At 43.1% G+C, this 60,980-nt stretch overlaps 1 protein-coding gene across 1 annotated transcript; it reads right to left on the reverse strand.

The window, feature by feature from the left end:
• Positions 1–16,261: 16,261 nt before the first annotated feature.
• Positions 16,262–59,212, reverse strand: LOC138665618 (very long chain fatty acid elongase 6-like). Its single transcript, XM_069753252.1, has 4 exons — positions 59,064–59,212; positions 32,904–33,035; positions 28,365–28,516; positions 16,262–21,867 (listed from the first exon to the last, which is right to left on the reverse strand). The coding sequence occupies exons 1-4, from the start codon at positions 59,159–59,161 to the stop codon at positions 21,446–21,448; spliced, it is 804 nt and encodes a 267-aa protein (XP_069609353.1). The 5' UTR covers positions 59,162–59,212; the 3' UTR covers positions 16,262–21,445.
• Between the last annotated feature and the right edge of the window lie 1,768 nt (positions 59,213–60,980).

Genomic DNA, 60,980 nt, shown 5'->3' on the forward strand with positions numbered 1-60,980 from the left:
GGTGGAGCGGGGTATCTGCTGCGTCCAAAGCGCTGCCAATACACCTCAAGGACACATACCCTCACATATGATAGAGTGAATATCTCATAACATTAAACAGTATAATAATAATCAGCCCCCCAGTGCCCCCTCACCTCCGTCAGCCCTCATAATACCCTCAAACTCTCCCATTCACCCCCACAGTGCCCTGTCTCCCTCCCACTATACCACCACCCTCTCTCATTTACCCCCACAGTGCCCTGTCCCCCTGCACACCCACAATAACCCCCATCATTTCACATTTACCCCACAGTGCCCTGTTGCCCTGCACACCCACAATAACCCCCATCGTTTCACATTTACCCCCACAGTGCCCTGTCCCCCTCCTACAATACCACAATCCTCTCACATTCACCCCCACAGTGACCATGATATGCCTAAACCGAATTACTCTAATAAACTCCATCCCCACTTAGGCTGGTTTCACATTGGCGTTTTTTCGGGTGCGTTTTTGCGGTAAAAAACGCAAAAAAATGCATGGTGAAAAAACGCATGTAAACGCGTTTTTGCATGTGGTGAAAAAAACGCGGCGTTTAACCGCGTTTACATGCGTTTTTTCATGCGTTTGCGTTTTTTAAACGCATGCAGAAAAATGTGTGACAACTGCCAATCATCAAAATAAAGTAAAAAACCCACTATAAACAGAAATAGTTAGGGTTAGGGTTAGGGTTAGGGGTAGGGATCATAACCCTAACCCTAAAGGGATCCTACCCCTAACCCTACCCCTAACCCTAACCCTAAGGGATCCTAACCCTAACCCTACCCCTAACCCTACCCCTAACCCTAACCCTAAGGGATCCTAACCCTAACCCTACCCCTAACCCTAACCCTACCCCTAACCCTACCCTACCCCTAACCCTAACCATAAAGGGATTAGGGTTAGGGTTAGGGTTAGGATCCCTTAGGGTTAGGGGTAGGGTTAGGGTTAGGGGTAGGGTTAGGGTTAGGATCCCTTAGGGTTAGGGGTAGGGTTAGGGGTAGGGTTAGGGGTAGGGTTAGGGGTAGGGTTAGGGGTAGGGTTAGGGTTAGGATCCCTTAGGGTTAGGGGTAGGGTTAGGGTTAGGGGTAGGGTTAGGGGTAGGGTTAGGTTCCCTTTATCACCTTTATGCTGGGGGGTGGCATATCAGTGTGTTTTCTGTTTTTTTAATAAAAAAACGCATGCGTTTTTTACCGCAAAAAAACGCATGCACCAAAAAACGCATGCGTCCCCATTGACTCCAATGTATTTTTTGACCCAAAAAAAACGCATGAAAACGCATGCGTTTTTTTTTGGTCCAAACAACGCTTCTAAAAATACTACAAGTAGCATTTCAGAAAATGAACGCATGCAGTAAAAAAACGCATGCGTCAAAAAACGCGACCAAACGCGTACACAAAAAAACGCATGCGTTTTCAATGTTAAATATAGGGAAAAAAAAGCATGCGTTTTTTTGAAAAAAAACGCTGCAGACAAAAACGCAAGTGTGAAACCACCCTTACTGATGAAGTTTTCAGGCAGTGAGGAGAACCAGGAAGTGTCCAGATAGATGCAAGGAGGGCACTAGGACCCAGCGTGCCTCAGCCAAACCAAGTGTGCACAGCCAGAAAGTAACTGCAGCTGCTGCTGCCAGCCAGCAAGAGATTCCTCGGGTGAGACCACATCGCACTCTGCAGGAGGGGGGCTCTGCAGCTGGCATTGTGCTACTCTCTCCCTGACACCTCAGACTCAGCAGTGGATCTCCTGGTGGGCCCCTTCAGGTGACTGGGCCCGGGGCAATGGCCCCCTCTGCCCCCCAGTAGCTACGCTACTGCCTGCACCCCATCTTGACAGAAAAAAACAGAAATATGGTAATTTTTGTGAGTCACCTCACGGGCTAGGGGTACTCGGTACCGGGTCCTGCGGTTCACAGGGGGATGTCACGGTGGCTGTGACCCGTGTTGTGAATTCTGTGGCCAAGCTCCCTCCTGTGGTCGTGAGTGGTACTGCGGCTGGTTCTGTCTATAAGCTTCCTTTGGTGGATGAGAGTGGTACTGCGGCTTCTGAGTTTCCTTCCTCAGGTGACGAGGTTAAGTCGTTAGGTGCTGCTCTATTTAACTCCACCTGGTGCTTTGATCCTGGCCTCCAGTCAATGTTCTAGTATTGGTCTTGCTTCCTCCTGGATCGTTCCTGTGGCCTCTCTTTCCTGCATAAGCTAAGTTCTGCTTGTGTTATTTTTGTTTGCTATATTTTCTGTCCAGCTTGCTATATTGGTTTTTCTTGCTTGCTGGAAGCTCTGAGACGCAGAGGGAGCACCTCCGTACCGTTAGTCGGTGCGGAGGGTCTTTTTGCCCCTCTGCGTGGTTGTTTGTAGGTTTTTGTGTTGACCGCAAAGCTATCTTTCCTATCCTCGGTCTATTCAGTAAGTCGGGCCTCACTTTGCTAAATCTATTTCATCTCTGTGTTTGTATTTCATCTTTACTCACAGTCATTATATGTGGGGGGCTGCCTTTTCCTTTGGGGAATTTCTCTGAGGCAAGGTAGGCTTATTTTTCTATCTTCAGGGCTAGTTAGTTTCTCAGGCTGTGCCGAGTTGCATAGGGAGCGTTAGGCGCAATCCACGGCTACCTCTAGTGTGGTGTGTTAGGATTAGGGATTGCGGTCAGCAGAGTTTCCACGTCTCAGAGCTCGTCCTATGTTTTTGGTAAATGTCAGGTCACCTTGTGTGCTCTGAACTTCAAGGTCCATTATGTTTCTGAATTACTTGTTCATAACAGACCCGATCCGTGGCCCTGGGCGCCCATGTAAAAGAAAAAAGTCTTTAAAGGGATAGAGTTTATGTTCGTGACACCACCTGTTGTATTCGGTCAGGCTGACCTACGCTGCTTTAAGGGGTCAGCTGGGGTGATGTTATGGCAGCTAGATGGTATACCTTCCCAAAGGTGAAGTATATCCCCAGGGCTCCTGCTGTGTAGATGGTGGTATGGTGAGAGGTGCAGAGAAGAACGAGGACACAGGATTGCAGTCTCTTTACCTTGCTTACTGTTGGTTTCAGCAGCCACAGTCCAGGGCACCAGACCACAGGGCAGGCAGGGTCCGGCAGGTTTTGAGGCAAGTCCAGAGTCCCCTTATCCAGGTGGAGAATAGAAGCCTTCCTTTGCGCTTTAGTGGTGAAGTCCCTTACTGCTAAGCTTCATATAAGGTCCTCACAGATGTTATCTCTCTCTGTCCCTGGATAGGATAGGACAAAACCCGTATGACTGGTGACTTGAGCCTGTTTATATGATTTCTTAGATGATCTGGCTCTGCGGGGTGTCACCGTGCCTCCTGGGTGTGGGTGCAGACAGGTAACGTGCAATTAGCTGTCCTGCCAGTCTCTGATGTAAGGCGTGAAGGTCCTCACAACCTCGGTGTTCTGGCTACCGGTGTTCTGCGCCTCAGAAGGAGGCAGCCTGCTTGGGGCTGGTCCCCTTCTGATATCCCCTCCTGTGCTTCCTCTCCTGCACACTTGTGGCAAACAATTCTGCTTTCAAAATGTCTCTTTCCGGGAGCTGCAGCTCTGGGGGCATGCACAGCTCCGTAAACCCTCTCTCCTCCTCAGACGGATGTCTGGAACTAACTGCCTTTCCCTACAGGCTACCAGTTATATATATATATGGAGAGTCACCTAGTAAATAGGATCAAACGCTCCCCTTGTGGCATGGAGTGTGAATGTGTTGCATGTTTGTGGTACCTGGTTACAGTTATCCTTTCTTGCCTCCAAACGTAGCATCACTCTCCCGGGGAGGAAAGCAATGCCACTGTGATGACCAGGACCCTGGGGCACCACATTTGCATATGTATTAAAAAAGAAAAACTGAAATATCACATGGTCATAATTATTAAGACCCTTTGCTCAGACACTCGTTTAAGTCACATGGTGTCCATTTACTTGTGATCCTCCTTGAGATGGTTCTATTCCTTCAGTGGAGGCCAGCTGTGTTTAACTAATCTGGTAGGACTTGATTTGGAAAGGCACACACCTGTCTATATAAGACCTCATAGCTCACAGTGCATGTCAGACCAAATGAGAATCATGAGGTCAAAGGGACTGGCCAAGGAGCTCAGAGACAGAATTTTGGCAAGGTACAGATCTGGCCAAGGTTACAAAATAATTTCTCCAGTCCTCAAGGTTCCTAAGAGCACAGTGGCCTCCATAATCCTTAAAAGGAAGAAGTTTGGGACCACTGGAAGTCTTCCTAGACCTGGCCGTCCAGCCAAACAGAGCAATCGTAGGAGAAGAGCCTTGGTGAGAGAGGTAAAGAACCTCACCTTTCCGCAGAGATGCTGCTAATCCAAGATCACTGTGGCTCAGCTCCAGAGATACAGTAGGGGGAGAAAATTCCGCAAAGTTAACGATCACTGCAGCCCTCCAACAGTCGGGCCTTTATGGCAGAGTGGCCCGACGGAAGCCTCTCCTCAGTGCAAGACATATGAAAGCCCACATAGAGTTTGCTAAAAAAACACGTGAAGGACTCCCAGACTATGAGAAATACAATTCTCTGGTTTGATGAGACGAAGATAGACCTTTTTGGAGATAATTATAAGCGGTATGTGTGGAGAACACCAGGCACTGCTCATCACCTACCCAATACAATCCCAACAATGAAACATGGTGGTGGCAGCATCATACTATGAGGTGTTTTTCAGCTGCAGGGACAGGACGACTTGTTGCCATTGAAGGAAACATGAATGCGACCAAGTACAGAGACATCCTAGATAAAAACCTCTTCCAGAGTGCTCTCGACCTTAGACTTGGCCGAAGGTTCACCTTCCAACAAGACAATTACCCTAAGTACACAGCTAAAACAACAAGGAGTGGCTTCAGAACAACTCTGTGACCATTCTTGACTGGCCCAGCCAGAGCCCTGACCTAAGCCCAATTGAGCATCTCTGGAGAGACCTGAAAATGGCTGTCCACCAACGTTCACCATCCAACCTGATGGAACTGGAGAGGAAGGAAGCAAGGAAGAATAGCAAAGGATCCCCAAGTCCAGGTGTGAAAAACTTATTGCATCATTCCCAAGTAGACTCATGGTGGTACTAATTCAAAAGGGTGCTTCTACTCAATATGAGCAAAGGGTTTGAATTCTTATGACCATGTGATATTTCAGTTTTTCTTTTTTAATAAATTTGCAAAAATGTCTAAATTTCAGTTTTTTTCAGTCAAGATGGAGTGCAGAGTGTACATTAATGAGAAAATGAACTTTTTGAGTTGATCAAATGGCTGCAATGAAACAAAGAGTGGAAAATTTAAAGGGGTCTGAATACTTTCCGTACCCACTGTATATATATATATATATATATATATATACACTGCTCAAAAAAATAAAGGGAACACTTAAACAACAGAATATAAGTCCAAGTAAATCAAACTTCTGTGAAATCAAACTGTCCACTTAGGAAGCAACACTGTTTGACAATCAATTTCACATGCTGTTGTGCAAATAAAATAGACAACAGATGGAAATTATTGGCAATTATCAAGACACACTCAATAAAGGAGTGGTTTTGCAGGTTGGGACCACAGACCACATCTCAGTACCAATGCTTTCTGGCTGATGTTTTGATCACTTTTGAATGTTGGTTGTGCTTTCACACTCGTGGTAGCATGAGAAAGACTCTACAACCCACACAAGTGGCTCAGGTAGTACAGCTCATGCAGGATGGTACATCAATGTGAGCTGTGGCAAGAAGGTTTGCTGTGTCTGGCAACGTAGTGTCCAGAGGCTGGAGGTGCTACCAGGAGACAGGCCAGTACACCAGGAGTCATTGAGGGGGCCGTAGGAGGGCAACAGCAGGACCGCTATCTCAGCATTTGTGCAAGGAGGTACAGGAGGAGCACTGCCAGAGCCCAGAAAAATGACCTCAAGCGGGCCACAATTGTGCATGCATCTGGTTTAGAATACGACTCCATGAGGATGGTCTGAGTGCCCGACGTACACAGATGGGGGTTGTGCTCACAGCCCAACACCGTACAGGAAGCTTGGCATTTGCCTCAGAACACCAGGATTGTCAAATTTGCCACTGGCACCCTGTGCTCTTTACAGATAAAAGCAGTTTCACACAGAACACATGTGACAGAGTCTGGAGATGCCATGGAGAGCGATCTGCTGCCTGCAACAACCTTCAGCATGTTTGGCAGTGGGTCAGTAATGGTGTGGGGTGGCATTTCTTTGGAGGGCCGCACAGCCCTCCATGTGCTAGCCAGAGGTAGCCTGACTGCCATTAGGTACCAAAATGAGATCCTCAGACCCCTTGTGAGACCATATGCTGGTGTGGTTGGCCCTGGGTTCCTCCTAATGCAGTACGATGCCAGACCTCATGTGGCTGGAGTGTGTCAGCAGTTCCTGCAAGATGAAGGCATTTAAGCTATGGACTGGCCCTCCCATTCCCCAGAAAACTTCCAACCACCCCACGCCATATACATATTACATGTGTCTGCGCAGCTCGCAAAAATGCTCGGCCTCGTGGCACGCTGAACCTCCTAACCCGGAAGTGCGTTTCGCGAGTGCTTCTTCCACACCCCCAGGAAGAAGCACTTGTGAAACGCGTGTTGGGGTTAGGAGGTTCAGCATGCCACGAGGCCGAGCATTTTTGCAAGCTGCGCAGACACAGGTAATATGTATATGGCGTGGGGCGGTTGGAAGTTTACTTGTCTCATGAGTGCACTTTGAGTTATGGCCTAACATGTTGGTATACGGTCCCGGTGTTGTGCAAGCCCTGCCATTGTATTTAACATAAGGACTACATTGAGTCATATGCATGTACTTTGATATAGCTGGCTAAATATATCTACGCCTTGTCCCCTCACTGCATAGCAGAATTATTGCATTTCCTTACTTACATGCACTTTAATAAAGAATGTTGAGAGGTGGCAATGTTGATTAGTCTTTTTTCCTATAAATGTGTTTGCATGGCTAACGGACAGTAGCAGTATGCCATTGAACTATTGGCAAGTTTCAAAATTAAATTTTTATGCCCTTATCTCCTTTCCAACATGTGAAGTATACGTTCTTCTCAATTATTTTTTTAGTAATCTAACACCCCATGCACATATAGATAATTCCCTGTGTGTATATGTGTCCTGCTCCAGATGACCTCTCTTGGAATTTTTTGGTTGGTTTGAGGCACCCTGTCTATTGTTTATTCGTGTATTTATAAGTATTTTAGCTATCTGTAATAAAGATATTTTGTTTTTTAAGATATCTATGTAACACTTCTTTGACCATAGTATTTTTAACTGTGGGATTAGTATGTTGTATCAGTATGATAACAAAGCATAGTTTTTGCATTGTTATTTATTTATTTTTTATGGTGTTCACTACAGGGGTTAACTAGTGGGAAAGTTTTATAGGTCGAGTTGTTCTGGATGCGGTGATTCCAAATATGTGTACTTTTTGTTTGTTTTTGTTTTTTTTTTACATAAATAAATGTATTTATTGTAATAATATTTTTCCATTTTGTTTTTGTTCTTCATTTGGGTTTTTAAAAATATTTTTACAATTTTTAATTTAAATTTTTTACTTTTTTAGATTGTTGCACTATGGGACATCACTGTACAATAACAGGTCTCTCATCTGATACTGTGCAGTGTTTCCGCACTGCAGAGCATCGGCGCAGCATTTGACAGTCAGGAAGTAAGCATGTTAGCTCCTGCTCATAGCAGGCACTCAGAGGCCACCTTCCTTGAAGGACCCCATAGCCATCTTGCATCCCGGGGTCACCATGGAGACAATCAGCACAATGCGATTGCGTTGTGCTGATAGGAGAAGACAGGGAGCTCACTCCCTGTGCCATGCTCCTCGATGTCGCTGTCACTATTGCCAGCAGCATCAAAGGGGTTAAACGACTTCAATCGGTGCTAGCACCGATTGTGAGCATTGCTTAAGTGTGTCAGTTCTCATATAGAGCTGACACCTGCAATCGATCTCGGCGGTGCTCAGCGTGAGCCCACGCGATTGAGAAGAAAGTATACTTCACATGTCGGAAAGGAGATAAGGGCATAAAAATTAAATTTTGAAAATTAATTTTTTACGCAAATAAACGCAAGTGATATCTAATAAATTTTACTGCCCTCATGAAGTACAATATGTCACGAAAAAATAGTCTCAGAATCAGTGTGATCCATTGAAGCGTTCCAGAGTTATTACCACATAAAATGAGAGTGGTCAGAATTGTACAATTTGGCCTGGTAAAAGGGTTAAACTTTTGCCCAGAGCCCCACATTGTCAAAGCGGTGTTTCCCTACAGTCTGGAGTTGTCAGCACTGATTGGCCAGTGTCAGAGTGTACAAGAGCATTTTCCCATCTTATAAAACCCAGTTGTTAATTTATTCATAAATTCCTTGGAGAAACAACACAGGAAATACACAATGAATAAGCTATAAGAAAAGATGTCCGTGTGTTCTCGTGAGTAACCTGGTTTCACATTGTGTTGTATGTTGTGAATTCTGCTCTTGGGCTCCCTCCGGTGGTTATGAGTGGTAGTACTGCGGTAGTTGGATCGCAGCATTTATCAGGTGTTTCTATTTTTTGCAATTTGGGCTGGGCTATTTAGTCCTGCTTTATCCTTTAGTCAGTGCCAGTTGTCCATTGTTTTTGGAGGATTCACATCCATACCTGGTCTCTTCTGTTCTGCTGTTCATTTCAACAAAGATAAGTTCTGGCTTTGTTTTTGCTGTCCACCTGCTGTGGACCTTATAGTTCTGTGCATTTTCATGTTTGGTCTAGTCCAGCTTTGTCTGTGAAGGATTTTTTGCAGCTTAGCTGTGTCTCTGGAGATGCAGATATACCCTCTATGTCTTTAGTCAGATGTGGAGTTTTGTATTTTCTGTGGTGGATATTTTCTAGTGTTTTAATACTGACCACACAGTACTCTGTCCTATTCTTTCTTTTTAGCTAGTAAGGCCTCCTATGCTAAATCCTGATTTCATGTCTGCGTATGTTATTTCCCTCTCCTCTCACAGTCAATATTTGTGGGGGCTGTCTATCCTTTGGGGATTTTCTCTGAGGCAAGATAGGTTTCCTGCTTCTGTCTTTAGGGGTAGTTAGTTCTTAGGCTGTGTCGAGGGGTCTATGGAGTGTTAGGTACCCCCCACGGCTACTTCTAGTTGCGCTGCTAAGTTCAGGGTTTGCGGTCAGTACAGGGACCACCTTCTCCAGAGTACGTCTCATGCTGCTCCTAGGCCACCAGATCATAACAGTACAACTGGCCAACAATGAGTTAATTGCATCTCAGAAGAAGGGAGGAAAGGTTTTGAGCCATTTTTTTTCCTTAGCCTGTTTGGTCTGTTCCTCCCTCTTAATCTCTGGGTGGCTGCGGAACCTAGTAATAACATGGATGTTCAGGAGTTAGTTTCTCGGGTGGATCAGCTTGCTGCTAGGGTACAGGGTATTTCAGATTATATTATTCAGACTCCTGCCTTAGAACCTAAAATTCCTACTCCTGATTTATTTTTTGGTGACAGATCCAAATTTTTGAGTTTCAAAAATAACTGTAAACTGTTTTTTGCATTGAGACCCCGGTCCTCTGGTGACCCCATTCAGCAGGTAAGAATCATCATATCCCTGCTGCGTGGTGACCCACAGGATTGGGCATTTTCCCTGGAATCTGACAATCCTGCTTTGCTTAATGTTGATTCTTTCTTTCAAGCATTGGGGTTATTGTATGATGAGCCTAATTCTGTGGATCAAGCTGAGAAGATCTTGTTGGCCCTGTGTCAGGGTCAAGAAGCGGCAGAATCGTATTGCCAGAAATTTAGAAAATGGTCTGTACTGACTAAATGGAATGAGGATGCCTTGGCGGCAATTTTCAGAAAGGGTCTTTCTGAATCCGTTAAAGATGTTATGGTGGGGTTCCCCACGCCTGCTGGTCTGAGTGATTCTATGTCTCTGGCCATTCAGATTGATCGGCACTTGCGCGAGCGCAGAGTTGTGCACACTGTGGCGTTGTCCTCCGAGCGGAGCCCTGAGTCTATGCAGTGTGATAGGATTTTGTCTAGAGCTGAACGACACGGATTTAGGCGTCAGAATAGGTTGTGTTTTTACTGCGGCGATTCTGCTCATGTTATTTCTGATTGCCCTAAGTGTACTAAGAGAATCGCTAGTTCTGTTACCATCAGTACTGTACAACCTAAATTTCTGTTATCTGTGACCTTGATCTGCTCATTATCGTCATTTTCTGTCATGGCATTTGTGGATTCAGGCGCCGCTCTGAATTTAATGGACTTAGAATTTGCCAGACGTTGTGGTTTCCCCTTGCAGCCTTTGCAGAACCCTATTCCTTTAAGGGGCATTGATGCTACACCGTTGGCTAAAAATAAACCTCAGTTTTGGACACAGCTGACCATGCGCATGGCGCCAGCCCATCAGGAAGATTGTCGTTTTCTGGTGTTGCATAATTTGCATGATAATATTGTGCTGGGTTTTCCATGGTTACAGCTACATAATCCGGTGTTAGATTGGAAATCTATGTCTGTGACTAGTTGGGGTTGTCAGGGGGTTCATGGTCATGTTCTTTTGATGTCAATTTCCTCTTCCCCCTCGTCTGAAATTCCTGAGTTTTTGTCAGATTTCCAGGATGTATTCGATGAGCCCAAATCCAGTTCCCTTCCACCACATAGGGACTATGATTGCGCTATTGACTTGATTCCAGGTTGTAAGTTCCCTAAGGGTCGACTTTTCAACCTGTCTGTGCCAGAACATGCCGCCATGCGGAGCTATATTAAGGAGTCTTTGGAGAAGGGGCATATTCGGCCATCTTCTTCACTATTGGGAGCAGGCTTTTTTTTTGTTGCCAAGAAGGATGGCTCCTTGAGACCGTGTATTGATTATCGCCTCTTGAATAAGATCACGGTCAAATTTCAATACCCTTTGCCTTTGCTTACTGATTTGTTTGCTAGGATTAAGGGGGCTAGCTGGTTTACTAAGATTGACCTTCGAGGGGCATATAATCTTATTCGTATTAAACAGGGTGACGAATGGAAAACTGCATTTAATATGCCCGAAGGCCATTTTGAATACCTAGTGATGCCATTCGGACTCTCTAATGCCCCATCTGTGTTCCAGTCCTTCATGCATGATATCTTTCGGAGTTATCTTGATAAATTCATGGTTGTATATTTGGATGATATTTTGATTTTTTCCGATGATTGGGAGTCTCATGTGAAACAGGTCAGGATGGTATTTCAGATCCTCCGTAATAATGTTTGTTTGTGAAGGGGTCGAAGTGCCTCTTTGGAGTGCAGAAGGTTTCTTTTTTGGGCTTCATTTTTTCTCCCTCATCTATTGAAATGGATCCGGTTAAGGTTCAGGCCATTCATGATTGGATTCAGCCCACATCTGTGAAGAGCCTTCAGAAATTCTTGGGCTTTGCTAACTTTTATTGTCGTTTCATTGCCAACTTCTCCAGTGTGGTTAAACCTCTGACCGATTTGATGAAGAAAGGCGCTGATGTGACGAATTGGTCCTCTGCGGCTGTTTCTGCCTTTCAGGAGCTTAAACGCCGATTTACTTCTGCCCCTGTGTTGCGTCAGCCGGATGTTTCTCTTCCATTTCAGGTTGAGGTTGACGCGTCTGAGATTGGGGCAGGGGCCGTTTTGTCTCAGAGGAATTCTGATGGTTCCTTGATGAAACCATGTGCCTTCTTTTCTCGGAAGTTTTCACCTGCGGAACGCAATTATGATGTCGGCAATCGGGAGTTGTTGGCTATGAAGTGGGCATTTGAGGAGTGGCGACATTGGCTTGAGGGGACCAAGCACCGTATTGTGGTCCTGACCGATCATAAGGATCTGATTTACCTCGAGTCTGCCAAACGGCTGAATCCTAGACAGGCTCGATGGTCCCTGTTTTTCTCCTGTTTTGATTTTGTGGTCTCGTACATTCCTGGTACTAAGAATGTTAAGGCGGATGCCCTCTCTAGGAGTTTTTTTCCTGATTCCCCTGGGGTTCTTGAGCCGGTTGGCATTCTGAAGGAAGGGGTGATTCTTTCTGCCATCTCCCCTGATTTACGACGGGTTCTTCAGGAATTTCAGGCTAATAAACCTGACCGCTGTCCAGTGGGGAAACTGTTTGTTCCTGATAGATGGACTAGTAAAGTGATTTCTGAGGTTCATTGTTCTGTGTTGGCTGGCCATCCTGGGATTTTTGGTACCAGAGATTTGGTTGGTATGTCCTTTTGGTGGCCTTCTTTGTCGCGGGATGTGCGTTCTTTTGTGCATTCCTGTGGGATATGTGCGCGGGCTAAGCCTTGCTGTTCCTGCGCTAGTGGGTTGCTTCTGCCTTTGCCGGTCCCTGAGAGACCTTGGACGCATATTTCTATGGATTTTATTTCAGAGCTTCCGGTTTCCCAGAGGATGTCTGTTATCTGGGTGGTTTGTGACCGGTTTTCTAAGATGGTTCATTTGGTACCTTTGCCTAAATTGCCTTCCTCTTCTGATTTGGTTCCGTTGTTTTTTCAGCATGTGGTTCGTTTGCATGGCATTCCGGAGAATATTGTGTCCGATAGAGGTTCCCAGTTTGTTTCTAGGTTTTGGCGGGCCTTTTGTGCTAGGCTGGGCATTGATTTGTCTTTTTCTTCCGCATTTCATCCTCAGACAAATGGCCAAACCGAGCGAACTAATCAGACTTTGGAAACTTATTTGAGATGCTTTGTGTCTGCTGATCAGGATGATTGGGTGGCTTTCTTGCCATTGGCCGAGTTTGCCCTTAATAATCGGGCTAGTTCTGCTACCTTGGTTTTGCCTTTTTTTTGTAATTTTGGTTTTCATCCTCGTTTTTCTTCAGGGCAGGTTGAACCTTCTGATTGTCCTGGTGTGGATTCTGTGGTTGACAGGCTGCAGCAGATTTGGGCTCATGTGGTGGACAATTTGGTGTTGTCTCAGGAGGAGGCTCAGCGTTTTGCTAACCGTCGTCGGTGTGTTGGTTCCCGGCTTCGGGTTGGGGATTTGGTTTGGTTGTCTTCCCGCCATGTTCCTATGAAGGTTTCTTCCCCTAAGTTCAAGCCTCGGTTTATTGGTCCTTATAGGATTTCTGAGATTATCAATCCTGTGTCTTTTCGTTTGGCCCTTCCAGCCTCTTTTACAATCCATAATGTTTTCCATAGATCTTTGTTGCGGAAGTATGTGGTGCCCGTTGTTCCCTCTGTTGATCCTCCAGCCCCGGTGTTGCTTGATGGGGAGTTGGAGTATGTGGTTGAGAAGATTTTGGATTCGTTTTTCAAGGCGGAAGCTTCAGTATCTGGTCAAATGGAAGGGTTATGGCCAGGAGGATAATTCTTGGGTTGTTGCCTCCGATGTTCATGCTGACGATTTGGTTCGTGCCTTTCATTTGGCTCGTCCTGATCGGCCTGGGAGCTCTGGTGAGGGTTTGGTGACCCCTCCTCAAGGGGGGGGTACTGTTGTGAATTCTGCTCTTGGGCTCCCTCCGGTGGTTATGAGTGGTAGTGCTGCGGTAGTTGGATCGCAGCATTTATCAGGTGTTTCTATTTTTTGCAATTTGGGCTGGGCTATTTAGTCCTGCTTTATCCTTTAGTCAGTGCCAATTGTCCATTGTTTTTGGAGGATTCACATCCATACCTGGTCTCTTCTGTTCTGCTGTTCATTTCAACAAAGATAAGTTCTGGCTTTGTTTTTACTGTCCACCTGCTGTGGACCTTATAGTTCTGTGCATTTTCATGTTTGGTCTAGTCCAGCTTTGTCTGTGAAGGATTTTTTGCAGCCTAGCTGTGTCTCTGGAGATGCAGATATACCCTCTATGTCTTTAGTCAGATGTGGAGTTTTGTATTTTCTGTGGTGGATATTTTCTAGTGTTTTAATACTGACCGCATAGTACTCTGTCCTATTCTTTCTTTTTAGCTAGTATGGCCTCCTATGCTAAATCCTGATTTCATGTCTGCGTATGTTATTTCCCTCTTCTCTCACAGTCAATATTTGTGGGGGGCTGTCTATCCTTTGGGGATTTTCTCTGAGGCAAGATAGGTTTCCTGTTTCTGTCTTTAGGGGTAGTTAGTTCTTAGGCTGTGTCGAGGGGTCTAGGGAGTGTTAGGTACCCCCCACGGCTACTTCTAGTTGCGCTGCTAAGTTCAGGGTTTGCGGTCAGTACAGGGACCACCTTCTCCAGAGTACGTCTCATGCTGCTCCTAGGCCACCAGATCATAACAGTTGTGTGTACTATGCATTTATGATGACTGTATGAGTATTTCCTCCTTAATTGATGTTCATCATGTTATTTTTATTACATAAAAAACAAGGGACTTTGAACAGTTTTGGTTCAGGCAAAGTGCCAGGAATTGAGACACACCTGCTTTCCATTGACAAGAATAGCAAGATCGGTTTCTATCTTCATGGTGACAGCTTCATGTAGGTGCTTAGGATTTTAATTGTAATGTAAAGGAGTTGCCTAATATTTACTTGTATAATCTGTTGTTTGCACAGATTAGACTGGAATTCAACATTCCTCATCAGATAAATGGTCTAAAAATTGGACATGCATTATGTCAATGTTTTAGAGTTGTAAAGTTTAACCATTTGCTACTTTTAAAATCAGTCTCTGTGCACTTTAACACAGTTTTCAACTCACACTCCCAGGGCCAAAGTCACTCATTCCCTACTGATTCAGCAGTCTGACCCATTAGGTGTTTCAGGTACCATATTTTTTACAATATATATAGTATGATATCACCATATAATATACTGTACATTCTTTTCTTTTACACACTTGTTACTTTTCCATTTTTGTACTTTGCTCGTTTCACATTCCACACACTGTCAAGTATAACCGGTTTTGAGGTAAAGGGGTGGGACTCATCAGTAAAAGGTTGTGGCTGCCTGTATGTCAGGTGTGGCAGTTTGCAAGTCAGGATAGGTTAGTATGCTGAACACATGTGGGAAATCAAGCAGAAACAAGTAGTTCAATGAATGATGAAAGTGAACGCCTTATAAGGATTGTTGAGGTCCATCAATTTATGGGATGAGAAAACCTTCCCTGGTTTTCTAGATAGTACAGAGGTCTATGTCAGTATTTTTCGTTGTCTAGTTTCTTGAAGTAGTTAATGTCAAAATTCCTGGAGGTCTATGGCACCGAAGGGAGATAGTAACCCTGGTAATCTAGGGCAGTAGATGGTTGATTGTCATCATTCTTGGTGGTCCAGGGTAGTAAAGGATTGAATGTCATAATTTCTTGTGATTTAGGGCAGGGAAGATAACCATCCCTGGTAGTTTAGAGTCATGTTGGCATCCCTGCTGTTCTAGGGTAGTAGAAGTTTAATAAAGTTATATCCCTGGTGGTGTAGGACATATTAAGGCTTACTGTAATTACCCCTGGTCGTCTAGGCTAGTAAAGGGTTTAATGTAAGCATCCCTGGTGGTTAAATGAGTTTAAGGGGTTAATCATACCTAGTGTTTAGAGTGGCAGTCCATTTAATGTGTTTTAGCAGGGTCTTGATGAACTAAAGAATTAGATAAGTTAAAGAGTTTGTCACTACTTTAACACTGATGGCCTATCCTTAGAATAGGTCATCAATGCCTGATCGGCAGGAGGGGACAATCAGCTGTTCTTGGCGTCAGTGGCAGCCGGAACTGACCAGTTATGGAGCTGCAGAGCACAGCTCCATCTGCTGTATAGTGGCCATGGCCGTGTACTGCACATCCGCCCCTAATTTAAATAGGAGGCAAAAGTACAGTATCTGATTGCGGCCACTATACTGTAGATGAAGCTGCACTGTGCAGCTCCATAACTGGTCAGTTATATAGAGAACAGTTGATTGTTGGGGGTGCCGGGTGTTGCACCACCACCAATCAGACATTGATAGGCTACCCTAAGGAGGCCAGCAATGTTAAAGTAGTAAACAACCTCTTTAAATTTCAATGATTAATTTGTTTCAAGTGCCAAAATGATGACCCGCCCCTAGAGCTGCCTGACAGTACACGCGCATGCTTGGCTCAACTGAGGGAGCCTGTGTATGTAACAATTCTGGGGAAATAACTGTCCGCCAAATGAGCATTTGGACACCAACTGTATGGTGTGTGTGTGTGCCCTTACAGGAAGATGCATTCCTGTGCTTATCATGTTCTTCTTACTTCTATGCACTGATGTCAGAGTAGGGCAGGAAGGGGAGGACTTGGCCGCAAAGGCAGGAACAGCACTGAGACTGACCACAGTGTGGGGGTACGGCAGTTTATATTGACCCCTTCCATTAAAAAAAATTATTCCACACAACACAAAGCTGTAAAATATAAAAAAATCCTTTATTTTAAGTTATTGACACAAATATAAATGTCACTTGCTTGTACAACATATTTGTGCATTAGTTCCAAATCAAAAAATAAATTTGTTACTATCCCGTATATACACAATTTAAATGACAAAGAACAACCATATCAAATTCATATTTCAATACATTGATGATCCTTTATCAGAAAATGGGGTAAGTCACAACGTGGTATTAAAACATTCTGATCATGAAAGAACCCATTTCTCCATTCATGAATTGCTGCGCACAAATAGAATACCAACTGCAGAAGTTTCCCTGGGCTTTTGGAAACCCGTCTTCTTTCTCCTGTATTCTATCTATATGTTATTTTTGTAGTATAGATCTTTATATTTGACTTTGAGATGTCTGCGATTTTGTGTAAAACTATTTTTATGAGTGAAAAGGGTAAAAGCAGTAAATGTGACTGTCTAAATGCCAAGGAAGCTATTTAAATTTTTGATTTAATTTGAGAATTAAAATTTAAAGCGTCAACCCCTGTCCATATGTCCTATTTAGGCATATGGACGTCATGGATGAATCCTGTGCTCAAGGGAAGTGGCTGGATGACAGTGGCTCTATTATGAAAAGGGTTATCTTTAATGAGATTACACCATTAGGGAATGTGCACACGTTCAGGTTTTTTCGCGTGTTTTTTGCATTTTTTCACGATAAAAACGCGATGAAAGCGCATTAGAAACTGCAGACATATGCATCCTATCATGTAGAATGCATTCTGCAATTTTTGTGCACATGATGCGTTTTTTTCGGCATCGGGTACAAAAAAAAGCAGCTTTTTCATTAATTTTGCTGTTTTTTCGCGTTTTTCCTGCTATTCTATGCATTTGGAAAAAACGCATCAAAAACGAGCAAAAAAAACGCATGCGGATTTCTGGCAGAAATGTCAGGTTTTTGTCAGGAAAATTTCTGCCAGAAATCCTGACGTGTGCACATAGCCTTAGGCCAGTTTCTGAGTAATGAAAGGCCACAGGTCTCCTGTCCTGATCTCAACAGGCTTAATTATGCATATGAGACTGTTTGGTTCCAGTTAGAGGACACCACCGGCCAGTCTGGACATCGAGGTCCATTCTTAGGGTACCGTCACACAGTGAAATTTTGATCGCTACGACGGCACGATTCGTGACGTTCGAGCGATATATCCGTGACGTTCGAGCGATATCGCAATGTCTGACACGCTCCTGCGATCAGGGACCCCGCTGAGAATCGTACGTCGTAGCAGATCGTTTGAAACTTTCTTTCGTCGTCTAGTGTCCCGCTGTGGTGGCACGATCGCATGGTGTAACATATATCGTATACCATGTGCGCATAGTAACCAACGGCTTCTACATCGCACATACGTCATGAAATTATCGCTCCAGCGTCGTACATTGCAAAGTGTGACAGCAGTCTACGACGCTGGAGCGATATTGTTACGACGCTGGAGCGTCACGGATCGTGCCGTTGTAGCGATCAAAATTTCACTGTGTGACGGTACCCTTAGATCGTGAAAGTCAAATATGTACAACTGGACTAAAAGTTTAGTCTCTTAAACATAGGCACCATTTAGTATCTAACAATAAAATAAATACTCTTAAAATTAACATATTTAATTAGCAGCATGTTATAGAAAGCTGTAATAAATTAGTGCTATCCTTAAGTCTACAGAGCACACCTTCAAAAACCAAAGGAAAAGACGACATAAGCTGATATCATTTCTCACCATACTGAATGTACATAAAAAAAAATGTGCTAGACAAGCCCAAAAAAATGTCACGTATAGATGCGGACATTTATTGCATATAGTTTTTCTCCAATGCAGTGACGTAACGTGCAGAGGTTGCAGTTGCGCATGGATTCTGGTGCGTGAGAGGGTACAAAAGCTGTCATAATTCATGCATTAGTACCATACAGGGACTATGATTGCACTTCATATCGGCACATGGATCTCTATTAGGCTATGTGCACACATTCTGGATTTTTCGTTACATTAAGCATCCCATCAATTTAATTCATTGCGCAATTTTGTGCCCATGCCGCGTTTTTTTCCGGAAAAAACCTCCGGAACCTCTGGAAAAAACGCAAATAGAGAGCTTGTGAAGCCTAGGAGATGGGATTTGGTGAATACATGGCACCATGGACCAGGATTTTCACATTATTCTTCTATTTCCAATTATTGTATAACAGCACTATTGCTACAAACACTAAAACATTTACATGGCCATCATGAGTGTTATCTCAATTCAATACAGTGCTTAAACTGATATGTAATAGCTGTATTAGACAGTAACTGCAAAAGTACAAGAGGTCGACAAAAATGTATCATAACAAATATTTGATAGAATTTGTGTAAGATGGCTGCTCTTTTGTTACCTACTAGAGTAATACTGCACAGGTCATGGCCTACTGCGTGATGCCAGGCAGCTCTGCCATTGATGTAATGCCGGAATTGGTACAGTAGATATGAGCTTTAAGGCTCTTTTCCCATTACAGTCAGTGGGCTTCATTGAGAACCACTGGTGTCTGGCATATAAGGCTTCTGACATCACCATTAATTTGGTCATACTACTCCTATAACAGAGCAGAACAACAGAATTAAGAGGCAGATGTGAACAGAACCCAAGGTCTAAAACTAATGGACATAGTTATGTCAAAGCTTGAATTTGTATGAAAGAGTAATAGGGCTCCCACAAAAGTACTAGAAAGTATGGAGACAAACTAGGTATATTAGTCGGTGCCGCAGTTCTAACACATCGGGACAACTTTCATAGGCTAAAATCAGATTTCATAATATTAATGGTGTTGAGTCATCTGCACGTTACAGGGTTGGAACTGTCCCATCACTAATGACCCCAGCTGCGATCTCCCATCATTGTCGTCGGCGTTCGGTCACTAGCGGTGGGACATAATTGAAGGTATCATGTGATGCGCCTTCTGGTTGATTGCACTTACTATCCCACTATCGACTATCCAAAACCTTGGTCACCAAAAGAATTGATCATAATTTTAAAATTTATGCTAGGAGTACCATGTAATAAAATCTCATTAGCTAAAACTGGGAGCATGGTACGTATATACAATAACCCTTATGTAATTTTGTAAATGTTTTATTTCAACGTGTACCAGTTCAACAAATTGGGCAGGTCTTTTTTGGTAAGTTTTAGTTAAAATTCTATGCTATGAGAGCCTCATTAGAATGAGAAATAATGTGTGTGAAACCGCACCCAAAAATGATGAAGATAAGTATAAATAGTTTCCAGGAGCTATATATCTCTAGGCACCTGATGAAGACTTATATAGTTGAAACGCCTTGCGCGATTTAAAAAAAAAAAATACATGTTTTAATTTGGCCCACTTGCATGTGGACATTCTTTTTGCAAACTGAGTGCTGGATAAAAAAAAATATAGAAAAACCCTTATATGGTTTCTGGTTGACTATACCTGATCCCTCCTACATATGGAAGCTCCTCCAGATCTCCATTTTCTGCAAAAGCATACATTGTGCATGTGCACGGCTTCTGTCCCTCACTGCACTGATCTTCTGAAGCGCGGTGTAGCTGCCGAGAGGTGCACTGCGTATGATCGAAAGTCTTCTTCACCTCTCTTGTTCTTCACAGGGGCGTGCTAGCATGCTAACATGCTCATGATTTAGCATGATGCTTACTAGGCATTACATCTGATCATTGTTTAGTCATCATAAAAGATGCAACCAATGACAAAAATGAATATTATTATTTGTCATGTGTCATGGGCAGTGATTTGAGAATGAATGTTCTTATGAATGACTTTTCTGAAGAATATCACCCTTTACAAGTTCCTTAAGAAACCTTAACATGTATGAATACTTACAATATATATGAGGAAAGTGCTGGACTTGTATCTGCAGGTCGTGTAACGGGAAATACTATAAAGCTGCATTAATTGCTGCTGGAATAATTGTCAGGTCCAGGTTGATTACCGTATATGTGCTCAGGTCTGGTATGAGCATGTCTGTAGATATCTAGCACTGCAAATTAAATTGATGCATCTCCATAGAAAATACTTAAGAGAATCGGTCATCAGGATTTTACACCCCAAATGATTGATGTATATAAAGCCGTCGTAACGCTGAGTAAATCTTTCTAATGATTTTTTATAACTAGGCCTGCAATGATGACAAGGGGCATCATCGATGTCTAGAGCAGTGCTCCCCAACTCCGGTCCTCAAGAGCCACCAACAGGTCACGTATTCAGGATTTCCTTAGTATTGCACAGGTGATGTAATTCTTGCCTTTCCAGGTGATGCAATTATCACCTGGGCAATACTAAGGAAATCATGAAAACATGACCTGTTGGTGGCTCTTGAAGACTGGAGTTGGGGAACACTGGTCAAGAGGAAAGACAGTTGAATCATAGTCACAGAAGGTGATTCCTTACTGTAAGGGCAGTGAGCTGATGGATTCTTTACTGTAAGAGCAGTGAGACTATTGAACTCTCTGAAACATGATGTTAAAATGGTTGAGTTACCAAAAAAAGGAGGGCCTGAATGCCTTTCTTGAAAGATATAATATTATAGGTTATGGCTACTAAATTTTGGGATGATACAATTAAGGAATGTTCCCCTAGTATTGGACAATTAGCATCTTCTTCCAGGGGTTTTTGCTTTTCTTATCTTAGGCTCTAGATTGAACTCAATGGACTTCAGCCTTAAAAACTATGAAACTATGAATAAGTGCAGTGGGCAGGCCTTGCCCATACAGCTCTCCTGCCTTTCTCCCTATTCTATTGCCTGCCTCCTGTCTCTAGGTCACCATGTTGCAGTGACCTATGGGTCAGAAACATTAGGTGGTCAGCAGTAGGGGAAAGGGAGACGGCACTTGCCGCCCACTGCACTTGCTACCCATTACCATATCATTTCAACTATGGATTTCTCTAAAACAGCTAAACTGATTTCTACAAGTACGGTAAGGATTTACTCAGCATTAAAACACCTTTATATACATGCCATTACTTTGGGATATAAAATCCTGATTACAGGTTCCCTTTAAGTTAAGAGTTATATTGGCAATAGACATATTATGACAAATGTTGTTTATAACATCACTCATGTATATTAATATAATATGTAGTCCCTAGTCACATTTTACATTAGGAAATGTTGGGTGGTAAAAATGACTTGAATTCGGGTTAATCGCCCTTACTTTTTGTTGAGGTTTTCATGTAGGATTTATAAAAGAAGCTACAGAAAAGGATGAGATAACTTGTGTACATCACAGTAGACCAGAAAATGTTCTCGATGGTACTTGAACATGTCCCGCCCTGCATCCACTTATACACCAGGACATTGATGAAAGTGCCCATGAACATTTGCAAGATCTGGGTGATTGTGATGAACATGGCACATGGACGTGGCACTTGAATTCCTGCAGCACGTAGGGTGTAATAAGAGTACATGAAGGCATGAACAGTGAAATTCATGGTCATGAACCACCCTCCCCCCGCTACCGTATCCTTATATGTGAACCATGTGTAGAGCAGCACTGTGATGTGATGGTACCAGTGAAGGAAGATTAGCTTTTGCTTGCGCAGAACAATGAACAAAGTGTCACCTGTAAAGAAAGACAGAAAAGCTCTTTAGTGTCGATGCTTAGCATGAAGTATATTATTATACATTCACATTGCATTCCAGCTACCATGCCTGCGGAGCGGACTGTATAATAGCAGCATGTAATGTAGTAGTGGACACGTCTTATATCTGCTGATGGTCACATTCTTGCTCAGATCCAGAGTTACAGTGGTGGTATCACCTGATAATTATATCCCATTTTCTACCGAACTGGTTAGACCATAATTGCAGCCTGGTTGCAATATACAATGACCAGCTTGAACGTTAATACCAGACAGGTGAAATACAGTAAATACCATTTATAATCTCATGACAACTTGTTCCTGACAAGGGGTGTGATGTATTAGGAAGCAAGTGAAAGTCAGTTCTTGAAGATGATGTGTCGTGTCTGAGTCACTTTAACAAGGGGCAAATTGTGACGGCTAACCACTGGATCAGAATATATCCAAAATGTCTCTGTGTAGTTAACAGTATGCACAAGTGGAAAAAAGGGAATCCAGCTCCAAGAGATAAAATCACTTAACTTTAATAGTATTCATTTAAAATAGAATAGGCTATAAGACATACAAAAACCGGATATGCTGGAAGGAGAGTGCCTATATAAACTATACGCGTTTCGAACACACAAGTGCTCTGATTCTCAGTAAACTGAGACTAAGAGCACTTGTGTGTTCGAAACGCATACAGTTTACACAGGCACTCTCCTTCCGGTATATCCAGTTTTTGTATGACTTATAGCCTATTCTATTTTAACCCCTTAACCGCCAAGGGTGGTTTGCATGTTAATGACCGGGCCAATTTTTACAATTCTGACCACTGTCCCTTTATGATGTTATAACTTTGGAACGCTTGCCTGGATCCCTGTGATTCTGACATTGTTTTCTCGTGACATATTGTACTTCATGTTACTGGTAAAATTTCCTTGACATTGCTTGCATTTATTTGTGAAAAAAATGGAAATTTGGGGAAAATTTTTGAAAATTTCGCAATTTTCAAACTTTGACTTTTCATGCCCTTAAATCACAGAGATATGTCACACAAAATACTTAATAAGTAACATTTCCCACATGTCTATTTTACATCAGCACAATTTTGGAACCAATTTTTTTTTGTTAGGGAGTTATAAGGGTTAAAATTTGACCAGCAATTTCTCATTTTAACAACATCATTTTTTTTTTAGGAACAACATCACATTTGAAGTCACTTTGAGGGGTCTATATGATAGAAAATAACCAAGTGTGACACCATTCTAAAAACTGCACCCCTCATTGTGCTCAAAATCACATTCAAGAAGTTTATTAACCCTTCAGGTGTATCACAGGAATTTTTGGAATGTTTAAATAAAATGAACATTTAACTTTTTTTCACAAAAAAATTACCTCAAATCCAATTTGTTTTATTTTACCAAAAGTATCAGGAGAAATCGGACCCAAAAAGTTGTTGTACAATTTGTCCTGAGTACGCAGATACCCCATATGTAGGGGGGAACCACTGTTTGGGCATATGGCAGAGCTCGGAAGGGAAGGAGCGCTGATTGACTTTCGAATGCAAAATTGGCTGGAAGAGCCCCTGATGTGCCTAAACAGTAGAAACCTCCCACAAGTGACACCATTTTGGAAAGAAGACCCCCTAACGAACTTATCTAGATGTGTGGTGAGCACTTTGACCCACCAAGTGCTTCACAGAAGTTTATAAAGTAGAGCCGTAAAAATAAAAAATCATATTTTTTCACAAAAATGATATTTTCGCCCCCAATTTTCTATTTTCCCAAGGGTAACAGGAGAAATTGGACACCACAAGTTGTTGTGCAATTTGTCCTGAGTACGCTTATATCCCATATGGGGGGGTAAACCACTGTTTGGGCGCATGGCAGAGCTCGGAAGGGAAAGAGCGCCGTTTGACTTTTCAATGTAAAATTGGAATTGAGATAGGATGTCATGTCGTGTTTGGAGAGCCCCTGATGTGCTTAAACAGTGGAAACCCACACAAGTGACACCATTTTGGAAAGTAGACCCCCTAAGGACCTTATGTAGATGTGTTGTGAGACCTTTGAACCCCCAAGTGTTTCACTACAGTTTATAAAGCAGAGCCGTGAAAATACAAAATCTTTTTTTTCCCCAAAAATGATATTTTCTCCCCCAGTTTTGTATTTTCCCAAGGGTAACAGGAGAAATTGGACCCCAAAAGTTGTTGTCCAATTTGTCCTGAGTACGCTGATACCCCATATGTTGGGGTAAAACCCTGTTTGGGCGTACGGGAGAGCTCGGAAGGGAAGGGCCACTGTTTTACTTTTTCAATGCAGAATTGGCTGGAATTGAGATCGGACGCCATGTCGCGTTTGGAGAGCCCCTGATGTGCCTAAACAGTGGAACCCCCCAATTCTAACTCCAACCTTAACCCCAACACACCCTTAACCCTAATCCCAACCATAACCCTAACCACACCCCTAACCCTGACCCACCCCTAACCCTAATCCCAATCCTAATCCCAACCGTAAATGTAATCCAAACCCTAACCCTAACTTTAGCCCTAACCCTAACTCTAATGGGAAAATAGAAATAAATACATTTTTTTTATTTTATTATTTTTCCCTAACGAAGGCGGTGATAAAGGGGGGTTTATAAAGGCACGGATGATTGACCTCGTGGAGACCAAAACATCCAACACCGCGGAGACACCATCACGTGTTTCTCAACGCAGTGATCCAGAACACTGCCCCCAAATATGCAAATGCATGTAGAGGAGCTACGGAGACACCATCACGTGTTTCTCAATGCAGGCAGTGAATAGCCAGGCCTTTCCCCGGGAAGGAACAACCAAGGGAAGGGCAGCTTCCAATAAAGGAAAACATCCAATAAAGGAAAACCACCTATGCCAAGCATAGTATACATCCACAGACAGCTGTTTCGGGGTTTTTGCCCCTCATCAGTGTGGAGTAGGAAACTGGCCTGGCTATTCACTGCCTGCGTTGAGAAACACGTGATGGTGTCTCCGCAGCTCCTCTTTTTATGTCTGGCAGCTGTCACACACTAAAAGACGCTTTTTATTGCAAAAAAAATTTTTGCGTTACCACATTTTGAGAGCTATAATTTTGCCATATTTTGGTCCAGAGTCATGTGAGGTCTTGTTTTTTGTGGGACGAGTTGACGTTTTTATTGGTACCATTTTTGGGCACATGACATTTTTTGATCGCTTTTTATTCCGATTTTTGTTAGGCAGAATGAACAAAAACCAGCAATTAATTTATTCTGAGGGCTATAACTTATTTTTTCACTGATGACGCTGTATGATGGCTAGTTTTTTGCGGGACAAGATGACGTTTTCAGCAGTACCATGTTTATTTGTATCCGTCTTTTTGATCGTGTGTTATTTCACTTTTTGTTCGGCGGTATGATGATAATGCGCTGTCTTTTGCCTCGTTTTTTTGTTTGTTTGTTTTTTTACGATGTTCACTGAAGGGGTTAACTAGTGGGACAGTTTTATAGGTCGGGTCGATACTAAATATGTGTACTTTTATTTATTTATTTTTATTTACATAAAGAAATGTATTTATTGGAACAATTTTTCTTTTTTTTACACATGTTAAGTCCCAGGGTGGGACATCATTGTATAGTGTCAGATCGCGATCTGACACTTTGCTAAGCACTGTGTCAGATCAGCGATCTCACAGGCAGTGCAGGAGGCTTGCCGGCGCCTGCTCTCAGCAGGCGCTTGCAAGCCACCTCCCTGCAGGACCCAGAAGGACCCCCATGGCCATCTTGGATCCAGGGCCTGCAGGGAGGAGGACAGAGGAGACGCTCGGAACAACGCAATCACATTGCGTTGTTCCGAGGGTCTCAGGGAAGCACGCAGGGAGCTCCCTCCCTGCGCTATGCTTCCCTATGCCGCTGGAATGCTGCGATCATGTTTGATTGCAGTGTTTCAGGGATTAAAATGCCGGGAGCGGTCCTGGCACATAGTGCCGGATGTCAGCTGTAATAATCAGCTGACACCCGGCCGCGATCAGCCGCGCTCCCCCCGTGAGCGCAGCTGCTCGCCTATGACGTACTATCCTGTCCATGGAAAATGAAGTCCCAGGTCACCTCGACGGGATAATACGCCAGATGGCAGAAAGGGGTTAAATTAATACTATTAAAGTTAAGTGATTTTATTTCTTGGAGCTGGATTCCCTTTTTTCCACATGTGCATCTCTAGGCGTGTGGCAGAAACGCGAATCCGTGCTCAAGATTTCCTGGACTCATAAGGAAATTCATCTAAAGGGTGAGCTGAATATGCCTTTTTTTCTGTAATTAACAGCATGCAGTAGTTAGTAGCTACGAAACGTTGAAAAAAGAAGATAGTCATCGCTGCCCAAAAGTGATTGATGCATGTGGAGAGCTAACGCCAGCTGGAAACGTCTGATCCCGCAGAAGAGCCACTATAGCACAAATGACTGAAAAAGGTGACTGTGATATAGAAGTGTTAAAGCACCCAATTCATCACAGTTTGCGGCTTATGGTGCTCTGGAGTCACGGACTGGTCTGGTTGTCTTCGATCATTCCTGTCTATCACCAAAAGAGCCAACAGTGGGCATCTGAACATCTGAACTTGACCATGGAACAGCGGTGATCCAATAAATCATATTCTTTTTACATAATGAGCATGGAGTGACGGGTGTATGTACAGTGCCCTGACAGGGAATACTATAAATATATTGCCTTGAAAATGTTCAGATTTATATTTTTTAGTAATTAGAAAACCATGTATCATTTCCTTTACACTTCACAAAGATGTGCTGCTTTGTGTTGTTATGTCACACAAAATCTCAATAAAATACATTTAAGTTTATGAGTGTAATGTGAAAAAATGTGGAAAAGTTTACCGGGTATGAATACTTTTTCTAAGCACCTTAGTTTAGCTGAGAAAGACACCAAGATTCACTATGGACACATGATGAGCCATTGTAGGGCAATGTACTGTTGGGAAATCTTGGGTACTGGCATCCACCTGATTTTTGTACAATAGTTTTTTTGCACAAGGACCATCGTTTTCAAATTAAATTGGTATATTGTTTACAAATGTGTAATGACTGAAACACTCTGTCTCTCCCAATTCAATACATTTAAATATACATCAAAACCACTGTTTGCTAATCACTAAAATAGGTCAGAACTGCTTAAAGCGTTGTTCTTAAAAAAAATCTAATTATTCCCTATCACACGGAGCCCCATCCTGAATGAAGCAGAGGTGCATATGTGCGGCCTCAGCACCATTCATTATCTATGGGACTGCCAGAAAATGTAGGGCCCTGTGCTCGGCAGTCCAATAGACAATGAATGTAGCATAGACTGTGCATGTGCACCTCTGTTCTGCGAGCCTGGTTACTGGGCTCAAAAGTCCAGATCTCAGAATCGCTGGAGTTCCCAATGGTCAGACAAACAGCAATCAGAAACTAAAATGTGATTTTTGAGACAAACCTTTTAAGGATTTCCTATAATATAGCTGGATCACAATTAGGTACAAGGAAGTGTCTTTAAAAGTTTACTGCCATTACTCTACAGAAACATGGGAGAGGTAACAAAAGTTTCTTTAATACGAAAAAAATGTTCCTTTTTTCCCACTACACCCTAGATCAATGACAGTTTTGATAAGAACTTGAAAGACTGGTTCTTCTGCATTGCTAAAAAAAAAACTGGTTTGTGATGATGCAGCAGTTTGCTTCATGAGGCATAAAACGATATAACACCTCCCATCTTCATTACAAAGTGCGAGACTTTGTGATATCAGAGCAGCGCAATCTCTTCCAAAGCTCCTACCTATAGTCAGGGTGGTGGTGTTGTGGCTACTATTAGGCTATGTGCACACGTCAGGATTTTCTTGCAGAAATTTCCTGACAAAATCAGGACATTTCTGCCAGAAATCCGCATGCGTTTTTTGCGCGTTTTTTGTGCGGATATTACGCGTTACGATTTTTTGCGTTTTTTTCCGGACACTCCAATTTAATTGGAAATCCGCAAAAAATCCGCAAAAATAATGAACATGCTACTTTTTTTTTGCGGAATACGTTTTTTTTGCGGAAAAAAATGCAAACATGTGCACAAAACATGCAGAATGCATTCTACATGATAGGATGCGTATTGTTTGCGTTTTTTTAGCGATTTTATAGCGTTTTTATCGGAAAAAAACGCAAAAAATCCTGACGTGTGCACATACCCTCATATGACAGCTTTTTCCTCCACATTTGATGCCTATCTAAGGAAGGAATGTGCCTGATATCACTTGCAAACCCGCATTGTACACAGCCTCTTACTAAGCTACGGAAATTCGGTATAGTCTGTATAGTTCATCAGAGTTCAGCATGTATGGGCCTTAACCTCAGACATACTACCTTTACCATCAGCAAATATCTTCAGAATGAAAAACAAGATTTGGAGGATTAAAAGAATGTCTGATGGAGTGAAAGAGTTCATTCTGATGCTGATATGAAACCCATTGACTTACCGAGCTCAGGAACTTTACTAAGGACGAAGGCATACGCCCAAAACTTGGTAACAGGTCCATTATAAAATCCACGGTCACAAATGGAGTGCTTGAAACCATTGGTGAGGAGTAAGTGAAACATGTACCAGCCAGTGCGGATCGCCCCAATGATACTGAAAGCACAATATAAATAGCCAAGGTTACATCTACTATTCATCCTTGTTCACTTACAAGGCTACGTTCCCACCATGAGCTTTTGGTGTTGCCGAATTTCTACACCTATTATTTCAATTAGGTCACTTGCGTTTATTTATTGCGTTTTTCTGTACGTTTTGTAACATGCGTTTTTCACTCTGCCTTTTTTGTCTTTTGTTAGTGTGTCATGTTTTAAATAAAGATGCTTTGTTTTTGATACTTCCTGTTATTTGGCTTTGACAAAACTTTATTGACATATTTAGGTGCAGACTACAGGCGTTTTTTTGGCTGCAGAATTCCTGCACCTAATGCAAGTCTATGGGGAAATTCCGCACAGAAAACTCTACATACCCGCAAGAGAACTTGACATGTTGGGGATTTGAAACACAAACCGTAGGTAAGATTAGTTAAAAAGAAGCACTGTCGCATGAGATTTCTCTAAATCCCATTGACTTTGCTGGAACTGTAAGACGCTGGGTTTTTGACACAGCAACAATGTGCAGCTTCAAAAACGCAGCAAAAGTTCATCCTGGGAACGTAGCCGAAAAATTTCTTACATTTTTCAAGATCTCAGCTTGCTGTGATTCAGCACAAACCAATATTGTTCAGTTTCAGAAGATGAAAAATGTGGTCCATGTAGTGGGCACAGAGATCCTTGTCCCATTACAAGACATAGAAGCTCTAATATTTCAGTGAACCTGTGTGTCCATTGCATGGTCAAAGTAGGTCTACTGCAGGTAACAAATCACATTAGTTTGCAGAAATAATTTTGGGTTGTTCATATATTGTTGCACTGGTGAAAATATATTTTTTCAAGCATCTTAACATATTTGTGAAATAAAATGGCTGATGCCATTATCTCATGGATCATTACATCATTACTTACACACAGTACTTACAGCTCTGGCAAAAAATTAAGAGACCACCACATCAAAACCCTGTCATGGGCCGCCCAATCTCCAGACCTGAACCCCATTGAAAACCTCTGGAATGTAATCAAGAGGATGATGGATAGTCATAAGCCATCAAAGAACTGGTTCAATTTTTGTGCCGGAAGCAGTGTGAAAGACTGGTGGAAAGCATGCCAAGACGCATGAAAGCTGTGACTAAAAATCATGGTTATTCCACAAAATATTGATTTCTGAACTCTTCCTAAGTTAAAACATTATTATTGTTGTTTCTAAATGATTATGACTTGTTTTCTTTGCATTATTTGAGGTCTGAAAGCACTGGTTTTTTTTTAATTTTGACCATTTTTCTTTGTATGAAAAAAATGCAAAATGTATTGCTTGGAAATTCAGAGACATGCTGTGAAAAGTTTATAGAATAAAAGAACAATTTACATTATACTCAAAAATATACCTATAAAGAATCAGACAAACTGAACATTTTGCAGTGGTCTCTTAATTTTTGCCGGAGCTGTATATCTGAGATGTCATTGCAACAAAAGACTTCACCATTAATGGTGCAAACAACATATGTTGTACTGTAGGATGGAGAACACCACTAAATTATTTACTTGTGTCTTATCTAAGAGCAATATAGTAAAACAATGACTTGAATCACTATACAGAACAAGGCTCTCAAGTAACATAAGCATTTTTGGGGAATGATTTGAAGCAGATTGTGCAGGCATCTACTGTACCTCTGTCTGCATTTAGATTTTTACCGAACCTTTCTCTCAGATTCAAATTCTGATTAAGATTAGATGGGTCCCAAAAATCTGACATGACACAAAAATTGCAGCATGCTCCATTGGACTAGTTTCCCCTATATTCATTGTATATATTCATACATATGACACCCAACTGTGATTATATAGCACTGCATGAAGACTTTGCAGCTCACTACAAACTTCTACGTAAAACTTTTGTGAATATTCCATAAATATGCCCTCCAGCCAACTACACACGTGGTTAAAATTGTTGGTACCCCTCGTTTAATGACAGAAAAACCCACAATGGTGACAGAAATAACTTGAATCTGACAAAAGTAATAATAAATAAAAGATCTATGAAAATGAACAAATGAAAGTCAGCCATTCTTTTTCAACCATTCTTCTACAGAATTTAAAAAAAAAAAATATTTAGAATTGAGAGTCCTCAGTGGTTGATACCTTTTAATGGCTAACTGAAAAGATGGGCGGCACCGTGGCGCAGTGGTTAGCACAGCAGCCTTGCAGCGCTGGAGTCCTGGATTCAAACCCCACCAAGGACAACATCTGCAAAGAGTTTGTATGTTCTCTCCGTGTTTGCGTGGGTTTCCTCCGGGCACTCCGGTTTCCTCCCACATTCCAAAGACATACTGATAGGGAATTTGGATTGTGAGCCCCATCGGGGACAGCAATGATAATGTGTGCAAAATGGCTGCGGAATATGTTAGCGCTATATAAAAATAAAGATTATTATAACAAATTGCAAGCTTTCGAGACTACATACGTCTGTTCATCAGGCAAAGGTATCAACCACTGAGGACTCTCAATTCTAAATATTTTTTTATCTACTGTACCAAGATATATTTCTTTCCTGTAAAAAAAAAAAACTCATGAAATAGGCCTGAACAGAAATGATGGTACCCTTAACTTAATATTTTGTTGCACAACCTTTTGAGGCAATCAAACGATTCCTTTGACTGTCAATGAGACTTCTGCACCTCTCGACAGGTATTTTGGCCCACTCCTCAAGAGCAAACTGCTCCAGTTGTCTCGTGTTTGAAGGTTGCCTTTTCCAGACGGCATGTTTCAGCTCTTTCCAAAGATGCTCAATAGGATTTAGGTCAGGGCTCATAGAAGGCCACTTCAGAATAGTTCAATGATTTCTTCTTAGCCATTCTTGGGTGTTTTTAGCTGTGTATTTTGGGCTATTATCCTATTGCAAGACCCATGACTTGTGACCAAGCTTTCTGACACTGGACAGCCCATTTCTCTCTAGAATCCCTTGAGGCTATGTGCACACGTTGCGGATTTTGCTGCGGATCTGCAGCTGTTTTCCATGCGTTGTACAGTACCATGTAAACGTATGGAAAACAAAATCCCCACTACACATGTTGCAAAATAAAATGCGCGGAAATGCAGCAATGTTTTTTGCGCAGCATGTCAATTCTTTGTGTGTATTCCGCAGCAGTTTACACCTCAATAGGAACCACACAAAAACCACAATAAATTCATGGCAAATCCGCGGGTAATCCGCAGTGCGGTTTACCTGCGGATTTTGCAAAAGCAGTGTGAAAAGGCCGCACACCAATCTGCAACGTGTGCACATAGCCTGATAGAACATAACAGAGCCTCCTCCATGTTTCACAATAGGGAAAGTGTTCTTTTCTTGTTATGCTTCATTTTTCCATCTGTGAACATAGAGCTGATGTGCCTTGCCAAAAAAGTTCAATTTTTGTCTCATCTGTCCATAGGACATTCTCCCAGAAGCTTTGTGGCTTGTCAACATGTAGTTTGGCAAATTCTAGTCTGGTTTTTTATGATTTTTTATGATTTTTTTTCAACAATGGTGTCCTCCTTGGTCGTCTCCCATGAAGTCCACTTTGGCTCATACAACGACGGATGGTACGATCTGACACTGATGTTCCTTGAGCTTGAAGTTCACCTTTAGTCTGTTTAGAAGCTTTTATGGGCTCTTTTGTTACCATTCGTATTATCCATTTCCTTGATTTGTGATCAATTTTCCTCCTGCGGCCATGTCCAGGGAGGTTGGCTACAGTCAAATGGAGCTTAAATGTTTGAATAATATGTGCAACTGTAGTCACAGGAACATCAAACAGCTTGTTGATGGTCTTATAACTTTCACCTTTAACGTTTGTCTATAATTTTCTTTCTAATCTCCTGAGACAACTCTTTTCTTCACTTCCACTGGTCCATGTTGAGTGTGATACACACCATGTCACCAAACAGCACAGTGAGTATCTGCAGCCCTATATACAGGCCACTCACTGATTCCAAGATTGTAGATAGCTGTGATGCTAGTTAGTGGACACACTTTTGATTTAACATGTCCCTTTTGTCAGATTATTTTCAAGGGTACCATCATTTCTATCCATGCCTATTTCATTACTTTTTTTTTTTTTTAATTCTGTGGAAGCATGGTTGAAAAGCAATGTCTGACTTTCATTTGTTCATTTTCATTGATCTTTTATGTATTATAACTTTTGTCAGATTCAAGTTATTTCTGTGACCATCGTGGGTTTTTCTGTCATTAAACGAGGGGTACCAACAATTTTGACCATGTGTGTAGGTGTTATTATTTTTCAAAAGGGAAACATAGGGATAGAGAAGGGATTGTCCAAGAAGTAGTCAACAAACCCCTTTAAATTGTAATACTGTAAGTAATCATGAACAATATTTAAAAAATACCTTACCTGAATATTGCAAGACAGAGGGACCAGAGGACTAAAGGCCTCCGCAGTTCAAACCTTTTTCTTTCTTTCATGACACGCTGGCCTCCAAATATCACAGCGGCATAGAGAAGTGACAAAAGGAAGGCCTTACTCCTGCAATGAGAAGAAGCAGTCAAAGCAAAAATTTGAATTAAATAAAATTCAAACATCCAGAGCAGCAGAAAAATAATCTGGACTAGATAGAAAATGTAATAGTAAACCAAAGGATATTCAACATGATCTGCAGCAGAACGAATTGGATTGAAGGTTTGTTTTAAACTTGAAGCAAATTGTTAGACTGGATTCACATGGCCAACTGTAAGGAGATGGACAAATGGAAGATTTCCACAGTTAATGTATGTCTGAAAGTAAGAGAAACTGGAAAGAATTGCATCATTAGGAACTGTATAACAAAGGGCATGGTTCCTGAGGGGAAGAGACTGGAGGAGACACCAGGTAAAGTGATAGGGTAGTTAGCAATTATAAAAAGCCCAGGAGGTCAGTGAAGGGGAGAGGTTGGAAGTTGGAACTTGAACCAGTTCAGCGAAGTTGGCTTATAACCGCCATTTTAAGTGACCAGACTTGAGTGAAGGATTGAGTAACCAGAACCAAGTGGAAAACCTAGTGACCATACCCAAATGAAGAATCGAGTGGTCATAGCCAAGTGGAGAACCAAGTGACCAGACCGGAACCAGAAATGAGAGAAGAGCCTTCCGACCAAGACCAGAGCCAATTGAACGATTCTAGAACCAAGTTAGCTGGACCGGAGCCAAGAGAAGCAAGCAGATCATGTTAAAGGAACACTCATGATATCCACAATGTGAGGTGCAGAAGTACGGTACACAAGGTGACTTACATTTCAATTGCAAGAAATTTTATTGTGCTCTAACAATCTGCTAACCTTGTTCAATTTTGTATTCAAATCATTCAAATTGCTGTATTAGAGTAGCAAGTTAGCAAATAGTCTTTGGCTAAGTTACCACTGTGTCCTCATATTTTGTGATGTTACATCCCAAGCACCTAATTGCACAACATACACTGATGAATCGGACCACCTGTAGATTTTCCAACCTAAACTTGACTGCAGGGCATAACTACCGCAGTTGCAGCAGTCGCCATTGCAACTGGGCCTGACATGTGAGGGGCACGTAAGAAAACTTAGTTCCAGCTCCAATTTCTTTAAAATTCCAACTTGATGCTTTATTAATTAAACGTAAAAACAGTGGCTGTAACGCTCTCCAGAGCACATTGGAAAATGAGCAACGTGTTTCGATCTTTGCAGATCTTTATCAAAGCTTTGATAAAGATCTGCAAAGATCGAAACGTGTTGCTCGTTTTCCGATGTGCTCTGGAGAGCGTTACAGCCACTGTTGTTATGTTTAATTAATAAAGCATTGAGTTGGAATTTTAAAGAAATTGGGGCTGGAACTAAGTTTTCTTCATTTCCTTAGGTGTAACCATGTGGATCAGCGTGGAGTTCCGTGCACCTGCTGTAGCTGCCTGGTGAGCTGGCTTTGCAATTTTTTCTATGTTTTTATGTGAGGGGCACACCGAATCCAGCAAATACTTTACCTGGATGTGCACCTTTGGAAACACATTCAGCTCAAGTGTATTGCAACACACAGACCCATTGAGTCTGTGTGTGGCAATACATGGTGCCAGCCAATCAGAGGCAAACATCTGATATCGGCATGCATGTGACCGGGGACGCATAGCAGTGACGTCATGCTCTCCTGTCACTTGCACGCTGATGTCAACTTCTGGTTTCACAAGATGATGCTGTGCGGCGGGGGGGCAGAGGGAAAGTGACTGGTAATTTATTTATTTTTTAAGTTGGCGAGTACAGGATGGCCATACTACTGCAAGGATGACTATGGGCTGAGCCTTATACTACATGGATGACTGTGGCTGTGCATTATACTAAATGAATGACTATGGGTTGAGCATTATATAATCGTAGAATGTGAATCATAGAATGTTAGAGTTAGAAGGGACCTCAAGGGTCATCGTGTCCAACCCCCTGCTCAGTGCAGTATTCACTAAACCATCTCTGTTCGAAGACTTCCTTTGAAATAGAACTCACCACCTCTCGTGGCAGCCTGTTCCACTCATTGATCACTCTCACTGTCAAAACGTTTTTCCTAATATTTAATCTGTATCTTCTCCCTTTCAGTTTCATTACATTGCTTCTCATGTTTCCATGTGCAAATGATAGTAAAGATGATCCCTCTACATTGTGACTTCCCGTTAGATATTTGTAGAGAGCTATTAAATCTTCCCAGATACAAAACATTCCCAGATACTTTAACCGTTCCTCGTCTTACATACTTTGCAGTCCGCTCACCATCCTGGTAGCTCTTCTCTGAACTTGCTCCTGTTTGTTGATGTCTTTTTTTAAATGTGGAGCCCAGAAGTGGACACAGTATTGCAGATGTGGACTGACCGAGGAGAAGAGGGGGATAATTATTTCACGTGAACTAAACATTATGCTTCTCTTAATACTCTTAATACAGAACGGTGTTTGCCTTTTTTGCTGCATCATCACACTGTGGACTCATGTACAGTCTGTGATCTATTAGTACACCCAAGTCTTTTTCACACATGCTGCCACTTAGTTCTCCTCCTCCCATTCTGTAGATGTAATTTTCGCTTTTCTTGCCCAGATGTTGAGTGTTACATTTCTCACTGTTAAATACTTCAAGAAGTTTTCAAGGATTAGCAACATGACTGTGTTTGTTTCCAGAAATGACGCCACATCTTTCCATGTACAGTCTATGGTATTGCAGCTCCCTGTCTTAAATAAGGATGAGTCGCAATGAAGGTAGGTTCACATGATCGATTTCTGTACACTTAAGAAAAATGTTCCCATTATTCTGATAATACTTTGATAAGAGTGGCATCATTTTTAATTTGACGTGGATAGTTTCTCCATTTTTTCAGTCCATCAAAATGTCATCCAAGTGCAGTCCGATTTTTTTCACGGACCATTAGACCTGCATTGCTGATTTTGATCCGACACTGGGATCAAAATTGGATGTTTCTGATTTTTTCCATAGACCACTTGGTCCAAGGAAAAAAAAAGGACATGTGCACAGCCTCATAGAATATCATAGGTACGAGTGTTATCTGTGAAAATTACAGATAGCACTCGTCTGAGAAAATCGATAGTGTGCACAAGCCCTAACAGACACAGCTGGACAGATATGGGTCTGTTTCTGGAAAAATACAAATGCTCTTTCTTATTTCTGACATCCCCAAAAAGTTCTGCAATCTTAAGGATTTTTTTTATAAAAATGTCATGGAAAGAAGGCAACTGAATCCTCTGCACACAAAATGGAGTTTGAATGACACAACTGGAATCAAGCATATCTACTACATGGGTTGGGTAAGGCTACTTTCACACTAGCGTCGGCACGGGTCCGTCGCAGTGCGTCGGGCCGACGTACCGACGCATGCTGTGAAGTAAAATCACAATGGGGGCAGCGGATGCAGTTTTACAATGCATCCGCTGCCCCATTGTAAGGTCCGGGGAGGAGGGGGCGGAGTTCCGGCCGCGCATGCGTGGTCGGAAAAAGCGGACCCGACGGACAAAAAAACATTGCAAGCAACTTTTTTTGTCCCGACGGACTGCAAAAACACGTCGCATCCGTCGCACGACAGATGCAACGTGTCGCAATCCATCGCAATGCATCGCTAACTAAAGTCTATGGAGAAAAAACGCATCCTGCAGGCAACTTTGCATTGTGACGTGCGTCGAACAACGCTAGTGTGAAAGTAGCCTAACAGAGAAAAATGGCAGACACATCCAAGCTGAGTATACACCCTGCAGAGCAGACAATTCAGGGCTCATTTATAACATTACTAGAACATTTTACAACTTCTTTTTGGTGCCCTACCGGCAACAGAAAGGTAAATATTTAGAAAGGGTTAAATATGAGCTAAAACACTGTCAGGCCACTTTAAGGGAATAAAAAGGTCCCTTTAATATAATTAATTTAATTAATCTAGAATATGAACATTAATTATATATACAGAATTACAATGCTAACAGATAATTTGTCGGCATAAAACTAAAGATAGCATGACAAAAACAAAATAAAGAAGCAGGTTAATTATTTGGGAGTATCCATGAGAATGCACAATGAGAAAAACCACATGTAAAATGCAGATAGGATGAGCTGTGGGTGTGAGACTATTCATATGGGACGCATTCAAATGCTTCAGATGTGGGAAGGAACACACATAAGAAAACCCTAAGCATGCAAGGGTATATATATATACATATATATATATATACATATATACTAGATGGTGGCCCGATTCTAACGCATCGGGTATTCTAGAATATGCATGTCCACGTAGTATATTGCACAGCCCACGCAGTATATTGCCCAGCCACGTAGTATATTGCCCAGCCATGTAGTATATTGCCCAGTCACGTAGTAAATTGCCCAGCCACGTAGTATATTGCCCAGCCACGTAGTATATTGCACAGCCCACATAGTATATTGCCCAGCCCACATAGTATATTGCCCAGCCACGTAGTATATTGCCCAGCCACGTAGTATATTGCCCAGCCACGTAGTATATTGCCCAGTCACGTAGTATATTGCCCAGCCACGTAGTATATTGCACAGCCACGTAGTATATTGCCCAGCCACATAGTATATTGCACAGCCCACGTAGTACATTGCCCAGCCACGTAGTATATTGCCCAGTCACGTAGTATATTGCCCAGCCACGTAGTATATTGCCCAGCCACGTAGTATATTGCATAGCCCACATAGTATATTGCCAAGCCACGTAGTATATTGCCCAGCCACGTAGAATATTGCCCAGCCACATAGTATATTGCACAGCCCATGTAGTACATTGCCCAGCCACGTAGTATATTGCCCAGTCACGTAATATATTGCCCAGGCACGTAGTATATTGCCCAGTGACGTAGTATATTGCCCAGCAATGTAGTATACAGCACAGAGCCACGTAGTATATTGCCCAGCCACGTAGTATATTGGCCAGTCACGTTGTATATTGCCCAGCCACGTATGTCACAAGTTAGTTTAACATATACTCACCTTCCGAGGGCCCCTTGTAGTTCGGTCACATGACTGTGACGTCAAGGCATGTCCTCGCGCAGGCGCACAGGACCTGTGGTGACGGCGCGGTCAAGGATTGTCCTTGACTGATCTCACCATTCTTCTTCTCTGCCTTTCTGATGTTTTTCTTGGCCTGCCACTTCTGGCCTTAACAAGAACTGTACCTGTGTTCTTCCATTTCCTTACTATGTTCCTCACAGTGGAAAATTACAGGTTAAATCTCTGAGACAGCTTTTTGTATCCTTCCCCTGAACAACTATGTTGAATAATCTTTGTTTTCAGATCATTAGACAGTTGTTTTGAGGAGCCTATGATGCTACTCTTCAGGGGAGATTCAAACAGGAGAACAACTTGCAAGTGGCCACTTTAAGTAGCTTTTTTCATGATTGCATACACCTGGCTATGAAGTTCAAAGCTCAATGAGGTTAGAAAACAAAAAAAAAGTGCTTTAGTAAGTCAGTAAAAAGTAGGTAGGAGTATTTAAAACAAGAAAATGATGAGGGTGCCCATACTTATGCACCTGTCAAATTTTGTTTGAATGCAGATTGCACATTTTCTGTTAGTACAATACACCTCATTTCAAGGCAGAAACATTACTGTGTCCACAGTTATTAGATATATGAAACTGAAATAGCAGTTGCAAAAAAAAACTATTTTTATAAAACATTAAGCTTAAGATTGATAGGGGTGCCCAAACTTTTTCATATAACTGTATTCTAGGTTCTTCAAAGTAGCTACCTTTTGCTTTGATGACTGCTTTGCACACTCTTGGCATTCTCTTGATGAGCTTCAAGAGGTAGTCACCGGAAAGGGTCTTCCAACAATCTTGAAGGAGTTCCCAGAGATGCTTAGCACTTGTTGGTTCAGCTCACCCCAAACCATCTCGATTGGGATCAGATCTGGTGAGTGTGGCGGCCAGGTCATCTGGCATAGCACCCCATCACTCTCCTTCTTGGTCAAAGAGCCCTTATACAGCCTGGAGGTGTGTTTGGGGTCATTGTCCTGTTGAAAAATAAATGATGGTCCAACTAAACGCAAACCGGATGGAATAGCATGCCGCTGCAAGATGCTGTGGTAGCCATGCTGGTTCAGTATGCCTTCAATGTTGAATAAATCCCCAACAGTGTCACCAGAAAAGCACCCCCACACCATCACACCTCCTCCTCCATGCTTCACGGTGGGAGCCAGACATGTAGAGTCCATCCGTTCACCATTTCTGCGTCGCACAAAGACACGGTGGTTGGTATCAAAGATCTCAAATTTGGACTCATCAGACCAAAGCACAGATTTCCACTGGTCTAATGTTCATTCCTTGTGTTCTTTAGCCCAAACAAGTCTCTTCTGCTTGTTGCCTGTCCTTAGCAGTGGTTTCCTAGCAACTATTTTACCATGAAGGCCTCCTGCACAAAGTCTCCTCTTAACAGTTGCTGTAGAGATGTGTCTGCTGCTAGAACTCTGTGTGGCATTGACCTGGTCTCTAATCTGAGCTGCTGTTAACCTGCTATTTCTGAGGCTGGTGACTCAGATAAACTTATCCTCAGAAGCAGAGGTGACTCTTGGTCTTCCTTTCCAGGGGCGGTTCTCATGTGAGCCAGTTTCTTTGTAGTGCTTGATGGTTTTTGCAACTGCACTAGGGGACACTTTCAAAGTTTTCCCAATTGTTCGGAATGACTGACCTTCATTTCTTAAAGTAATGATGGCCACTCGTTTTTCTTTACTTAGCTGCTTTTTTTGCCATAATACAAATTCTAACAGTCTATTCAGTAGGACTATCAGCTGTGTATCCACCAGACTTCTTCTCAACACAATTGATGGTCCCAACCCCATTTATAAGGCACAAAATCCCACTTATTAAACCTGACAGGGCACACCTGTGAAGTGAAAACCATTTCCGGTGACTAACTCTTGAAGTTCATCAAGAGAAAGCCAAGAGTGTTCAAAGCAGTCATCAAAGCAAAAGGTGGCTACTTTAAAGAACCTAGAATATAAGACATAATTTCAGTTGTTTCGCTCTTTTTTCTTAAGTATATAATTCCACATGTGTTAATTCATAGTTTTGATGCCTTCAGTGTGAATTTACAATTTTCATAGTCATGAAAATACAGAAAAAATCTTTAAATGAGAAGGTGTGTCCAACTTTTGGTCTGTACTGTATATGTCAATCTTCTTGGCTTCCCCTGTTCTATAACATTGTGCCTGAAAATTGGACTGCATAATAATGGTTACAGGTTCCCTTTAAGGTCTAAGGTGCCATTATCTTTAGACAGTGCATATGCTGCAGCATTGCGCCCCAATCAAGCACCATATTCCACCCTAAAATGTATATTCCATGAGAAAAAAAACTTTAACTGCCTCTACATGTAAAATCAAAGGCACATGGCGTTACAGTATGGGCCCAAAGAATTCTGTGGATGGCAGGGGCCCAGTTTTGACCTAGGCTAAATCTTTGCCACTTTGCACAGTGATTTCCATTTATACACTGCAGCACAAGGGTGTCAGTGTACAACATAGAGCACAGCTCAACCATTGCTGCAGCAAGAACTTTATGTTATTTAAGCTTATCATGCGGGAAACCTGGTCGTCGGGATCTGGAGGGAGGGAGAAAAATGTCTGAGAGCAGACAGTTTAGAGAGGCACAGTGTGTGCATCTACTCCCTGCTACTGTTTTCCTCTCTAATGGATCAGCTCATTGCACTCACAATAAGGCTGCCATCACACTAGCAGTATTTGGTCAGTATTTTACATCAGTATTTGTAAGCCAAAACCTGGAGTGGGTGATAAATACAGAAGTGGTGTATATGTTTCTATTATACTTTTCCTCTCATTGTTCCACTCCTGGTTTTGGCTTATAAATACTGATGTAAAGTACTGACTAAATACTGCTAGTGTGACAGCAGCATAAGAGTCCACATTGTATGACATACCGTACATACTCGAGTATAAGCCGAGAATTTCAGCCCATTTTTTTAGGCTGAAATTGCCCCTCTCGGCTTATACTCAAGTCATTCCCAGGGGTCGGCAGGGGAGGGGGAGCGGCAGCTGTCTAATCATACTCATCTGCTCCTGGTGCGGTCCCTGGACGTCCCTCGTTCTCCGGGCGCTGACAGCTTCTTCCTGTATTAAGCGGTCACATGTTACTGCTCATTACAGTAATGAATATGGACCCCACTCCACTCCCATAGGGACCATGTGACCGCTCAATACAGGAAGAAGATGCCGGCGCCTGGAGAGCCAGGGACGTCCAGGGACCGCGCCGGGAGCAGGTGAGTATGACGGTGGCAGTGCGCTATGTTCACCTGTTTCTCGTTCCATCGTTGGCGCCGCTGTGTCTTCTGCGTCCTCTGCAGTGACGCTCAGGTCAGAGGGCGCGATGACGCGATTAGTGTGCGCGCCACCCTCTGCTTGAGCGTCAGTGCAGAGGACGGGGAAGACACAGCGGCGCAGTGGAACGGAGGACAGATGAAGATAGCAAGTGCCGGGGGCCTGAGCGACGAGAGGTGAGTATGTCATTTTTTTTAAATCGCAGCAACAGCATATGGGGCAAATATCTCTATGGAGCATTGTATGGGGCCATGTGCAGTGTTATATGGGGGCAAATATTTCTATGGAGCATTTTAATGGGGCCATGTGCAGCGTTATATAGGGGCAAATATCTCTATGGAGCATCTTATGGGGCCATGTGCAGCGTTATATGGGGGCAAATATCTCTATGGAGCATCTTATGGGGCCATGTGCAGCGTTATATGGGGCAAATACAGTATTTCTATGGAGCATCTTATGGGGCCATAATCAGCATTTGTGCAGCATTATATGGGGCAAATGTGTCTATGGAGCATCTTATGGGGCCATAATCAGCATTTGTGCAGCATTATATGGGGCAAATGTGTCTATGGAGCATCTTATGGGGCCATAATCAGCATTTGTGCAGCATTATATGGGGCAAATGTGTCTATGGAGCATCTTATGGGGTCATAATTAACATTTGTGCAGCATTATATGAGGCAAATGTGTTTATGGAGCATCTTATGGGGCCACTATTAACCTTTATGCAGGATTATATGGGGCATATTTTAATATGGAGCATCTTATGGGGCCATCATAAACTTTATGGAGCATTATATGGGGCTCCTGATTCAATATGGATATTCAAAAACACTTAACCTACGATTTCTCAATTAATTTTACTTTTATTGGTATCTATTTTTATTTTTGACATTTACCGGTAGCTGCTGCATTTTCCACACTAGGCTTATACTCGAGTCATTAAGTTTTCCCAGTTTTTTGTGGCAAAATTAGGGGGGTCGACTTATACTTGGGTCAGCTTATACTCGAGTATATACGGTATATATTGTGCTTTTGTTTAATGTGTGTATAATGTGAATATATGCGCCTAATATTTAAATGCATACATGCAATGAGTGTGTGCATTATGTGTATTTATACTCTAATTGTGTGCGTGCATCTGAAATATGTGTGTATATGTGCTTAATTTGTACCTATATATAATGTAAGAATGCAGTATATGTGTATATATGTGTTCATGTGTGTGTAATCTGTATGCGCATCTTTTGTTTATGCTTGAATATATGTAATGTGTATGTATACGATACATATATGCATAATGTGTATGTATACTTGCATGTGTAAATGCATGTGTAATGTGAATATTCATGTGTCTCTGTGTAATATATATTATTATAATATACACTGCTCAAAAAAATAAAGGGAACACTAAAATCCCACATCCTAGATATCACTGAATTAAATATCTCAGTTGCAAATCTTTATTCATTACATAGTGGAATCTGTTCAGAACAATAAAGCATAACAATTATCAATGTAAATCAAAATGAATATCCCACAGAGGTCTGGATTTGGAATGATACTCAAAATCAAAGTGGAAAATCAAATTATAGGCTGATCCAACTTCAGTGGAAATACCTCAAGACAAGGAAATTATGTTCTGTTGTGTGTGTGTGTGTGTGTGGCCTCCACGTGCCTGTATGACCTCCCTACAACGCCTGGGCATGCTCCTGATGAGGCGGCAGATGGTCTCTTGAGGGATTTCCTCCCAGACGTGGACAAAAGCATCCGCCAACTCCTGGACAGTCTGTTGTGCAACGTGACGTTGGTGGATGGTACGAGACATGATGTCCCAGATGTGTTTAATCGGATTCAGGTCTGGGGAACGGGCGGACCAGTCCATAGCTTCAATGCCTGCATCTTGCAGGAACTGCTGACACACTCCAGCCACATGAGGTCTGGCATTGTCCTGCATTAGGAGGAAACCAGGGCCAACCGCACCCGCATATGGTCTCACAAGGGGTCGGAGGCTCTCATTTCGGTACCTAATGGCAGACAGGCTACCTCTGGAGAGCACATGAAGGGCTGTGCGGCCCTCCAAAGAAATGCCACCCCACACCATTACTGCCCCACTGCCAAATCGGTCATCAGCAGATTGCTCTCCACGGCGTCTCCAGACTCTGTCACATAGGTCACAAGTGCCCAGTGTGAACCCGCTTTCATCTGTGAAGAGCACAGGGCACCAGTGGCAAATTTGCCAATAATGTTGTTCTGTGGCAAATGCCAAGCGTCTTGCACGGTGTCAGGATGTGAGCACAACCCCTATCTGTGGATGTCGGGCACTCAGGTCATCCTCATGGAGTTGGTTTCTAACCATTTGTGCAGACACATGCACATTTGTGGCCTGCTGGAGGCCATTTTGCAGGCCTCTGGCAGTACTCCTTCTGTTCCTCCTTGCACAAAGGCTGAGGTAGCGGTCCTGCTGTTGGGTTGTTGTCCTCCTACGCCCCCCTCCACGTCTCCTGGTGTACTGGCCTGTCTCCTGGTAGCGTCTCCAGCTTCTGGACACTACGCTGACAGACACAGCAAACCTTCTTTCCACAGCTCCCATGTGCCATCCTGGATGAGCTGCACTACCTGAGCCACTTGTGTTGGTTGTAGAGTCAGTCTCTTGCTACCACGAGTGTGAAAGCACAACCAACATTCAAAAGTGACGAAAACAAAAGCCAGAAAGAATTGGTACTGAGATGTGGTCTGTGGTCCCCACCTACAGATCCACTCCTTTATTGAGTATGTCTTGATAATTGCCAATAATTTCCATCTGTTGTCTATTCCATTTGCACAACAGCATGTGAAACTGATTGTCAAACAGTGTTGCTTCCTAAGTGGACAGTTTGATTTCACAGAAGTTTGATTTACTTGGAGTTATATTCTGTTGTTTAAGTGTTCCCTTTATTTTTTTGAGCAGTGTATATGCAAGCTTAATGTGTAAATATGTGAGTAACATATACATGTATGCGTAAGTTTATATTTTATATATGTGTGTGAAACGTGTATATGCATGTGCGTATTTTATATAAGATTGTGTAATGTGTGTATAAGATATGCATGCATGTCTATGTGTGCATTGTATACATGTATATTTGCCCATGTATATATACTGTATATATATGATCATGCATATTTTATACACGTGTCTATATGCATGAGAGGGACCCAGACATGAGTCCTTCACACAAGCCTTGTGCTGGCAGTGTCTGCCCCTGGTGAAAGCTGTTGTGTACACATTTAAGTAGGCAAATTAGACTGTGAAAATCTGAATTACTATTGTATTGTAGAAGAGACCTTTGTACCTAGAAGACTCAGGCTATAGAATATTCTAGAGCTTCCTCAGTAATATGGGTGTGTATGGAATTTGTCAGTCAGGATTTTCTGAAAAGTGTCACTTTCTTCTGTCATAAAATGAGAGAAGAGACTGCTGCATTTCGGAAATGTTTCATGTTTAAAGGGACACTGTCACCTGAATTTGGAGGGAACAATCTTCTGCCATGGAGGCGGGGTTTTGGGGTTTTTGATTCACCCTTTCCTTACCCGCTGGCTGCATGCTGGCTGCAATATTGGATTGAAGTTCATTATCTGTCCTCCGTAGTACATGCCTGCACAAGGCAATCTTACCTTGTGCAGGCGTGTACTATGGAGGACAGAGAATGAACTTCAATCCAATATTGCAGCCAGCATGCAGCCAGCGGGTAAGGAAAGGGTGAATCAAAAACCCCAAAACCCCGCCTCCATGGCTGAAGATTGTTCCCTCCAAATCCAGGTGACAGTGTCCCTTTAAAAGAGATACAGCCACCACCTTTCAACCCTCATGTACAGCATACTAATATTCTGTGTATATGCCCCAGATCCAGCCTGTATCAAAAGAAAAACACTTTATATTATTCTCATTTGGGCGGCGGTTGGGTCTGAGCGGTGTCACTGGTCCTGGTCCGGCGTCTCCTTTCTTCTTGTGATGCCATCCTCCTTTTGTGCTTCGTGTGGATGATGAGTACTACGTCATCCACACAGTGTCCCCAGGCATCGCGCAGGTGTATTTCTCAGCCCTGACCAGGGCAGAGCACTGCAGTATTTTACTCTTTGCAGGCCACAGTACTTTACTTTCGCCGCAGGCCGGATCAGGGGCATATACACAGCATATTAGAACGCTGTATATGAGGCCTTAAAGGTGGTGGCTGTATCTTATATGGGGCAAACCTGGTGACAGGCTCCCTTTAACCCCTTCCTGACCTGTGACACAGTGTATGCGTCATGAAAGTCCGTGCCAATCCGACCTGTGACGCATATGCAGTGTCACAGAATGATCGCGTCCCTGCAGGCCGGGTGAAAGGGTTAACTCCAATTTCACCTGATCTGCAGGGGGGGGAGTGGTAGTACAGCCCGGGGGGGTGGCTTCACCCCCCCCCGTGGCTACGATCGCTCTGATTGGCTGTTGAAAGTGAAACTGCCAATCAGAGCGATTTGTAATATTTCATCTATTAAAACTGGTGAAATATTACAATCCAGCCATGGCCGATGCTGCATTAGCTTCGGCCATGGCTGGAGACCCCGATCTGGCCTCCCCACCGACTGACGGCGGCGATCTGCCCCCGCCCCCCCCTGCTGTCCGATCGCACCCCCCCATATTTACATAGTCCCGGTGTTCCTTCCGGTGTCCTCGCATGGCTCGCATGGGCGCCGCCATCTTGGAAAATGGCGGGCGCATGCGCAGTACGCCTGCCAAATTTGCCAGCCGGCAGATTCGTTCCCTGTACATTTTGATCGCTGTGATAGGTTCTATCACAGCGATCAAAATAAAAAAAATAGTAAATAAACCCCCCTTTATCCCCCCCATAGGTAGGGAAAATAATAAAATACAGAAATTATATTTATTTATTTTTTTTCTGCTAGGGTTAGGGGTAGGGTTAGGGTTGGGGGTAGGGTTAGGGTTGCACTTAGGGTTAGGGTTGCACTTAGGGTTAGGGTTGCACTTAGGGATAGGGTTGCACTTAGGGATAGGGTTGCACTTAGGGTTAGGGTTGCACTTAGAATTGCACTTAGGGTTAGGGTTGCACTTAAGGATTGGGTTGCACTTAGGGTTAGGGTTGCACTTAGGGTTGCACTTAGGATTAGGGTTGCACTTAGGGTTAGGGTTGCACTTAGGGTTAGGGTTGCACTTAGGGATTGGGTTCCGCTTAGGGTTGCACTTAGGGTTAGGGTTGCATATAGGGTTGCACTTAGGGATAGGGTTGCACTTAGGGTTGCACTTAGGGATAGGGTTGCACTTAGGGTTAGGGTTGCACTTAGGGTTAGGGTTGCACTTAGGGTTGCACTTAGGGTTAGGGTTGCACTTAGGGATAGGGTTGCACTTAGGGTTAGGGTTGCACTTAGAGATAGGGTTGCACTTAGAGATAGGGTTGCACTTAGGGTTAGGGTTGCACTTAGGGTTAGGGTTGCACTTAGGGTTGCACTTAGGGATAGGGTTGCACTTAGGGTTAGGGTTGCACTTAGGGTTAGGGTTGCACTTAGGGATTGGGATGCACTTAGGGTTAGGGTTTCACTTAGGGTTAGGGTTGCACTTAGAGATAGGGTTGCACTTAGAGATAGGGTTGCACTTAGGGTTAGGGTTGCACTTAGGCATTGGGTTGCACTTAGGGTTGCACTTAGGGTTAGGGTTGCACTTAGGGTTGCACTTAGGGCTAGGGTTGCACTTAGGGCTAGGGTTGCACTTAGGGCTAGGGTTGCACTTAGAGATAGGGTTGCATTTAGGGCTAGGATTAGAATTAGGGTTAGGGTTAGAATTAGGGCTAGAGTTGGAACTACGGTTAGAATTAGGCACACGGTGCAGATTTGGCTGCGGATCCGCAGCGGATTGGTCGCTGCGGATTCGTAGCAGTTTTCCATTACGTTTACAGTACCACGTAAACCTATGGAAAACCAAATCCGCTGTGCCCATGGTGCGGAAAGTACAACACGGAAACGCTGCGTTGTATTTTCCGCAGCATGTCAATTCTTTGTGCGGATTCCACAGCATTTTACACCTGCTCCATAATAGGAATCCGCAGGTGAAATCCACACAAAAAACACTGGAAATCCGCGGTAAATCCGCAGGTAAAGCGCAGGTTTTACCTGCAGATTTTTCAAAAACGGTGCAGAAAAATCCCCACACAAATCCGCAATGTGGGCACATAGCTTTAGGGTTAGGGTTGGAATTAGGGTTAAGACTGGGGTTAGGGTTGTGGTTAGGGTTGGGATTAGGGTTAGGGGTGTGTTGGGGTTAGTGTTGGAGGTAGAATTGAGGGGTTTCCACTGTTTAGGCACATCAGGGGGTCTCCAAACGCGACATGGCGCCACCATTGATTCCAGCCAATCTTGCGTTGAAAAAGTCAAATGGTGCTCCCTCCCTTCCGAGCCCCGATGTGTGCCCAAACAGTGGTTTACCCCCACATATGGGGTACTAGCGTACTCAGGAGAAACTGGACAACTTTTGGGGTCCAATTTCTCCTTTATCCCGTGGGAAAATAAAAAAATTGCGGGCTAAAAAATTATTTTTGAGGAAAGAAAAATGATTTTTTATTTTCACGGCTCTGCGTTATACACTTCTGTGAAGCACTTGGGGGTTCAAAGTGCCCACCACACATCTAGATAAGTTCCTTTGGGGGTCTAGTTTTCAAAATGGGGTCACTTCTGGGGGGTTTCTACTGCTTAGGCACATCAGGGGCTCTGCAAACGCAACGTGACGCTCGCAGAGCATTCCAACAAAGTCTGCATTTCAAAACGTCACTACTTCACTTCCGAGCCACGGCATGTGCCCAAACAGTGGTTTACCCCCACATATATGGTATCAGCGTACTCAGGAGAAACTGGACAACAACTTTTGGGGTCAAATTTATCCTGTTACCCTTGGGAAAATAAAAAAATCTGGGCTAAAAAATGATTTTTGAGGAAAGAAAACGTATTTATTATTTTCACGGCTCTGCGTTATAAACTTCTGTGAAGCACTTGGGGGTTCAAAGTGCTCACCACACATCTAGATAAGTTCCTTTAGGGGTCTAGTTTCCAAAATGGGGTCACTTGTGGGGGAGCTCCAATGTTTAGGCATACAGGGGCTTTCCAAACGCGACATGGTGTCCGCTAACGATTGGAGCTAATTTTCCATTCAAAAAATCAAATGGCGCGCCTTCCCTTCCGAGCCTTGCCGTGTGCCCAAACAGTGGTTTACCGCCACATATGGGGTATCAGTGTGCTCAGGACAAATGGGACAACAACATTTGGGGTCCAATTTCTACTGTAACCCTTGGGAAAATAGGAAATTCAGGGCTAAAAATCATTTTTGAGGAAAGAAAAATTATTTTTTATTTTCATGGCTCTGCGTTATGAACTTCTGTGAAGCACCTGGGGGTTTAAAGTGCTCAATATGCATCTAGATAAGTTCCTTGGGGGGTCTAGTTTCCAAAATGGGGTCACTTGTGGGGGAGCTCCAATGTTTAGGCACACAGGGGCTCTCCAAACACGACATGGTGTCCACTAACGATGGAGATAATTTTCCATTCAAAAAGTCAAATGGCGCTCCTTCCCTTCCGAGCCTTACCATGTGCCCAAACAATGGTTTACCCCCACATGTGAAGTATCGGTGTACTCAGGAGAAATTGCCCAACAAATTTTAGGATCCATTTTATCCTGTTGCCCATGTGAAAATGAAAAAAATGAGGCTAAAATAATTTTTTCGTGAAAAAAAAGTACTTTTTCATTTTTACGGATCAATTTGTGAAGCACCTGGGGGTTTAAAGTGCTTACTAAGCATCTAGGTAAGTTTCTTGGGGCATCTAGTTTCCAAAATGGGGTCACTTGTGGGGGAGCTCCAATGTTTAGGCACACGGGGGCTCACCAAACGCGACATGGTGTCCGCTTAAGAGTGGAGCTAATTTTTCATTCAAAAAGTCAAATGGCGCTCCTTCCCTTCCGAGCCTTGTCGTGTGCCCAAACAGTGGTTTACCCCCACATGTGAGGTATCGGCGTACTCGGGAGAAATTGGCCAACAAATTTTAGGATCCATTTTATTTTATTGCCCTTGTAAAAATGAAAAAATTGAGGCTAAAATACATTTTTTGTGAAAAAAAGTACTTTTTCATTTTTACGGATCAATTTGTGAAGCACCTGAGGGTTTAAAGTGCTCACTATGCATCTAGATAAGTTCCTTGGGGGGTCTAGTTTCCAAAATGGGGTCACTTGTGGGGGAGCTCCAATGTTTAGGCACACAGGGGCTCTCCAAACGCAACATGGTGTCCGCTAACGATGGAGATAATTTTTCATTCAAAAAGTCCAATGGCGCTCCTTCCCTTCTGAGCCTTACCATGTGCCCAAACAGTGGTTTACCTCCACATGTGAGGTATCACTGTACTCAGGAGAAATTGCCCAACAAATTTTAGGATCCATTTTATCCTGTTGCCCATGTGAAAATGAAAAAAATGAGGCTAAAATAATTTTTTCGTGAAAAAAAAGTACTTTTTCATTTTTACGGATCAATTTGTGAAGCACCTGGGGTTTAAAGTGCTCACTATGCATCTAGATAAGTTTCTTGGGGCATCTCGTTTCCAAAATGGGGTCACTTGTGGGGGAGCTCCAATGTTTAGGCACACTGGGGCTCTCCAAATGCGTCATGGTGTTCGCTAAAGAGTGGAGCCAATTTTTCAATCAAAAAGTCAAATGGCGCTCCTTCCCTTCCGAGCCCTGCCGTGCGCCCAAACAGTGGTTAACCCCCACATATGAGGTATCAGGGTACTCAGCACAAATTGAACAACAACATTCTTGGTTCAGTTTCTCCTTTTACCATTGGGAAAATAAAAAAATTGTTGCTAAAAGATCATTTTTGTGACTAAAAAGTTAAATGTTCATTTTTTCCTTCCATGTTGCTTCTGCTGCTGTGAAGCACCTGAAGGGTTAATAGACTTCTTGAATGTGGTTTTGAGTACCTTGAGGGGTTCAGTTTTTAGAATGATGTCACTTTTGGGTATTTTCAGCCATATAGACCCCTCAAACTGACTTCAAATGTGAGGTGGTCCCTAAAAAAAATGGTTTTGTAAATTTCGTTGTAAAAATGAGAAATCGCTGGTCAAATTTTAACCCTTATAACTTCCTAGCAAAAAAAAATTTTGTTTCCAGTATTGTGCTGATGGAAAGTAGACATGTGGGTAATGTTATTTATTAACTATTTTGTGTCACATAACTCTCTGGTTTAACAGAATAAAAATTCAAAATGTGAAAATTGCGAAATTTTCAAAATTTTCGCCAAATTTCCGTTTTTATCACAAATAAACACAGAATTTATTGACCTAAATTTACCACTAACATGAAGCCCGATATGTCACGAAAAAACAATCTCAGAACCGCTAGGATCCGTTGAAGCATTCCTGAATTATTACCTCATAAAGGGACACTGGTCAGAATTGCAAAAAACGGCCAGGTCATTAAGGTCAAAATAGGTTGGTCATGAAGGGGTTAAGAAAGGCAAAATTCTTCATGTACAATATCATGTATATCATCTAACGTCACCTAAGGTTTTTTTTTCTTCATAATTTACAATGTTATCTCACTTCTGATGAACCTCAAGAGAGGGGAAATGCGTCTAGTGTTTAAGGTGTTTTTAGTGTTATATTGTTATAAACTGCTCTTTGTAGTTATGTTATAGATATTGAACCTTATGCTATTTGAACTACCCTACAAATGAGAACTTTGTGTGATATCAATTGCACTTCTTTCATCGCTTCTCTATAATAAGGCACTAAGCACTTTACCTCCCATTCCATCCCTATTTTCCTCCATTTAAACTATGTTATCTGCTATAAATAGCTAGGGAGGGTTAGGGGGGACAGCCACCGATGAGCGGGAGTGCCATTCTTGTCATATCTAGGGTGCCAACCCCCACTGACATTCAACACAAGATACATAGGGGAATTTTAGACATATATCTTTTATATACGGATCTAGTCTGGTGATTAAATATACCAGAATATATCAAGTGCAAAATATCGCCCTTCAATAGACAAAGTGTTTATGTCTATAGTGCCAAATATATGTCTGTATATTCTGACATAGCTATTGCTATATACGTTCTTTCCTCCCCTGATGCACCAAGGGCTGATAGGGCCAGCCGGGGGAGCCGTCGATGAGTGGAGGCGCCGTTGCGCAAGTTATAGGGTGCCAACCTCCCCTGGGCAGTAAGGGTGGTTCAGTTTTCAATCAGTGATAGACACCGCCCTATGGTATCTTCTACAAGTGTCTGCATAATATTTTGGTGGTGGGTATGTGTTAAGTCTTCACTTTATTAGTATTTTTAATAATCAATTAAAAGTTATATTTAAATATCCTAAGTACGCAGTTTCTACAATGATTTACCGCTCAATATATACTCCTACATTGAATTCTTTTTTTCTGTGAGATAAACACAAGCCCTAACTCATAGAGTTGAAGACAAACAAATATAAGTACTAACTAGTTAGTCAAATTCAAATTATAAGGTGAAAGACATGAATGAAAAAATATTAAGTAAAATGAATGAAGGATTTACAAATAGTTAGAAAATATCTGTAGATATATTAGTAGTGTTGAGCGATACCTTCCGATATTCGGAAATATCGGTATCGGATTGGATCGGCTGATATCCCAAAAATATCTGATATCGCCGATACTGATACCCGATACCAATGCAAGTCAATGGGACAAAAATATCGGAAATAAAATAAACCCTTTCTTTCCTTGTAGGTTAATTCTACATGAAGGAAAACAACTAAGAATAATGTAGGATGTATTGGGAGAGGTGGAGGAGACATTAAAGGCATAGAGGTTTAGCCCAATCAAATGGAATAGCAGGAATTAATTTTTTTTTTAAGACGTTCGGAGTTCCAAAGATATTGACTATGTTAAGATTTTTTATATTTTGTCAGATATTTATGTTTGACTACTTCCATGCTCTTCACCTTCTTTTTTACTTCTCCCACACTTTCTTCTTCTTCCTCCTCAGCAGCAGAATCTATTTAATCAACTTCTTCTTCACCTTATTCATCTTCTTCTTCTTCACCTTCTTCCTATTATTCTTTTTTTTACATTCTTCATATTCTTTTTATTCAACTATTCTTCTTCTTCATATTCTACTTCTTCATCTTCTTCATATTCTTCTTCAGCATATTCGTATTTGTGACAGGCATTTCTGTAGTTGTTATCTATATAAGTTTGAAGATTACACCTTCCATTCTGCCTGTCACAAAAGATTTACAGCAGGATTTGTCCATGTTTAGTTTGGCCTGCAGTAGCAGGTTTTTTCCAGGGGCACCACGAGGAGGAACGGACTTAACCCCATACACTGCTTGGTCTTCTTCTTCTGCTTATAATTTAAATAATATCTTTTGCTCTGATTTTTAGTCTTATGCTTAATGTTTTTCTGCTTTTTGTTCTGCAGCTTCTTGTTCTTCTGCTTTTTGGTGTTCTTCGTGGTGGTCTTCAGGGTCATCGTCTCCAGGGTCGTCGTCTCCGGGGCCGTCGTCTTCTTCGGGGTGGTCTTCAGGGTCGTCGTCTCCGGGGTTGTCATCTCCGGGGTCGTCGTCTTTTTCGGGGTGTCTTCAGGGTCGTCGTCTTTAGGGTCGTCGTCAGGGAGATCCAGAGTGATTGGCAAAAACCATTTCCAAAAGCTTGAACTTGGAAATGTAGGAGAAGATACAAGAAGGCTGAGGAACTGCCGAGAACCAGCTGACTGTACTGGAACCCGGATGGCTACCCAAAGGTATAAGAGCCAATGGAACTACTGAGGACCAGCTGACGGTACTGGAACCCGGTTACTAAGCAGGAGGTACCCGTGCCAGAAAGCACTACCAAGGACCACCAGACGTTGGTGGAACTTGGATACCGAGAAGGAGGCACCTAAGCCAAAGGCTCTGCCTGGAACCAGCTGATGGTACTGGAACCAGGATGGGGAGCAGAAGGTACAAGAGCCAACGGAACTACCGAGGACCAGCTGATGGTACTGGAACCCGGTTACTAAGCAGGAGGTACCCATGCCAGAAAGCACTACCAAGGACCACCAGACGTTGGTGGAGCTCGGATACCGAGAAGGAGGCACCTAAGCCAAAGGCTCTGCCTGAAACCAGCTAACGGTACTGGAACCAGGGGGACCTATTCAAGTTTCAAGATTGTCTTTCAAAGAACCAGCTAATGGTGCTGGAACTCAGATAGGCAGCAGAAGGTCCACATGAAAAAAAAATTGCTAGGGCTGCGAGCCGGCCGGAGTTACCGATTTACCGGTCCTACAGGGGGAGCTTGTCCTATTGGCATTGGAACCAGCCTTGATTGCCAGTTCCCGCAGCCCACATAGGAAGCACTTAAACTGCAGGCACCATAGAGTTGGCTAACCCGACCGCAACCCGACAGGACAATGTATTGACACTACCCGGAAACAGCTGGCGTGCTGGAACTAGGCTGGGAAGGAGGGAGTAACCGTGCCAAAGACACTTCTGAGCAGCAACTGGCAGTGTTGGAGCCCAGGGATTACAGGAGAAACAGAGTGTAGGCTGAGGCCTAATTGGAGCAAGTTGAAAGGGAACCTGTACCCCCCCTAGGCATTTGTAATTAAAGGAGCCACCTTGTGCAGCACTAATGCTGCACAAAGAAAAGGTGGCTCTTTAGTTATGCTCCTTGCACACGCTGAAGTAAACACTTATAAAATGTGCCCCCTTATACCGTGAAACCGTCCCGGAGGCGGGACTTTCCTTCTTAATGAGACACAGCACAGCCGTCATTCTTACCCCCTTGGCGACGGGCGCCGCCTCCTCAGTGTTGTTTGAATCTGTCCCGGAGCCTACGCTGTTATGCTATCCCTTGGGCATGCGCTGTTAGCGCTGCCCGTCTTCTGACATAATTTGTTGTCAGGCTGACTGCGCCTGTGTGGCCGCGCTGCCCGGGATCCCGCACCGCAGTGTCTTCTTATTTATTCACACTGTGGGGCTGGGATTTATGGGCATGCGCAGTGCATATCTTCGCCTCTCACTCATCTCCCTCTGCCTTCTTCAGACTGTGGGGCGTCAGCTGATCCCTAATCGCCGTGGCATGTGCTTAGGGATCAGCTGATGCTGCACAGTCTGAAGAAGGCGGAAGGAAAAATGGACAATGGAACAGTATGAGGCAGTGACGCACGCTGAGCTGACTACAACCAGCTGTGGCTGCAGAACAGACTACAGAGTGACCTGCACTCACACAGAGACCTTGCAGACAGCCGTGAACAGCGCTGCAAGGCAAAAACAAGGTTCTCACACAGCGGTTGCTAAATTAACCTGGGTAAAGCACAATGAAGCAAACTATCCCTCAGTCAGAACAACAGCGTCCTGTCCCTAACTGAATTCACAGCAGAGTGAACCAAAAATGGCGGCGGCGGCTTTTATAGTGCATCATGACATCATTTCAGCAGCCAATCACAGCCATGCCAGTAGTGTCATGCCTAACATGCACAACAGGATGTGCCCACACTTCCAATGATTCCTTATTGGCTGAATGAAATCAAACTGGCTGATTGCATTATGGGAACTTCCGCTTCCGGTATCCGATATTGCAAAAGTTTCGGAACTCAGTATCGGAATTCCGATACCGTGAATATCGGCCGATACCCGATATTTGCAGTATCGGAATGCTCAACACTATACATTATTACATACATCAGAGAAATGTACAATTATGTCTAAGCCTAGTAGTAGAGATTGAATAATTTATCCTTAGATGAAACAGACATTTGTCTCCACCTTTGAAGTTACTGCAAATCACCCTTCGCACCCCTCCTTACACACCCATAGTTTCCTTATTCTTTCTATGTTGCCATGTGACAGTCATGCTGACTTCATGAAAATACAAATTACAAGTTCTTCATGCAAAGACCAAAATAAATACATAAGGGTACTGATGTCACCCTTGTAGGCCATCTTGATGTTGAAATAGATCACTTCCAAATATATATCCATTAGTTGTCCTCAGATATCATGTTTTACAAAAGTCTATTAATCTGTTTCCTTTTTGTATCATTTCTTTTCGCCATTACTACTCCTATGAAAATTGTCACCCAGCTTTATCTACATTTGCAGATATATTGGATGCATATTAGATATATTTGCCTTCTATTTAGGACTCTAGCAAGATAGATAGATAGCATCTCTTTATGGGGGATGTCATGGGGTCATCTCGCACATGAAATGTCTTGTTCAAATAAGGGTAAAATGAAGGAGTTAAGTAGATTTTTTTACAACTGGTTGGAAGAGGACAAATCTTCTTAAATATTTGTTATTGACATTATTTTAAAGTGAAGTGAATTCTTAGGCCATGTTCACACCATCCTTTTTTTCATGCGGAATCGCCGCAATTTTCCCGCTGCGGGTCCGCAGCTGTTTTCCATGCAGGGTACATTACAATGTACCCTATGGAAAACAGGAACTGCTGTGCCCACATTGCGGAAAATCGCGAAAAAAGCCGCGCTGAATAGCCGCGGTAAAAAAGAAGTACCATGTCACTTCTTTTTGCGGAACTGCAGCGGTTCTGCACCCATAGACCTCCATTGTGAGGTCAAACCCGCAGTAAAACCCGCAGATGAAAAAAATATCTGCGGGTTTTCTGTGGTTTGTGGTGCAGAACCGCTGCAGTGTGGCTGCCCCCCGTGCCCCAATCCCACCCCCCCATGCTCCGATGCCACCCCCCCATGCTCCGATGCCACCCCCCCGTGCTCCGACACCCCCCCCCGTGCCCTCATCTCCCCCCCTTATACTTACCCGGACTCCCGGTGTCCGTCCGGCCGTCTTCTCCCTGGGCGCCGCCATCTTGCATAATGGCGTGCGCATGCGCAGTGCGCCCGCCGAATCTGCCGGCCGGCAGATTCGTTACAAAGTGCATTTTGATCACTGAGATATAACCTATCTCAGTGATCAAAATAAAAAAAATAGTAAATGACCCCCCCCCCCTTTGTCACCCCCATAGGTAGGGACAATAAAAAAATTAAGAATTTTTTTTTTCCACTAAGGTTAGAATAGGGTTAGGGTTAGGGGTAGGGTTAGGGGTAGGGTTAGGGGTAGGGGTAGGGTTAGGGGTAGGGTTAGGGGTAGGGTTAGGGGTAGGGTTAGGGGTAGGGTAAGGGTTAGGGTTAGGGTTAGGGCTAGGGTTAGGGGTAGGGTTAGGGTATTTTCAGCCATTTTAACCCTAAAAAACTTCCTAGAAAACACACAGACTCTGCATAGAAAACTGCATAAAAAAACGCATCAAAAACGCACCAAAAAAGCACCAAAAAAAGGACCTGCGTTTTCTGCCAAGAGCTGCGGTTTTTAGTCCTGAAAAAAAAGGAGGGAAATCAGGAACGTGTGAACATAGCCTTAGGCTCGGTGCACACGGAAGTTTTTCAGAGGGATTATGAAGTGGATCCACTCCAAAATCCACTTGAAAAACTGCATTTATTTTTTTCTTTGAATACTGTTTGATGTGGAATTTAAAGCAGATCCTCTCCTGAATCCACATAAAAACCTCCGTGTGGATATACCCTAAACTTCACATGCGGCCATCAATTATAGTGAAAGTCTAGTTGGATAGTCCCTACAGATTAATGTAAAGGTTGAATATACATTATACATATACTTTCCAGCGCCACTACAACTATGGGATCCAGTTTTGGGCTCCACATTTTAAAAAGGATATTCAGAAGTTAGAATCAGTTCAAAGGCGGGCAACTAGATTATTACAAGGGATGGAAGGCCTCTCATATGAGGAGAGGTTGGAAAAGTTGGGCTTGTTTAGCTTAGAAAAAAGGAGCTTCAGAGGGGATCTCATTTCCATGTATAAATATAGATGTGTGGCCAGTAGGGTTGAGCGAAACGGGTCGGCCATTTTCAGAAGTCGCCGACTTTTGGCAAAGTCGGGTTTCATGAAACTCGACCCGACCCCTGTGTGGGGTCGGCCATGAAGTCGGCGATCTTCTGAATCTGGTATCGGAATTCCGATCCCGAGTTCCGATATGTTTGCAATATCGGAAATCGGTTTCGGAATCCATATTTAAGTGTAAAATAAAGAATTGAAATAAAAAATATCGCTATACTCACCCTCTGACGCGCCCTGGTACTAACCGGCAGCCTTTCTTCCTTCGAATCAGCGCTTGCAGGACCTTGCGGTGACATCGCGGCTTGTGATTGGTCGCGCGACCGCCCATGTGACCGCTCGCGCAACCAATCACAAGCCGCGACGTCACCGCAAGGTCCTGCAAGCGCTGATTCTTAGGAAGAAAGGCTGCCGGAAAGAAGCAGGGCGCGTCCGAGGGTGAGTATATACCTAATAGGAATATACTCACCCTCGGACGCACCCTGCTTCTTTCCGGCAGCCTTCCTTCCTTTGAATCAGCGCTTGCAGGACCTTGCGGTGACGTCGCGGCTTGTGATTGGTCGCACGAGCGGTCACATGGGCGGTCACGCGACCAATCACAAGCCGCGACGTCACCGCAAGGTCCTGCAAGCGCTGATTCGAAGGAAGGAAGGTTCCTGGTTAGTACCAGGGCGCGTCCGAGGGTGAGTATAGCGATATTTTTTATTTTAATTCTTTATTTTACACTTAAATATGGATCGCAGGGCCTGAAGGAGAGTTTCCTCTCCTTCAGACCCTGGGAACCATTGGAAACCCAATGCACTGCATTGGGTTTCGAGTTTCGGCCGACCCCGACCCCGACTTTTTTATAGGATCAGCCGATTTCACTCGACCCGACTTTTTAAAAAGTCGGGTTTCGTGAAACCTGACCCAATCCTATAAAAGTAAAAGTCGCTCAACCCTAGTGGCCAGTACAAAGGACTGGCACATGACTTATTCCTTCCAAAGACCATACTGAGGACCAGAGGGCTCTCATTATGGGTGGAAGAAAGGTGATTTCGACAGGTAAACAGGAAAGGGTTCTTTACAGTTAGAGCAGTCAGACTGTGGAATGCCCTTCCACAAGAGGTAGTAATGGCTGACACTGTGACAGCTTTTAAGAAAGGTCTGTACAATTTCCTTAATACACATAATATTGTGGATTATAGTTAAATTAGGGGCAAAATTTACAATTGGTGGATAAAGGTTGAACTTGATGGACCTAGTCTTTTTTCAACCTATGTAACTATGTAACTATGCAACTAGTCCTGGCAATCGATGACTTTCAGAGTTCCAAAACAGTTAAGTAGCATTACAGGGGGCACAGTACTCCGATGCACCCACATTGTGCTGACAACTGTAATGAGGTGTCAGCACTGTCGAGTGAATGAATGTGAATGGCTCAAATGCTGACATCACCCAGCGTGAACTTGTCCACTCCATCCTGAAGAGTTCGATCAATGCAAATGGAAACTGGTGAGTAGTAATTTTCTTTAGTCACCAAAAGGGAACATGTCCATTGGGGTCAAAACAAGGAACTGGACAGGGGCTTAATAAGCACAGACACATCACAATGTAATTTTATAAGCCTTTGCAAAGGGGAACCCAGAAAAACTAAATTATACCACTTGGTCATAGCAAAGAATTAACAAGGTCAACCATCAAATATCAAATTTAGCTTTGCTACGTTTTGTAATTTTAGCTATTTTTGATATCTGTAGGGTTTCTTCATTGAAACAAAATAAATATGGTTAAGAAGGCAAAGCAGAGTGAATTATGACCCATCTTTCTCATCACTCACCAGTTCTCCTGCATCCATTGAATAGCTTGTCCGTCATCAAATATTTTTTCAAAATCATATTCTTGCATGAGAAAGACTGAAACATTATGCTCTTCCATGTCTACGGTGGAAGTGAACACAAGTGTGCTCCGTTCTGGCTACTTCTTCAATGAAACAGGACTGGTATAGGAAAAGCCTGTTTAACCAGTATCATCAGTACAGGCTCCCACCCCTTTACTAAGCACAGCCTGCGCCTGCCTCACCTACAGCATCATGTGCAGAGATAAGCCGGTAGCAGTTACAAAACGTTAGTAATTACACAATACTGTCTACTGCATGGCCCTGAACATGAATATGAAGACTTGCCTCTTATCCCTGGTGTGACATGCAACTCCATTACATAACGACATTTCACTCTGAAATGCTGACAGATCACCTGACAGAATGGAGAATGTCGTTATCAATAAATAAAGTACAATTAATACAAAGTATTCTGGCAAACTATTAGAACTACCGATTATTACTGTAAATGGAAATCCATGCATCTCTTTTACCCTGACCATCCATATAAGAGATATTTATTATTAATGATCTGATCTACTAATAAAGGGAATCTGCAGGAGGATCAACCCTCCTAAGCCATCTATATCTCCCGTACTTCCCCCATACTCTGAAACTCTCTACCCAACACATCAGACTCTCGCCTACCATAGAAACCTTCAAAAAGAACTTGAAGACTCAACTCTTCCAACAATCCTACAGCCTGCAGTGATCCTCAACCTACTGAACCGCCCAGCGTCAGACTGGAGCACCTTGGGCCCACCAGAGAAAATCATTCTTGGGGCCCACTATGTAGCTACATAGAAATACATTCAAGACCATCAATTGTGTGGTAAAACACGCTAATATCAGGGCATAATATAAGGTAGTACATGTCTTAATTATGTAGCAGGGGTTGGGGTAGCCCCCTCATAGAATATAAAGTAGCCTCCCTCATAGAATATAATGTAGCCTCCCACAGAATATAATGCAGCCCCCCATAGAATATAATGCAGATCCCTCATAGAATATAATGTAGCCTCCCTCATGGAATATAATGCAGCCCCCCCCTCATAGGGTATAATACAGCACCCCACAAAATATAATGCAACCCCCTCATAAGGTATAATGCAGCCCCCCATAAAATATAATGTAGCTCCCTCATATGGCATAATGCAGCCCCTCCACAGAATATAATGTAGCCCCTCAGAGTATAATGCAACCCCCATAGAATATACTGTAACCCCCTCATAGGGCATAATGCAGCTCCCCTCATATAGTATGATGTAGCCACCTGAGAGAATAATGCAGCCCCCACATATAATATAATGCAGCCCCTCCAAAGAATATAATGTAGCCCCCTCAAAGTATAATGCCAACCCCTCATAAGGCAGCCCCCCATAGAATATACTGTAGCCCCTCATAGGGCATAATGCAGCTCCCCTAATATAGTATGATGTAGCCCCCTCAGAGAATAATGCAGCCCCCACAGAATTATAATGTAGCCCCCTCATAGGGTATAATGCAGCCCCCTCCACCATCATCATTTTTCTCCCCCTCCACCATTGTACTCATTACCACCTCCATCATTGCCTCCTTCCCCACCACCATTGTCATTTCCACCACTACCATCTTTGTCCTTTACACCACAACCATCATTGCTTTCTTCCCCACCATCATCATTGCCCCCACCACCATCATCATCATCATTGCCTCCAGCACCATCATCATTGCCCCACCACCATCATCATTGCCTCCAGCACCATCATCATTGCTCCCACCACATCATCATTACCCCCACCACCATCATCATTGCCTCCAGCACCATCATTGCCTCCACCACCATCATCATCATTGCCTCCAGCACCATCATCATTCCCTCCAGCACCATCATCATCA

Source organism: Ranitomeya imitator, chromosome 2, assembly GCF_032444005.1.
Source record: "Ranitomeya imitator isolate aRanImi1 chromosome 2, aRanImi1.pri, whole genome shotgun sequence".
In the NCBI taxonomy this organism is placed as follows: Eukaryota; Metazoa; Chordata; class Amphibia; order Anura; family Dendrobatidae; genus Ranitomeya; species Ranitomeya imitator.

What these genes read in the sequence shown, in the direction of transcription:
- LOC138665618 (XM_069753252.1), bottom strand. Translation starts at nt 59,161, where the DNA reads ATGGAAGAGCATAATGTTTCAGTCTTTCTCATGCAAGAATATGATTTT. An exon ending in CAATGGATGCAGGAGAACTG is followed by an intron (nt 33,036 to 59,063) that starts GTGAGTGATGAG and finishes TTCTCATTGCAG; the next exon opens with GAGTAAGGCCTTCCTTTTGT. An exon ending in TAGTAAAGTTCCTGAGCTCG is followed by an intron (nt 21,868 to 28,364) that starts GTAAGTCAATGG and finishes CTTTCTTTACAG; the next exon opens with GTGACACTTTGTTCATTGTT.